Consider the following 72089-nt stretch of genomic DNA (forward strand, 5'->3'; position numbering starts at 1 on the left):
AACCAGTGGAGTCTCTCCTGGCGTCTGTGCTCAGAGAGCAACGCATTTCTGGTCAATTCTGCTCGGTTAGGTTACTAGTAGGCAAACGAACAACCTGGGCTCATGCAGCGTTGCTATGCCCCCTCAGTACGTACGTTAACACATACTACAACTCACACAAACACAACAAGATAGGCCACTCAACCAAATTTGAAACCTCCATGAAGATCAAACTCACCGGAAAAGTCTCTCACGATTGCTTCGAATGCTTAGAAACTCTGTTAGACCTCATCTACGGTAGAAAAACTACCGTAGACAAAAACCATTCCTCGCACGTAATCTCATACTGCAATCTTTTGAACTTATCTGAAACATTTTCTGGACTGATACACAGTGCCGTCGATAGTGATGAAAGTTTTGTCGAAGACAATCAAATAATAAAATCAGAACCTTTGGAAGAATTGTGCGAGGAAAGTTTTGAACACAATGAAGACGATCACACCTTGGATGATATGGACATTGATTATGGAGACGTCGACAACGAGCAACTGCCCAATCATGTGAAATTACCCACCGGAAAAACTCAAAATTGTATCGGTTGCCGTTTCAAATGCTACAAAACTATAGATCTGCTCAACCATCTACGTAGAACATCCCACGGAGGTAACGTTTGCTCGCTGTGCTGGACTGAACTTGATAATGCTGACGAGCTTCAACGGCACTTTGTCCTGCACGAACATCCGAAACCGTTCTTCTGCACTTACTGCGACTTGAGATTCCAAACGAGATCATTACTAGGACAACACCTTCCAGGACACATGTTCGAAAAGCCTTACACATGTCCGCATTGTTCGAAGGCATTCAAACGAAAGCACGGATTGAATTGTCATCTGGTGACGCACACCGGAGAACGGAAACATCTGTGCGATGAGTGCGGATTTAGCACACTCCACGCCAAGATTCTGCGGGCTCACAAGTTGGCGCACAGCGGGGATCTCTTCAAATGTTCGTTTCCAGACTGCGCTCATACTTCGACTCGTAAGGAGAATATGAAGCAGCATATGAAGACGCACAGTAATGAAAAGCCGTTTGTTTGCGAACTGTGCGGACATAAGTTCACACAAAGCAAGAGTCTCAAGAGGCATTCATTGATCCATAGTAAGAGTGGTCATGATCACTTTTGTCCTCATTGTCCATTCAAAGCTAGACGAATCGACAATTTGAAGGCTCACATACTGAGGCAGCATACGGATAAAGTGCCCAAGGTTCAAGTGAAACATTACACCGAGGATATAATGATCGAGCCGGACGTTCGGAATATAATCGAACCAACCAATGAAATTAACAGAAGGAAGACGTAAAAATAAAAAAAGAGTATTGAATTTGTATTTAGTATTAATATGTATAAACAATTGTGATATAAATATATATGACTCTCGAATGATTTTTCTTTTTAAGTGATAATGTTGTTAGACTGATTTTTCTTAATTTATTATAATACATCATTATACTAATGTATTTCATCTTATTTATTTTATGTCTCATTTTCCTATACAACAATGAAAGTTAGTTTATTTTATAAAATGTTTGGAATATACATATTTTAAACATGTATATGTACTATTATATCGGCTACGGGGCTAATCCAGCAAGCCTGCATATTATACATATTTTTTTTAAATTAATAAAATTGAAAAAAAATTTAAATGCCTAAATATATATTTTTTTATTATTTTGTATATATTTATTATTTTTCCGTAAGGTACATTTTATAACTAATAAAATCAATTTTACCTATATCTTTTTTTCACAAGTATTTTAAGAACAAAAAATTTGTTGCAAAACAATTTAAATGAAAACTTGCATAAGAAAACCAATATTTTATTTTTACTTCTTTCTTTTTCAAATTTTGAATTTAAAATAAAAATTTTCATGCATTTAAAAAATTACACACATACAGCAAGAAAAATAGTCTTATTTTCTCCGGTCATTCTGGTGGTTCCATCAAAACCGTTGATTAAACCAATTTCAAGGCATTCTGAATAAATATACGATATAAAAATGTAACTTAAATTTTTTATCTATAACTTTATTTTTTACATAGGATTTTTTACATACATATATACCAGGAAGGCTTATAATGTTTTAATTAAGAAACATTTTTGGATTGCATCATATTTCTAGACGGGGTGGCATTTCAAAGATTTAAATAATATATTAAAGCTTATTTACTATAAATTAGTATATCGCTGTCAGTATTTAATAAAATTGAACACTGTCAATAATACAAAAGGCACTAAATAATGTCACGGAGTAGTTATTTTAAATTTTTTTTAAATCCAAGTAAGTGTTCAATAAATGAAGTGTTTCTCCCGGGTGACCGTAAAAAAGTCGAAAATGTTCGTTTACCATGCATACATATGAAAAACGGTTAGTATATATATCAGTGGCATGCGGAAAAACTCCCTCTCAACCCCCCCCCCCCCCCCCGTCGTACATTCTCACTTAATTTGCGCGAGCAGGATACAACAGGAACAGAAGAAACAGGCTTTTCCTCCCGTATCCTGCGCGCGCACATTAAATAAGGCTGTATGACAAAAAGAGAGATAATTTCACCGCATGCCACTGATATATATTATATATACATACATAGTACTGTGGGCGGGGTAGGATGTGTTGACCGTATCCCAGCCTAACGAAACACTGTTGTGCTTGTTTTAATAAAGTTTTATTGTTTGCCTAAATATTGTACAAAGGTATTAGAATATTTGGGCAAAAGTATGTCGTTCAGCGGTCTCTGGATATGATAGAGTGTCGCTGGCTCGGCATTCGGTTATGTTCAGAAGGTCTCTGGTCTGCTGCTGTGTGTCGACGCTTGCTGCTGTGGGTCGACTGGTTTGTTTCCGCTCTACTGGTAGGGGTGGAGCTTTCTAGAAGGTTTTGGCACCGTTCCGCTTGGGTTTAGTTTAATGACTGCAGGTGTGCTTCGACCGGTTTGTTTCCGCTCGCCTGGTTGGGATGGAGCTTTCTAGAAGGTTTTAGGAATGTATTCTGCGTCGCAGTATATGTCTTGATGATGGTGACGAGATTCCCACAGTACCGTTTATCATGCACATTTTTTTTTTGATCTTTCGACTGAAGATCTTTCGATTTTCTTTGAAAATCGAAAGTTTTGAAAGAAAATTTTGATATTTGCTTTGAAAATCTTCACGAGTCAACGTATTTATGTGTGGAAAAAATACACTTATTTCTGTATAGCTTTTCACGATTTTCTAGATGCAGTGTTGAATCTAAACTCAAGCGTTTTAAAATTTAAACTGCGCTTATATTACGTAAAGCACTGGCCGTTAATAAGCATATTGATATCTGTTTGAAAACAAAACATAACCTCGATCTTTGACAGTTCTAACGAATGTATTTTTAGTGTCGCACTAGCAACGAACTTCGTCGATAATATTTCGTAAATTTATATTTAAAAACAAAATGGAAACGTGCGATATAGTATTTCCCGATTTGATTTTAAATAATTTACAATTGCAAAGAAAAACGGGAAAATATTGCGACGTCAGACTGACAGTGGGAAAACGCTACATTTGGACCCATTCCTCGGTCATGTGCTCCCTCAGCCCGTTTATCAACAGAGAGTGTTGCAACGCCAGCAAAATCCCAGCCATAGGAAACTACAAACAGTTTTCCTACAACTCACCCCTAACTATTAAACTGTACAAAAAAGACATATTCGATTGTTTCAAATGTCTCCAAATGTTAACCGACATCATATACGGTCAAAAGATAGAGTTCGACCCCGTTCATTCCACACACATATACACATTGTGCAAGATGCTGAACCTACCCGACGTCCTAATCAACCTCATATACAAAAGAATACCGAAAAACGGCGAGACCAAAAAGACCAGCGAACAGCCTGAAAACGACTTTTCAAAAAAAGTATCAAACCTCGACGAAACACCCACTACCGATAAAGTGGAGACCATCGGCAGCAAAAGAAAGATTCGCAATATGAGAACGCGACTGTCGATGTCTAATTTAAAAGCTCTGTCAAGCAAGAAACATTCTTGCATCAGCTGTCCTTACAAATGTTTCAGACCGTCTGATCTGTTAACCCACTTGAGAGACACCGGACACGGTGAGAACGTCTGCTCGTTGTGCCTTAGCCAGTTCGACTCCAACGACAAACTACACGAGCATTACACAATGCACGATCACCTGAAGCCCTTCTTCTGCAGTGTGTGCGATCTGAGATTCCGGACGAGAGGTCTTTTGAGTCAACACTTACCCCGCCACTCCAAAGAAACTCCGTACACCTGCCCACTATGCAAAAAAGGCTTCAAATGGAAGCACGGCTTAAACAGCCATCTGGTGATACACTCCGACGAGAAGAAATTCCTATGCGACGAGTGCGGATTCAGCACAATTCACGCCAAAACAATGAGAGCTCACAAACTTACACACACCGGTGACTTGTTCCGGTGTTCCTTCCCCGGTTGCTCCCACACTTGTTCGAGAAAAGAGAATATGAAGATACATCTAGCGACGCACAGTAATGATAAGCCGTTTGTTTGTGAAATATGCGGAATTAAGTTCACGTTGAATAAGAGCCTCAAACGGCACGCTCTCATTCACAGCGAAGTCGGCCTCGTCAACACATGCCCTCACTGTCCGTTTAAAGCCCTGCGAGCTGATAATCTGAAAGCTCACATTCTTCGGCAGCATGCCGACAAACAAGCGAGTCCCGAGTTGAGCGATGGACAGACCAGCGTTAAGGTCGAAGTCGAAATAACCGATCAGCAAACGTTAGAAGACGTTATTATGGATGAAAATGATATTAATGACCTATCTGTATTGGCCGATGCCGCTTCGTCACTAGCTAAAATACAGAATGTAACACTTTAATACAGGAGTGCCCGTAATGGGCGATTTTCATAACACTGAATAAGATGAGGAATTGATCTGCTTAGAGTTTAAACGAAGCCTCCTTAATAACGCTAAGAATGTATTGATTTCAGACTTTTATTTATCAACATAAGTTCTTCAAATTATTCGTAGCTTTATTTTTGTAATGATTTTATATACATATTTAAAAAAAAATGATTGATCCGCATTAGAAACAACCTTTTAATGTCAGGCTTCAGAATGATAACAATTAGGTAAATACCTAATAATATTTATATATAAATAAAAATTTGAACTGAATAATAAATTTAAAAATAGTATATTTGCCAAAAAATGCTTTCTACTCTGAATTAACGACTCATGCTCAGCGATTAGAAAAAATTTGATCCTTTTCGTACTTTTACGTCATAAACAGTACGTTTTACAGTCTTAGACTAGATTTCAATTGACGATAAATAATAGATTGGTAATCAAAGAGTAAAATACCTTTTTTGGTACTTGTTTAGTAGTATGTGGTGTCTCAGCAAAGCGTAATAATTGTTTTTGAAGCGCGAGCCGCACTACTAAACAAGTACCCTTATTTTTGTATTCTTAACTATTCAACAACACTATTGTACTTCATTGGAAGCTGTTTTTGTTTTTTAAATATATATATATATATATATATATATATATATATATATATTTTGGTTTAATAATGCTTTAATTATTCATAGCTTTATTTGCTGAGTTGCACAATAGATTACAGTGCGCATGATTAGTATTAAGTGTAAATATGAATTAAAATGAAATTATTAAGTATTATCTTTTACCGTATAAGCTCGTAAATGAACTGAATAATTGTATCCAGATAATTAATAGTAATTTATCCTATGCACAGATGAGTTTTGTGTCTTCTCAACCAAAGTCTGGACCAACATATATGTATGTACTTTTCAAAATAATATAATATTCATTATTGTTTAAAATTTGTATATTATATGTATAATAGAATATTATATAATCATGACAGGGTTTTTCAAAATATGTATATTGTATAAATATATATATATTTTTGAGGAATTTTTTTTTTATTAATACGCATTCATTTTCTAATTTTTAATTTAAATTTAGTATATCGATAGAAGTACAAATATAACTCATACTCTTTATCATTAATTTTTTTATAAAAAAAATGTTTTTAACCGCTGTAACATTCTGTATATACATACATACATACATACACATGTATATGAAATTAATTTAGTAAATTATTATTTGTTAATTTTGTGAAATATTTTTGAAAAATGTGCAAAAAGAACAAACATTTCTATATACTATTTTGGGTACTTGTTTAGTAGTGAGGCTCCCGCTTTACGCTCATTAACCAATTATTACGCTTCACGTTTCGCACTCGCTTTAACATCTCGTTTCGACGCGCTGTTAAAATGTATAATTTTCAAATTTATTCCTACCTTATAACGGAAATTATTATATGTCCTGAAGAATAATCTCAAAGAATCGCGTCTATCCAGCTGCTTTCGCCAGATTTACATAAGTTCCCAAAGCCCCGATTCATTCGACAGAACCCGACATTCGTGGTTGTCATTAAATAAGTAAAAAACGTACGAACTTGTTGAGACGTATGTATAAACATCAGAAACACGCGCGAATGCTGATTTTAGCACTTGAGACATCTGTTGACATATATACAGTTGAAACGTAATGTAGCGAAGCGTTTTTGAGCGTGAAGCATGAGCCTCACTACTAAACAAGTACCCTTTTTTGTTTATATCATAGTTCTTCCTTTTATTGATCAGTCGTATGATTGCGTTTTTAATGTTATATTAAGTTGTAAAATTTAATAGTCATTGTGTCAAATTGTTGTGTATTTTTATTTTACAACAATCATCAGGAATTCAAGCGAATTTAATTAAAAATGAAACGACTTTTTTTCATTGTTCATATTTTTATATCATATAACATACATTGTATAATAAATAAGAAGTTGTCATACAAGTCTTCGATAAGAGTCATTATTCATTATGTTTAAAAATAAAGACATTGATAATACTTATACAACATTTATAACATCAGCAAGTTTCTTATAGCTCATGAGATGACTATTGTATTTTTATTTTTTCATAATATTTCGAGTATCAGAATACATTTTACAAAAAAAAAAAAATTGTATTGATTTATTCTTGGAATGTACACATGCTTTGAGAATTCAATTGTTGCACAATTTTTCTCCACCCTCGACAAATGTACAGTTTAAGATCTTTTGAACGGACGACATAGTCGCCTCCGAGAAACGGGAGTACGATTCCGGCTTCTTCCATTTGATACACACATAATAAACGGGTATTCCGGAAGCTACTATTCCGATACCTATGACCGTGTTCATCGGTTCAGCTATAGCAGGAATTATCACCATAAATGCAACGCATAATAAGAACGTTACGGGTAGGAATGTGTTGACTCGAATTGGCCTCGGCAAGTCAGGTCTCGTTTTGCGCAACCACAACATTCCCACTATGCTCAAACCAATCGAAAACCATAGAATCTGTGAAAAGTAATTGATCAATACTATGACATTACTGTTGAACAGCATCAAAAGTGATATGAAGCACTGAAACAGAAAACATTCGATATCATTAAAACGATTTCAACTATGCAAATAGTATGATTATAATTTCAAAACTCACTGTAAACATCAAAGATGGAACAGGAGTCATTCTTTTGATGTGGATCAACGAGAAGATATCTGGCAAGTGACCTTCTTGTGCACCAGTCATGAAAAGTCTTGCCGATGTAAACAAATTGCCATTGACTCCGCCAAACGTTGACAATGCCACAAACACTGGTATCGCCCAATAAGCATTTCCGAACATTTTTTGTCCAAAAGTCTAAAATTTTAAAATCAAACTGATTAGTTTGTTAATATATCTTTTACAATATTATTGTATTCGTAATTTTATATAATGTTTTGATAATTAATTAAAAACATTGAAAAATTTGAAATTAATCTTTATGACAAAAATGACCTTTGATTATTTTTTGTTTGAAATTTAATTATAGTAATACTCATTACTATGCATTTGATAAAAAATTTAATATATTTTAATTTCAGTGATAGAAGTTGTATTTCATATTCTGATAATTTCAGCGTACCAATATATTATATCCATTATACCGATTTAGTATATATATATGTATATCATCTTTTCAATTTTTAGCTGAAACTTCAAACATATCAACCTTTTTGAATTAAAATTTTGATTTTATATGACAGATACTTATAAACGGTTCGGTGATTATTGGTCACAAAGCGCTCGGCCAAAAGTCACCAAAATCTCTATAACGGAACATCTGAATACTGTAAAGTCCATCATACTAACGAGAACTGGAGTGCCAAATATTCCGTATTCGCGATTTTCATGGCAAAAATTGTCTTCTGGGCGATCGCAATGTGACTAATAATCCAATTAGCGAAATTCAATTTAATAAAAAAACAAATGAATATTCAAATAAATTTAAATAAAATAAAACTATTTAAATAAATTTAATCAAATGTTTACTATTACATTAGCCATGTTTAAGCGGTTTATATTACAAATACCGAGCGAAGCTGGGTAAAACCACTATAAATATTATATATAACTTTATTTTAATTCGTGTATTAATTTCTTTCTGAAGTCACCCGTTGAAATTCCTTTCTGAAGGCACAACACTAATATGATATAATTTAGATTATAACATGATCCTTTTATAAACAATTGAATTAAATTACAATATGCTAATTGAAATGCTCATGCCTAATGAAATTCAAATACATACCACAGCAACAACCGTTGATCCCAACATTTCAATTTTTGATATAACGGCAAAGTACGCCATATTAGCCAGCACGTATATAGCAGTCACTGTGGGCATGGCGATCCAAATTGCCCTTGGCAGATTTCTGAAACCATTGAAGATACAATATATGTAGGTCAATTATAAAATAAGCACATTCATTAGTATCAATCGTAGGAGGCCGTACAAGTGGTTGATTGGTCGGAAGCGTGAACGGAGAAGGCAACACCCGGAATTAAATAAACGCCAACATAAATCTCGAGAGAAATAGATGGTGGAAACCTTTTATCTCGGAACCCTCATTGGAAATACGCGAGAGAGCTTTTAAACAGACGTGTAACACAAAGACGTTCCGTAACCCTCGTTCAACACTCATACATATGTATCGTGTAGGGGTGGTATGTGTAACGCATATATTTGCGAGTTTTCTAGAAAGTTCTTTTGAAATGTTCGAATTTTTATGACTATTTATAGCGTTATCGTATATCGAGTCAATCCATTAACTATGATAGACGGTAGAATTGACGTCGTCATAGATTATATATATGTATGTATGAAAGAGTTTGCTCGGAGTAAACGTTTCTCTACTATTGTATTCGCCAGGGTGGGCGAGTACCACTTGTTGCCTCTAGGGATAGCTTTTCGCTTAAGTTCTCTATCTCGCTCTCTTCAACTCTTCGTATTTCGAAAGCCCTCGACCTATTTTTCTGTATAAAAGTGGTGTTTGTCGACCACAATTAGTGGCTATTCATCACGACTAAGTCCATATCTTTTGAGTTTACTGATATTATTAAAAATGATTAGTCTTGTGTATAAATATGTCTTATACGTAAGGTGTCACTTTTTTGTTTATGAAGATCCAGCTTTGAAAAGAATTTTTTATTTCCCTAATATTATCGCTGAAATAAGAAAAGATATCAAAAACGTGCTTTTGCTTTACTATGCCAATTTCTCTAAGAACTTTTCTCAGAACGAAAAATTCTGTACCTTTTATATATTGTCTGAAGCTCTATAATCTATTTCAAAGGTTACCTCTTTGTTAAGAATCAGAAAAAATGAATTATATTTTGACTAGATACATATACATATTACTAGAGTTAAATAATTTTATTGTAAAAATTACTATGCATTTTAATATAAAATTATTTTCTATATAATTCTGTTCATATCGTATAAGCAAAGAGGGGCAAGTCTTAAATCGAATTTGCCAATTTCATGCGACAAACGTGCAAGAAAATTTAATTAAACCACCCGGCAGGAAGCAGCATTGATTGGTTTACAGAAAATTCAATTTATTTATGTATGTATGTACGAGTATGTATATGCAAAGCTTTCACTCACTTGTATGGATCCTGAAGCTCTTCGGTGACAAAATTGAGATAATGCCATCCGCCAAACGCAAACAGACCAGAATTAAAAGCCAAAGCTATATTGGAAAGACTGTAGTCACCTTCGAAAGCACCTTCAAAGTTTTCAAGATGTCCTGAAAACACACCAAATTCAATCAACTTTCCAATGAATAAACCAGCAGAATAGACTAGTGGTTAGCATATAATCCCACTGGTTTCTACCGGCCAGACCTTGGATTTGTGACTCCAGGTCGATCGTTTCCTATCAAAGTTTGCCAATTTGTGTGATTTTCATTTGAAACGGTTCCAAAAAACTGGCAACCTTACCCATTTTCTTGCAAAATCTCGAGTTTTCAGCAATCTCGAATTTCGCCGAATTGTATAAAATGCTACAAACCATATTTGTATCAAATATACAATTTTTCTGGCCAGGAAGGCACATTGGGGTTCTTCCTGGTCGGTCTCCCTCACGGGACCGAAAGTGAAACGCCCGAAAACGCAAATATTGGAAGGCAAAGATTGAAAACCGAAAGATCTTAAGTCGAAAGGTCAAAAAAAAAGGGTGCATGGTAAACGGTACTATGTATATATAATATACATATATGAGTGGCATGCGGTGAAATTATCTCTCTTTTTGTCATACAGCCTTGTTTAATGTGCGCGCGCAGGATACGGGAGGAAAAGCCTGTTCCTCTTGTTCCTGTTGTATCCTGCTCACGCAAATTAAGTGAGTATGTACGACGGGGGGAGAGACCCTTTTCTTTATCTTTCGATTTTCGATCTTTGCCTTCCGATATTTGCGTTTTCAGGCGTTTCACTTTCGGTCCCGTGAGGTAGACCCGTATTTATATACTTTGTATAATACTAGTAATATTTGTATCAAATATACAATTTTTCTGGCCAGGAAGGCACATTGGGGTTCTTCCTGGTATAAATTAAAAATAAAATAAAAATAAAACCCACCTGTCGCCATGTGGTACATTCCAGCTAAGACAATAATGATCAAAGCGATTAGTTTTGACGCTGTAAAAACATCTTGAATCCTCATGGTCCATCTCACGCTCAAACAGTTGATGGCCGTCAGTAAACCTGCATATGAAAATGATTCATCATCTATTTTATGTATCAATTAAATCTCACCACTATTGAAAACACAATGAACTTGACAAACAACAGTCAAGTTCCCATGCATATTATTATTCATTGAGAAATTTCGTAATAGGATACGCGATACTACTGTACATATTACGGGGGGCTAAAAGTGAACAATCGTTAATTAATGTTACGAGTATTAATCGCAGTTATATTAATTAAATATGGTCAAGAAGTCAACGCCGTACATCAATTAATCACCAGGACAATTGTGCTCAAGGATGACATGTTTTAATTTGTGCTAATTTCGATGCGCACCCAAAGTTAATTTTTTGCGCAAAACATACCCACTAATGAGAAACATAAAAATGACATGTTAATCTACGGCGATAATAACTATGGTGTTTGAACATAATACATAATATGTATGTAGATTACTATCATTCGCAATCGTGCAACAAATGCAAGTTCACTATCGTTTTGACCCAAATATAAAACATGTATCTAGAATCTGTTATATTGGCCGCGAATTGTTTAAGTCGAAGCTACATAGATGAAGTTAAATGTATTGATAAAATTTTCCTCTAACAGATTTGTCTTGGAACAAATTACATCGTCGTAAATCGCTGTAGAATCTTATCCACATCATAAAACAACCTATAAACTCCCCAGGTGTGGAAAAATATGTTGTTACAATCCAAGTATTATGTATTGTATGAACATACTAGTTTGTTCATACACGGACGGATTTTAGTTTGAGTGTTAACAGTCAAAAACTGTCATCAAAAATAGACCCACCGGGTATCGCATGACACTTTTAGCTGTCAAAACTTTTAAGATGTCAAAACGCTAAGTATTTATAGGTGAAATCCAATGGAAACTACATTACAACGTTGCTATAATTCCCGTTTCTGCTTACTAGGGTAAGAATCAGTGCCGGTTTTAGGGGGGGGCTAGGTCGGGCGCCGCCCGAGGGCGCCAAATTATTTGGGGCACCGCTCGATGCGCCAAAAGCACTTTATGATTAGAGCGCCAAAGGCCCTACAAAATTTTAGATTATAGCGCCAAGGCTCTACTTTATAAACTCAACATTTGTACTCGGCAAATTATATTCATTGGGTGAAGGCACATTCATTTTTGTATTATAATTAACGTTTTTCAGTGGCAGCCACAATTTAAATCCTTATTTGAAATCGTTCTTTCTAGTAAAAGTCAAAGAGAAGCTTGGTAAAAAATAATGTAGATTTACACCAAATTGTAAATAATATAATTCATAAATTATATATTATTTACATACATAATTGAAATTAATCAATTCTTTAATTAATTTAAAATATTAATATTTTTGAGTATGTTATAAAAGTATACATACATATTTGAACGTTTTATGCTTCTAAAGGTTATTTTATATGTATGTACATATACGGTTTGATTTTAAAATTCATTTTACTTTAGTTTTGAAATTTTAAAATTTCAAGCTCTGTGGAAAACTGAGAGTGTCAAAAATTAAGATTGGCAACGTAAAAAAATCTAATTATGTACACTATTGAATTCAAATTTAACAGCTAGTGGATTTACATAAATAATCATTTGAAATATTATAAATAAAGCCCGGACCCAGAGCGTGCCGCGTATTGTTCAAATGTTGTAAATGCATTGTTAAAGGTTTGCTGAACCTTTTTTACAAAGGATTTACAACAATGGAACAATGAGCGGCCTCTTGGCTATCCTACCTCTAATTATAACATTCAAGTAATATATAAGAAAACATTTCATCCAAGTCATTATTACGTAAAAATTTAAATTTATATTTATTTTAATTTAAATTTAAATTTTCACATAATAGTTGGTTGGAAAAAAAATTGGAAACCCGTTGTTCTAAAATTGGGGTGACACCACGGCCTACACATACATACATATATTCATAAAGGATATTATTTCTAGTTCGTTTGAATGGCTTTAAGTAGTAGATACGAACTGATAAAATTATATTAGATTATGTTAACGTCATAACTCATACGTTACACACATGACGGTTTATTTGTACGCATGCGTAAGTGCATACATGCACAGTGCAACAAAAACTCACCAAAGTAAATACAGTTGTAGACTTATAGTGTTGTACAAATATTTCTTTGGATGAATGCACTTTTTTAAATCTTCTTTTTTTATTATTTATTTACATGGAAGAAGACGGTCGTTTTATCCTTCCGAGAAACCCCGGGAGACTTTTGAAAGGTGCATTTTAAAATATGCCTATCAAAAATGATAAACAACGTTTCAGTGGCGTCGCGTGTCACACGTTTTCTTTTATTTTCATAACTTGCAAGACAACAAATTTGATTTTTTTTTTTTGTTATTACATTTTGGGGCGAATTTGTCAATGCCCATGGCAATGATGCGTTCGCGTGTACCTTACAATCATTAATATCAACCCTCCTATGTATGGATGTGTATCGTCAATCGAACATTTTAGGGATTTTTTTTGAACACCGGTTCCAATGCTGTCTTTAAGATTGACGACACTATACCGTTTTAGTTTTTAACGTAATTTAGGACATCTCATCCGATGTCGTGACCGTAACGAGTGGTGCATAAAATATGACACGTCCGTTAACGAGTCACGAAAGCAATGAACTATGTCCGTAAACGATGGGTTGATTATTTTCGAGTCATACTGAGAACGGCTATCATCGATCATCTGCGTTGAAAAGTTTCACGGTTGTTTGGTTGCAAGCTGTATAATCTTGCGTCTTTTGAAAGATCGGTGCATAAAGCTTGATTCAATTGGAAAGTGATTAGCCGATGCTCTGAAGATTCAATTAAATTCAATTGAAAAGCTGCTTATAATAGTAGTTGGTTCAACGACTATGAAATAGGCATAAGCTGTGTATACATAGTTATGTATTTCCAAAAATTTACCAACCAACAATGATTACAGAATACCAATTTCGGTTGGTCTAAATAAATTGATGGCTGAAGATTTGCATAGTAGATAAGCAAACAAACATCCATATTTTATAATAGAAGATAATGATGAGAAACCTAAATATTTCCAATAATGGAAAGCAAAAGAAACTGTAACTTTTAATTTATCGCAAAAACACTTGATCTACATATGTATGTAGTTATTATCGACAATACATATACAACTATATATTTATGTTGATAGAGCTTTTGTCTCAAGATTTGAAACGTCATCTTAATCAATTTTAAAGCATGATAAATACTGATTCTAAATATAAATAGTATTCTTTATCCAAAGTTTGTCTTTTTAATCATTATATGTATATACAACTACGTACATATGTATGTATGTAGGTCGGAGCAAAAATCGCGAATTTTCGATTTTCATCGATGTGAAAAATTATAGTCATATCAACTATATCTACGTTATATAAACATAAAGTTATATAATGTATATACATACGTTATATGAACGTTAAATAAAATAAAATAATTTATTGATTTTAAACAATGCCTTCAAAAAGTAGGTTTTTATCTCTCTCTTTTTCTAGAATATTTAAGATTTTACAGTATAACCGTAATGTATTTAAGTTTAAATCAGTCATTAATGTAAATAATGATTAGTTTTGGCTGATTAACGAGAATTCAAAGTCGCCGCTTCACCCGAAAGTAACCGTTACAAAGCGCGTCTTTGAATGGGGAAATCGTCTTTTTTTTCATGTTCCTGCCGATATTTTGAAAATAAAAGTCGTTGAAAGCTGTCTTCGGTATACACCTTTGATTTGAATACAGAAAAATACCGAAAAATATCCGAATTTTATGAAATGTAAGGAGGTCAAAATTACCTGTTTTATGGTAATTCACGATGCGGTGCAAACGATCGAAAAGCGCCAGACTAGTCACCGGACCCAGAAGGTGCCGCGTACTGTTCAAAGGTTGTAAATGCATTGTTAAAAGTTTGCCGAACCTTTTTTACAAAGGATTTACAACAATGGAACAATAGATAGCACTGTGACTATCCTACCTCTACGCCAGACAGACTGAACCACAGATAAACGACACGTGTACCTTATGCGTGCGCACTGCTCGCACTTACACTAAGCGAAATCTACCCGAAGTCCCGACATACCTACCCTGTATACGTTCTGTGCTTCTGATACTTAAGTTCCGAATTTTCCTTATTAAATTATTAAAAACTCGCCAGAAAGATCCAACTCAATTTTAATAATTACCATTTTAATAGTTGCATCTGTGCACATCGAAAGGTTACTCGTCATTTGATGTGCAATTTTTCATTCGTGAAGTCGAGAATTGCGTTTAAAGCAGCCATTCAGTTAATCTGTGGTTCAATCTGTCTGGCGCTTTTCGATCGTTTGCACCAAACCCGGTAATTCATGTCATTTGGCTTCCTTATATTTGTAAAAATTCATAATTTTTCGGAAATTTTTGTATTCAAATTAAAAGCATGTACCCACAAAAGCTCTCAATGACTTTAATTTTCAAATTAATGGCAGGAACATGAAAAAATACGATTTTCTGGAAAAAAGAACGCTTCCCCCATACAAATACCCATTGTGAGCGCGTCTGTGCGAAATGTTGGAAATGTGCGTTTCGGGCGAAATGTAGACTTTAAATTCTCGTTAATCAGCCAAAACGTATTTTCCGTATATATTAATCAGCCAAAACGTACGTGCCTAAATGTCATTCTACATCGGATGGAATATATAAATGACTCATTTAAACTGACATAGATTACTGTTAATACATACCTATATGAAGAAGCCCACTTTTTCGAAAATTTCGACGATATTAATAGTTCGAGGCTCAGGACATTGTTTAAAATCACTGATTTTTTTTATTTCACATTCTCTTGATACGACGTTAATTTTCCACTAGGACCATCAATGAAAAACCAAAATTATCATTTTTCACTCAGGCCTAATGTACATATGTATGTATGTACATATACCCTCTATAAATTCACCTTTTTTCGTTCTATTAACGATACAACATTAAAGCATATTTGGTTTTACTAACTAAGTTTATATTTATCTATCCTAGGTAAGGGTATGCCCTAGCAATATAGATAAACATTAAGTATGTACACAGATAATCATTATCCCCCTGAATGCATTCGAAATACACTCAAACGAAGACATATTTATCCCTAGGGTACAAAAAGATATCCAATACATTAAAGCGAATAATTCGATAGTAAAAAATTGTTTTATGTACTTACAAAGGCACACGGCCGCTAATAGCCTGACGGCATCCTCGGGCGGATCACACTCGGGAAAAAAGGGTTTGGAAGCATACTGGGCGAATGTCAGGGCTACTATAGCATGGGTCGTAGGTCTAATTATGAGCAGGGCTATCCACAATCTCAAAAAAGCAGGTAGAGGTCCAAATGCCACGTAAATATAGGCGTAATCACCGCCAGATCTCGTGATGGAAGTACCCAATTCCGAATAGCAGAGGGCACCCAGCGTCGACATCACTCCAGACAAGGCCCATATTATCAATGAAAATCCTACGGATCTGAAAATAAACATTAAAAAACGATGAATTAGAACTCGGTCCACGTTTTCAGCCTTGAATGTTTTGCGATTGTAGATAAATCGACGTGCGGAACGGGCAGGTAAGTTCTATTGTCTGGACCGTCGACAATGTTGAATTCAACAGGTAGCCCTTACATATACATACATACACATAAATTAACAAAGGTTAAAATCATCCAGGCGTAAATGCAAGTGTGCAAATTATATACCCACTTTGTAAGTTAGATAATTTGAACGTTTACAAATAAGGTGTGGTCGAAAATGTGGCGAATTCATGTACATAGAAGTTAATAATGAAATTGAAAGTGTAATATGTTGTTTATTAGTAATAAATTATTACCCTCCCAAGTATTGTTAGGGTAACAAACTTTATGATAAATACATCATTTTAAAGATCTAATGAGTAGAGGTAGGACCGGAGGCGTGCTTTTTCCAGGAAACAGGGCGTTTTGGGTCTATTTTCTAGGAAACAGGGCAAACTACAAAGCTAAAGAGCATAAAAAAAGGTTCATCATAAAAATGAACAAAGCACGACGAACAATGAACGGCGCAAAGTTTGTCCGCTCTTTACTAATGAGTAAAAAGCGGACCCAGAGCGCGCCGTTCATTATTTAATTGTTGTAAATGCATTGTTAAAGGTTCGCCGAACCTTTTTTTTTGCACTATAGCTTTGTAAATAGAGCCAAACCGCCCCGATTCATGGAAAAAGCACGCTCTCTATCCGCGCTTTACTAATGAGTAAAGGGCGGCTATTAATCGGTGCAATGGTTACTAAAAGGGGCACTATTGCTAAAAACCATTCTTATATGCTCTCTTGCTTTGAACACTGATGGAACGGTGTATTGTTATTTGCAAATCCACCGAATCATAGCTTAAGTCTACTAATGTGGATACGGCTATAATTAAGAAATATTGGGTATTAAGGTTCGATTTAAGATCGAGTGGTTATAATTATAATATTAACCGAGCAGGATAAGAATGATAAGGGCATCACTTGATCATAAGTTATCATGGTTATCAAAGATCTTTTTTTTCCGATACCTAACACGAAAGAGTCAAACGTAGACGGTTCGTATTTCCATTATATTATGTACATATGTATGTTACAGTCCAAATGTGCATTCCGTTATTTCATGAAGATACTACTTTGTTCATATATGCACCAAACCGACCAATTTTTTGATAAGAACACCCTGAATCGTACGGCATAAACCTGCTCGTTGTTTCCATAAGTGAATGGACGAGTCTTCATGTCGTTGTTAATTCATATCATTTTATTATTTCAACAGTTCTCCTACATTTCTTCAAATATAAGAATCACCGTTATCGATCACTTTCAAACCTATGTCAATACAAGGATAAGATATCAGTCTAGAGGTAGGATAGTCACAGTGCTATCCATTGTTCGGCAAACCTTTAACAACGCATTTACAACCTTTGAACAATACACGGCCCCCTCAGGCTCCGGTGACTAGATATCACTGTATAAACTCCAGGGATGAGTTTTGAGACGATCACGACGGCACAGACTAGGCAATTCAGCGGTTATTTTTTGTGCAAAACAAGTGCCACATACCACTCTGTATGTCTGCACATTAAGTGTACACAAAAGAACAAATTGACACGCTAGTTAGTTTATGTACAAACCGTTATTGACAAACTATGTAGTTAGTTCATGCATAAACTGTTATTGACAAACGGGTTAGTTCATGCACAGACATAAGTGTCCTCAATCGTGTGTTCCATCCTGTATGTATATGCATATGAATACTTATCCTGAGTTGCAATATGTTTAATGGTTCGGTGATCATTGGTCACAAAGCGCTCCCCCATAATTCGCTAAAATCTCTATAACGGAACATCTGGCAGCCGAAAAGTCCATCATACTAACGAAAACTCGAATGCCAAATATTCCGCATTCGCGGTTTTCATAGCAAAAATTGTCTTTGTGACCATCGCAATGTGACTAATAATCCAATTAACCTTTTTAATATTAAAGAAATAAGAATTATAGCAACGTAACGCGGTTTCCATAGGATTTCTCTTTTAAATACTTGACGTTTTGACATCTCAAAGGTTTTGACAGCTAAAAGTTTCATGCAACACCTGGTGAGTTTATTTGAAGATAGCTTTTGCCTGTGATAACGTTAACTCAAACCAATAGTTCATGTATAAACAAACTAGTATGTTCATAAACGAACAGGAGTGAACACTTGAACTGTAACACATATGTATACTAACAGACTTTTGTAAAATGAGTGGGTTTTGAATAATCTGTACTCCCGATAAAAATAGTTCAGTTTAAATTTGAGCCAAGATCAAGAACGTTCGGTCGATTTAAGATTTTCGACGATGCATTGAGTAACTTAGTTTGATTATACATTTAAGTTTCATCATTAATTTAATTTATAGATCATTTTGTGTCTCGTTACAAATGCTGTCGAAATTGTCGTGTCCTTTTAGATGTGATTAGAATTTTATTATATTATACATCTATAAATGGTAGCTGTTTAGTGTCAAATTGCGAGGTTGGGTTGTAATCGAAATAATATAACACGCAAGGTAGACCGTAAGCTGCTTATATGAATAACTTTTGTAGTGATGCAATCGATATAAGTAGCTCATTTAAATTGCCTGAAATTTTTCAGTTTTTATTTAAATCAATATATGTATGTATGTATAATAAAATTTGTTGCTTTCAATACTTGAAATATCTACCCAAGGTTCATAAAAAATGAGACTATTAAGAAAATGTTTATAAATCCAAAACACAACAACAATAAGCACATGTGAATAGTATCATATTACAGATAGATACATATATGGGAAAGTTTTAAATTCCTGCATCAACAAATTTTTGAATAAATGTATTTTGAACATTTCGGAGTGAGTAATTTTCGTGAAAAGTTGCATCAGTTTATTTTTCACGTATGAAACGTAAACCATGTTTTTTTGTAAATTCAATGATACTGTATCTTGCGGAAAATATGAATATTTTTTGTTTTGGCTCTTTTATAGTATATAATACACAACATATGTAGCTTATCTATATCTTTGTTTTTTTTTTTTGGTCATTACACCAAATCAACAGGTAGCTTATTAATCAAACTTATTACATATTCTGAGCGATAGAACAAATATTTTCACAAGAAATTTTTATGCAATATATGTACATATTATATGCAAAGGTGAATAATTATCTATAGTAATTTTATTAACACCAGGGCTATACTACATACATTCAAATTTTATATTATATATCTATATATTTTTATATTATATAACTATAGGTATATCTATCGATTCAAAATTTACCGACTCCGACTCCGACTCAACATTTTATCGGAGTCGGAGTCCAATTTTCAGCGATTTTAGTAAGATCGACTTTTCTTGCTAATGTAATAAATTGTTTGTAATAAAAATAATAGCGATTTTCAAAAAAATGAGAATAGAAAAAAGTATGAGACAGAAGAAACAATCAATTTTGTCGGCAACAAATCAAAATACCCGCAATTCAACTATTGTATTTATAATGTAATTCAAATTCGTGCTTTTGATAAATAAATTATTAAATTTAAATTTATTAGTGGATTTACTTCAATAAAATTGGAGACTCTAGTTGACACATACCATAATAAAGAAAATAATAAAAAGGAGTCAGAGTCGGTTGATTTTTAGCGACTCCAACTCCACAGCCCTGATTTAAAAAAAAAATTAATGTTTAACAATGTATGTAAATTTTTGTCAATTTTACGTGCACTTATAATATTTGGATCAAGTCGACTTTAAATTTAGTATATAGATAAAAAAAAATAGGCACAACCCTAACTTGGATTTTTTATATTTCAATCGCAGTTTCGTCTCAGATTGCTAAAATACATAAATTTATATGTATGGTTTATTGTATCATATTATATAATATGTATTTTTTGATTGCCACATTTTTATTTTAATAATGAAAAGAGAATTTCTGGTGAATGTAAATAAAATTTCATACCAAAAATCAGCGTTGAAACTTGAAATTTGAAACTGATATATGTATCATTAAATAATTCCTCCTTAATAATTTATTTATTTATTTAATAGCAAATTTCTAATTAAAACATGTAACCAAAATAACAAAAGTAATAATAATCTAATATATAACTTTGCTAACTTTTAAATAATCTAATATTAACTTTTTCTAATATATACATATATAAGAGACTTTGTATGTAAGAATGTATATATGTATGTATGTATGTATGTAAGTATCTTTAATTGGGAACTTCGTAAACAATACAAAGTTTCTATGAAGACAGTTCAATTGGTTGAATATTATATTTTTTTCGATTCAAATAAATTTAATAAAAAACCAAATGAATATTTACTATTAGATTCGCCATGTTTACGCTGTTTATTTTACAAATACTGAGCGAAGCCGGGTAAAACAACTAGTAAATTATAAATTTAAATACAACAAAATTTAGCACAACCCTAACTTTTTAAATTGGGGGAATCGCGAAAATGGTTCAATCAAAACTTCGTCGCACTTTTAAGAAACATCAAATAACCAAACACCGGTAGATTTGCCGCCAAAACAAACAAGTCTCAATCCATTCAATTAAATAGTTTTCCGAGCGATTTTTTCCTATTATACTATACATTGACATTAAAGTAAAATAAACCAATGAAAAAGTATACGTAATTGAGAAGCTTCTCAAAATAAACTCACTGCGTGTAGACGAAAACCCCAGTGGGCGATATGAAGATACCGGATCCGATGATAGTTCCAACGATGATGGCCACCCCATTCATCAGGGTGATCTTCCTCTTCAACTCCACCTTTTCGTCAGCAACTTTCTCCACCTCATCCCCCATAGCAACGGTTCGCGTCACTCACACACACGCACAAACTCTCGATTTCCTCCAAAAAACCTCGATTTTTTGCAAAATAATACACGTAACCGTCGATTTACACGAGTCGACGAACTGTCACGTCGACGTCAACCCTCAACGTCATGTTTTTAGGGGGTTTGCGAAAGATATGGGGTTGTTTTATCTGACGCACGTGCACGCCGGCTTCACTTCCAACACCATGTGCTTTGCCAGACACGAGCTTTTCCTTCACTACAGAAACGTCGCTATGCCAGTGGCTCTCCAACTTCAGTGAAATTGTAAGTTATAAAATGTTTTTGGTTTGGAGAATTGTCGTCTATCTGTGTATGTAGATTGGAGATTTATTTATTTAAAGTTTGGCCCATTGTAGCATTACTGGAATTTCTAATGCGCCACAATGGTCAAAAATATAACAGAAAAGAAAGAAAATAATAACTAAAGGAATTAGACATGACAAAAACAAAACATATACACAAAAAACACATTTAACACAATCATAAAAATAATAAGCTATATAATAGCGGATAATAATAATAATAATAATTACAAATTATTATTAAATATCAACAAAGAAGGGAATGTCTTATAAAAGAAGAAAGAGAAAGAAAAATAAATATAAACATATGTATATAAATACACAGATAAAAATACATTTATACATAATCATAAAAAATAGTAGCAGATAACGTAAAAATATCAAATATAAAATATAACATAAGGAATGTCTTGCACCTACAGCCAGTTCCAATAAATAAGAACCAACTGCATATACAAGATATGCCTTTGAGGCCCAAATATAAAATATTAAATCAAAATTCCACTCATAAATCACGATCAATCATGAAAGCAATGCTGAGCGCAGACTACCAGACTAGAATACCAGACTGCCAGACTGCCAGGTTAGAATAATATCCGACAATTTACGCTCACTAAAATGGAAAATATCACATTCAGACTCGATCGCCGCAACGATTTCATTAAGAAGTCGAATAGCTCTTGGAATAGGAGCCATTCGAAAAAGGAACCGTACGAGCAGGAGATAAACATAGAAGATAAACTCCAAAATTATATATAATAGGAGATGTCCAAAAGCTGATGATCAATTAGATGAAATCTTTCGAGTTCTATGGTCATGTGTGTATTTCATGTGTTTTTCAATAGTTGAGCTAAAACATTGAAATGTTCATTCTGTCTTATTTTATATTTAAAGTTATCGCAATGAGCTGATAGTGGCTGCTTTATTTTAATAACAATAAAATTTACACGCACTTGTATTCGCTATCTAAACGATATTGACCCGCCGAATTCTGGATAATAATCTGATTTCGTTGAAGGAAAAAATATTATTAATTCGTTTGCAAATATTCTCTTATGTAATGAATGTTAAATCGTCCATAAAAAAAGCGTTATATGCTAATTTTATATTTTAGACATCTTATTTAAATTTTTTATTATAATGTGTTAATATACTAACGAGCGTAGATATTTTTCATATTACATAAGTAAATAGTGACTTAAAGATTCGTATAAAATAAGCGCCATTCCAAAGATAGTTTCAAATCAGTTAAAATGATGAAATGTTTTTAAATTTTTAAAATGATAAAATGTGTTATTTATATAAAAACATTAAACACATTAATTAGAATTTAATTTTAAAGGCATTACATTTGATTTTAAGGAAAAATTGATATACATATAATAAATAAGTGCAATATCTAGATTATGGAACGTTTACTTCTAATTATGTATATAATTTCAATACTCTGAACTTTCCAGTTGCTTAGACTTTAGAGAATTACTTTACATCGCAATAATTGCAATTTCTATTTGAATTGAATGGAGATCAAATATTGTTTGTATCCATAAATCACCATAAATAATGAATATATGTATGTATGCATATTAAATAATAAATTTTAAAAACTGAAAACATCATACACAAATTAACTATCACGCTATCATTCAAATGTTTATATAACGTGATAATTTGATTTCATCATAAACAGTACGCATGATGTATCTCGAACAGGCGCATAATTACTATGCCGCACGAGCATGCGGTGCATGCGGGCCTTTTATATTTAGGGGCTGGAAAAGTTTTTAAATGAAAATATGTACTAGACATTTTTCAAACAAAAATATTGGATGTCGTAAAATTTATCCATATGACTTATAATAAGAAGAAATAGTTTTAGTTAATTTTTTATTAGTATTAATAGTAAGAAAATTTAATACTCTAAATTTGATACGCAACACTTTGTGTCGAATTTTAAAGATTTTGAACTTCTACTCACGACATTTAATAGTTTCCCGTTATATTACAATAATAAGGACTGTTTACAATAATAATGATCTATGATGAAATAAAAATTAATGTTAAAAACGATGTTGAAATTAAAAAAAATGGTTAATAAAATATTTTCGTTTCATTTGTGTATTGTGATCTCCAGTTTTTTTTCAGAAACGCTGGAGATACGTGTGGTTTCGTTCGAGATTTTCGGATAGTTATTTTATTTTAAACAAAATATTCGATAACGTGATGTACTAGTGTTTTTTTTTCAAACATGAATTTGAATTTTAAATGTACGAATAAAATTGAGTGTTAATAAATAAATCTCTTGTAAAATAAATTAATTACAATAATCCAAAATGGATAGTTTGAAAGAAACACTGAGTGGAGCACAGAAAATAAAAATGAAACAACATGAAGCATTCAATAACAATATTTCCAAAACTTCACCAATTTTAAGTGAAAAATCAACGAAGAACTGAAGAAAGCGTCGAAACAATCGAACAAACTTTTAATTAAAATAATCAATTTAATTTTATTAAAAAATTGTTGTGGCTATTTGCAGGTATTATATCTGCGAATTATTGGCTATTTGCAGGTACTATATCTGCGACAGGGGCAAAGCCTTCTGCGCATGCGTGTGAACTTATAATCCGATTATAATTTCTTACATTTAATGTATGCTAGACTTGTTTAATCAATCGTTCATTATACATGAAGTAAATAAATTTCGCACGTTATTATAATAGATTCATATCATTTAGCTAGTTCGCGGCTTGTACTTGTATGTAGATATTATACGTTGTATATGATAATAATTTTCTAACAATTAATAATATTAACTAATTTGGATTTCATTTTTTACCCTACATCACTTTACGAGTTCGAACTAAATTTTAAGAGGTTTAAAACAAAATTTTAACAGTAAACACGCTGACAGTGACAGTTCACGCGGATGCGCAGAAGGCTTTGCGCCTGTCGCAGATATAGTACCTGCAAATAGCCAATAATTCGCAGATATTGTACTTGCAAATAGCCAATAATTTGCAGATATAGTACCTTCAAATAGCCACAATCTAAAAAAAATACTAAACGGGGCCTTTTGTTAATATTTGCATGTGGGGCCCAAATTTTTCTAGTTAAACGCCACTGATCTCGAATAATGCAATTGAGGAAAAAAATTGGCGTAAAATTCAAATTCAAATCAAAATACACTCTCTGTTCCGAATTTTGTAATATATACTTTTGTTATTGTTATCCAAGGGTCAACACAAATAGATTATACTGTTTGATTTGCGCAATAGAAAAAAAACATTATCGAAATTATCCGACGACATTGAAATATGTTTACATATGATGTTTACGATTGTATAAATAAATTACATATAAATAAACAAGGAACCGATTGAGATGCATCGAACTAGCGTAGTACGCACGTGCAATAGAGCGAGAGGCGCTTTTAAAACGAGCTAAAAGGCGACAGCTACATACGACACGGCAATAGTTAGAAAGAAACAGCTATATTTTTCAAAGCACAGTCTATTATGCGACTCTTGCCAGGTGAGTGAAAAGGACTGTTGCCAAAACGAGCATTTGTCGTGGAAAATCGTACACATTAAATCAACCATACACTACCGGTCATCTGAAATTAATTAGTATACAAACTGATCTGAATTATATACATGCATTTTGAGGTTAGAATATACTCACTGATTAGTGACTGTTGAATATATTTCACTAATATTTATTTTGGTCTTTGTTACTTTGTGAGGGTTCGTGGTGTGTGTGGGTATATTCACGCGAAAATTCGTCACACCTAGCGAAAAGGAAACTGCTTCTGTGTTCAACTTTATTCGAAACTGATTGCGAGCTGAACAACCTTGGCCGAGAAAGTTGAATGGCTATTTTCACGGAAAACTTGAGTACGCGTGTCGCCTCCGTGGAACTAGTTTTCATTCGTAATACGACACCGGTAGAAAATTTATGCAAGTTGTGCAAAACGCTTGCTATCACGCTAGAAGTTAGATACTACTGAATTGCTAATACGAAATTGTTGCAGTTCTAAAATGTTATCAATTCAGTGGCAAAAGTCAATTTTAAGTAGGTATTCCAATATTCGTAAAAAATGATTCGTATAAATACATACAAACATGGTTCACGACCGTGAACCTGTTCTGAATTGAAAATAAGAAGTGCGCAAATTACGTTTCGCGTATACTTTTTTGTAGATTGATTTTACTTACATCTTATTAGTCGATCATTCATTGTGTTTGGCGAACGAAGGCCTTTTCCATTCATCCTGCCTTTTCTATGTACATAAATGCATCCATTGAAATCCTCACAGTTGCCAGAAGTCAACAAAGCAGACTGGTTCATTAAACAATGAAAAAAACATAAAGGGCATTCTAAGACAAAGAAAACCGCCTCGGATACCGATGATAAGGATAACTCACAAAAGCATAAGCAAAACAAATAATTAAAATTTGTTTTCAAATTTTTTATAGATTACATCAATTGCACTTAAAATTAAAGTCTCAAGTTCACTTGATTCACAAACTTCAAGAAATCAATGCTCTACATACTTTCCTTAACGTTAAACCACCACTTTTTTTTAAATTGTTTTACGAATTTGCAGATATTTCCAATACCATTTTTGCGGCTCCGTGACAACCAAACGCATGACAAGAGAACACACGACAACTGAACACAGCGACAATTTCACACAGTGCCATGTGGACTTACATATACATAGACCACAGAACACAACCCGCAAAAAGTTTGGAATAGTATGTAATACAAATAAAATAAATGATAAAATACTCATGTTTTTTTGTCATGCGTTCAGTTGTCTGGTGACCTATTTCTGCAGTCATGCAATGAAGAAAGTTTTCGATGTAATTATTACTTAAAATATTATATATTTCAATATAATTACAGACACTAATTGTTTTTTGTAATTCATGAATTTCTAAATATATTATTACTAGTGTTGTACCCGATGAAATATCATCGCATGGGTTTTGGTATATTAATTTATTGTGTTTATATTTATATTTAATTGTTTGATATGAAAAAATATGGTAAAACTACTTACCTACATATGTACATATAAACAATATAAAACACCAATAGAAAAATTAATTAAATACATGTTCAATAGATGGCGTTAAATGCTCAGAGACTTCTATTATCCTAGAGGAAACATTGGTAGCAAACATTCGTACGTTTTGTTGGCATTTTTAGCTTTGACATGCATATGTATGTCGAATCGAAAAGACTATTATAGTACAGCGAGCGTTATCTCAGATACACACACAGAATAACGATATTATATGATACCTGCACAAAACATTTGGGGCATCTTTAGTATTATTTTTTTACGTTATAATTTATAAATATACCCTGGAATCCCTATCACCATATCAAATATACATATAATATCGCTACTCTGTTTGTGTGTCTGTCTTTCTGGCTGCCTGAGATAACGCTCGCCGTACTGTAATAGTTGTTTCGATTCGTTATATGTACATATGGGATCCATGAATGTGTGCGGGAGGATATTCAAAGTCAAAGTCTTTACGGAACTCGTTTAATGTCTTCGCTTCGGGCTCGACCAGCGAGTGACGCGCAAAGCGACACCAGGTCTGCCAACTTAAAATATTCTCATTCATACCAATCCCACACACATATGTATGTACGTCACTGCTAAAACGTAGACGATGATATAATAACAAAAGAAAACAACTTCTATATATACTAATCGATGCCAATCTTTCCGCTTGGCTGAGAATTTACCGCCATCTATTGAAAATGTATTTAATTAATTTTTCTATTGGTATTTTATATTGTTAACATGTAGATAGGTAGGTAGTTTTTACCTGTTTTTCGTATTAAACAATTAAATTAAATATATTTAAAAGGTATTTTAAAAAATTTGACCGCGTGGGGATCGAACTCATGACCGGCGACACATATTTTAATTTATTACATACCTCCTTTACGTTTCACTTACGATTACAATTCAGGAAAAAGCTTGCTTCTTATCCGATCGTTTTCATACTTTGCCATATTGCTCATTTTGATCATCAATATAAGTAAATGGATCCTCCGCCATTACGATGGTGCAAAAATATCGTGCAAGACGCGTTTGATATCTGCCCGCCGAGATAGTCGTTGATGTTTATCAATCTTTTGTTTATTAGATTTAAACATAGATGGCGGTAGTAAAATAAAATTATTGTTTTTATTCAAAATAATTATTTTATATACAAAGTATAGAAGAGGTATGTTTTTAAAACAAGTCTTCGGAATCATTAATTTTATTTGATAACTTAATATGCCAACACCCATGCGATGATATCTCATCGGGTACAACACTGGTACATTTATATTATAAATGTACTAGTGTTGTACATTTATAATATAAATGTAATTATATTTGATAGGGTAAGTTTATATGCATAAAATAATGTTACAAATTTTAATCGAATTAAAATGCATAGCACACATTTGCTATTTTTTTCTGCTAGAGAATAGTACTGCGCTATTTCGATGAAACGTGACGTATATACAATTAGCGTTTCTTCAAACTCACCTACCGTTTTCAGTGACGACAACACATCAGAATGCTGAAAAGTGGAATGGAACACGAGCAGTGGCGGGAGTCCTCCTCCAGAAATAACGCGACTGCTGATGATTCAGAGAATTCAATGATGCACCTCGCTAAACAACTGGCGGCATCTCTTGGATGTGATCTTAGTCTCCGTTCAAGCGGCGTCATCATCATCCATAGCACACTCCAACTTCTGGCACACACAAACAGCGATACTGTCACACTAGCTGCACCTGCACACGACACGTGAGTCAACAATGATAATACGAAAAACACAACAATAACAAATCTAACAATAACATGCTAACAACAACAAACGATTGAAAACCTTACGTGTAATTTTGCAAACATCAAACCCAAAACATACATAGAATAAGATGTAAATCACTTTCTAGTACACACATCGACACATTTGGGACAATTTAAAACGCAACACATAAATGCCGCGCAGTATCCATTGTTTGTTATAAATATTAAAGTGAACTGTAAAATGTGAGACGTGTATCAATTTTCAGTGGAACATTGCTTTATGAGTAGTCTCTTTCATGTTACTGCGTCAGGACATTCCAATTTCATTGTTGCAATGGCGACTTGAGCTGAAAAAAGCTTCTTTGTTCCGTTTTTGGCTTTCGCTTTTTCCGTTGTCTATTTATAAGCGTCTTTTAATTTTTTTCGTATTATTTTATGTCTGTCTTGTTACAGTCCATCCCCTGCTGCGAAGTTTAATCGTCGACGCGCTGTCTTCTCGTTAGCATCTTCGTCTAAACCTTCTGCAGACCAAACATGATAGTTAGACTGTTGCGCATTTAATCAGTATCAAGTATGGATCCAAATTCGAAAAAGACGATGAGTGGAAAGTCGACGCGACCCGCAAGGAATAAGAGATTTACAAGGTATGCGCAGAAGTTGCATTCTAATTATAGTCTATCCTCGTTTTTTGTCCGAAACATGTTTGGCGTCTTTCATTTCCATTGTTAGTACTTGTGTTTAATTCGTTGGAGACAAACAGAGATCTGAAAAAGATATTCTAATTGGATAGTGTTTATTGTTTTTTCAGTAGAAAATCTTCGGGCATAGGACAGAAAACGGTCAAGAGATTGTTCACACCAGAAATAAAGAGATTTTTAAAAGAATGGCTCGTGCGTAGAAGAGAAAATCCATATCCAAATAGAGATGAGAAGAAGCGTTTAGCAATTGAAACTGGACTGACTTATATACAGGTAAATTACAAATACATTAGAGCAGTAATTTTTGATATAGTATTAAGAGGGCTGGACACCAGCGCCTTGTCCATACAAACGTATTACACTTCTCCCTTCCTCAATTATGGCACTAGAGAAATTATTTTTTAATATGCTATGGATATCCACCATTAGGATGCATCTATCGTTTTATTTTTTTTGATTAGTTATTTTTATAGGAGCTAGGAGCCGCCAAACATCTATAAAATCGCCTCTTTTTTACACCCACGAAATGAGTCCAGCGTGCTTATTTAACGGTCGATTTAAAAAAAAAATACGCGCATAGTTGAACAGACAATATCTTTCTCATACTGATGACGATTTTTTTTTTTAAATTGGTCCAGTTTTGGAGGAGAAAATGGGAGAATACGAAACCTCGATTTTGTCGATTTAAAATACGTATTATCTGGTCGAAGCGAAACTGTCGCATTCACTCAATATATATATATTGATATATATTGTCGCATTCTATCAATATATATGTATATCGAAGAAAGGAACGGCAACAAAATTAAGGTTTCGGGTGTACAGCCCTCTTAACAAAAGAATTATCTAAAAAGTACGTTACTAAAAATAAATAGCAATACAAAAAAAATAATCTTTTGATATATTATACATATAATAATTTCCTGAAAGTCTTGAAACAACATATATAATTTGAGAGTTTTTACAAATTATACATTAAAATATCTATTGAGTTAAATTTTAAAAATGATTACTGTAGGAAAAGGTTGTCTTAAATACTGACCTTATTTATATTCTTTGTTAGTGAAGAACTTAATATAAAAAACCTTGTAAAAAGATATAAACAAATTTTAACAAAGGAAATTTCACTCTTTTGTAGTATTAATACTCAACATGCTTATAAAATGAAATCGAAGTCTTAGAAAAGATTGACTATATGAACTATTATTATTAATATTGAAAATACAATTTATTTTTATAATTATTTTTCAAATTTCAGATTTGTAATTGGTTTGCCAATTGGAGAAGAAAGTTGAAAAACGCAAGCAGTGAACGCGCGAAGAAAACATGGGCTCACTTAATCAAAACATACAACACCACAGCCCGAGGCAATGTAGAGCAATTCAGTATATGCTCCGAAGACAGTATATGGGAAGAGACGGAACCTGGAAGTCCTGAGAGCATAGATGAACATCTAAAACCCGACCACTGCTACACTTCGAGGTGTCCAAAGACTGAATCAACTTTCATAAAGCGCTTCAAGTCTGAAATGGCTGCTAGTCTTAAACCTCAATGTTACCATGTGAGTTCCACAACTGAAGAGTGCAAACACGCCATGTCAGCACACTCGATAAACAAGTACAAAAGCCACATCATGGAGAAATACTTAAATGGACTTAAAACGAAAGAGCTGAATGATATAGTTGTGTCCAAGCTACCGGATGTCAATCAGCAGCCAGTTCTTTTGAGCAAGTGGCTCGAGAGCGCTGCAAAATTTCAACCTCGGCAGAGCAATTATGTCACTTGGTTGCCGAATCGGACCAAGAATTCCAAATTTGACAATAATGAAATACTTTGTCGGAACAAAACATCCGAGTATACTTTACAAGACTGCTGCAACGATTCGAAGATAGACGATCCGTACGATAAAGCTTTCGATTTCAGAAATCAAGGTGTCGGTTTTGTCCACGCACGAGAAGAGGTCGAAGCGGCTGTTGCTTTAACTCGTCTCGCTGGTTTGTTTAAATCATAAATTCGACGATGACCAAAGAAAACTAGTTCAATAGGTTGCACATTGTGATATGTAATTAATTAAAAACAATGTGATATTTATTTCATTAGAATAAATAGGTGAAGTGTTGAAATTTTGTATGTACTTATGCTATTTTTATACATTTTTGGATACTAATAAAAATGAATCTGTGATCTCTGCATTATCACAAAAATTGTACGCATCACGTTGTTTTAATTTCATTATCATCTATCTTAACCTCAATTTCATATTAACCTTCTTACCAGAAATGAAAAAAAAAGAGTGATTCAAAGCTTCATATAAGTTTAGTTGATGCATTCGCTAACATCGTCTCAGAAGATATGTATGTATATGTATATTAATCATACATTCAGACAAAAACCAGAACTGTGATCATAACTTTTTTGGTTATTAACCAAAATCTATTTGTGCTAAAAAAAATACATAGGTATTATCTTCCCCCTTCACCTTCAAAGTAAACAATAACTTATTTAAAAAGAAAAACATTTACCATTCAAAGTCAAGAATAAATAAAAAAAAAAAAAACCAAACAGATCAAATTTAATAGAAGCCATTGAAGAACTGAAGCATTTTATTCAGAACATCTCTTTGGACTTTGCAATTGATTTCCAATTTGTTCATAGCATTTCGCAAAATCTCAAAGTATTCACGCAGTTTGGAACACAAATGTAAGTGCAAACTCATATTAAGTAAGTATTATACATATGTATGTTGAAAAGGTAAATAGTAAAAGTAAATAAAAATATTTCAATTAATTTATTATGTCTTACTAATTTGTCGACATACATATATTTGAAATACTAGATTTCAAAACTTATTGTATTAAGATTAAAGAAGAAAGCTACAATCTACGACTCCGGTACTGATTCTACATCTGGTGTCTGTGAATCTGTACTATTTTTTTTACTATCATCTTCGGACTGTTTCATTCTGACATACTCATCCAAATTATTAACAAGAGACGACTGATGTTGGGTCATTTGACTGACAAGGTTCACTCCGCTACTTTGTAGGACATTACATAATTTCGATCTCATGATATCCAACGATGGGTATTCGCTGTATTCGACAAATTCATTTCTGGATACAAGACGTCCATCAATAATGGCAGCTGAAAGAATAACAAATGGTTAAAAATTCATTCTTACATAATGTTCTTTTACATAAACAAGTACACATACCCATTAATATAAATTGGGGCGTCTTCCGGAGAATCTTAGAAAGTACGGCGGCTTTCACCTCTTCTGAAAATATGATCTGACTTTGCGAAACAAATAGTTTGAGCACGCTTTCGAACGGCGTATCCGTAACTGCCATGCTTACGATTTTTTTGCCATAAGTTCGCAAGTACATGTTTTCCTTTTTCAGAGCTACCATAGTTTTGAATTTGTCATACGACGGAATCGAGTTTGTGTGTATGAAAGCGACCATTTTCGAGTGATTAAACCAATTGGCGCACTCTTTGGCTAGAATTGTCTCGAAGGGGTTTTCTATGTCTCTATTTTTTGATACTTTTAATTTTTTGCACTGAAATGCCATAGGCATATATTTGAATGATGGATATTTAGGTTCCGAGATATCCAAATACGTTTGTTTGTAGAAATGTGGTCTTCTCGGTCTTTTGAGATCTATTTTACTACGGAAACGCTTAATCTCGGCAAAAGGAGATTTCAATTGGAGGAGACCTGAAACAGTTTACATAACCTATAAATCATGAATGGTATGAAGAGATTGAAAAAATCATGAATGGTATGAAGAGATTAAAAAATCACAAGTAATTAAAATAAACAAAAGAAAGTTAACCTCTTTGAAAAAATGACATGATTATTTTTATATTAAACGAAAACGAGGAAAACTCAATTGACAAACTACTGTCAGATGAGAAATACGATTTGGTCTAAAGATGCATAAATTCGTTCCGATCATGGTATAATGAATTTTAAAATGCAATTGTAATCATTTTTATTTAAAAACAAATAAAAACGTTTTTTTATGCTATATTAATTATATAATAGATTTAATATTTATTTTTATTTCAATATCCAAGTTTTGGGTTGACATCATTATTTGTAAAACATGATCTGTATATTTTTTATTTCTATGTCAATTTATTTTTATATGGAGTTCTCAATTTTATTTGAAGTTCCTTTACATTACGATCAAAGAATCGAAACGACCACTTTTTTGAGGAGCTCCGCTTCAGCCTCAGACTGTGTGACCGTTATAAGTGCATGTAGGCTAAACAATGGCCACCGAATTGGTTGTTATTGGTCCCTTCGCAGAAGTGACCGATACCGTGGGACTGGGTGTCGTGGGAATACATATCCAGGTAAATGCCTAAACAATAGGGAAGTAACCGGATGCCTTGAGCGACCGACCCGTTATAAGGCGGTACTTAGGTGATATCAAGACATTCTGGACGGAGTACTGCCAGTGCGTGTATCTCCTTAATCATCAATAAATGCTGTGAAACGACTTTGGCCTTTTACTTGGATCCTCCACCCACCCCTACGCAACAATACTTATTCCACTCTACTACATGCTACGGTTAAGTATGAATAGAAATTACATATATTCATTTATTTATTTACTATTTACGTATAAAAATCTTATTTATTTATGGAAGATAACAAATCATCCCCAATTGCTTGTCTTTTCTAGTTGATAATTTGACATTAATTTTAATGCAGAAAAAAAGTCATTCAACACTTATTTGAGTAATAGGCAAACTTAAAGCAACTCTACACATTGTTTTAATTTGTTCTATATAAATATTATGGCTTTGAAACCAATTTTACTCTAATTCTACGCACACCCTCTATTATATTACAATCTTTTTGAATGTGTTGCTCCAAATCAAAATCTTATTTTTGAAGGAAATTTTAATTTTAAAAAAATCAGAGCTGTGGAGCATTACCAAATTACGTGATCTGGCTCCATTCCAGCTCCGGATAAAACCTCATAGTTCTACTGTTCCATGTTCCTGCTCCGAGCTCCGCAGCAACGCCCTGAATTCGATCTCCGTCGTATTTTATATTTGTATGGTAGTATTAAGTTGTCTTACGACCCATTCACTTAGACTTCTGTTTTGACAGCTCGCACGTGTCGTACTATAAGGTTTGAATCCTTTAAAGGTTTTTCTTTAATTTATTATAATTTTAAACACTTTTTATCAACACTATTATGTATATATTCCGTTACCCATTATGATATGTTGTATTATATTAAATTCGTCCTTTCCTGATAAATGCCTTACCATATTCATTTTCCTTCAACCCTTGTTATGAATTTATTTCAGAGAAGACAAAATGTATTACTAACTAAATATAAAATAATTTAATATAGGAGCATGTGTTTTTATAAATACTTTTGTTATCAAATCGGTTTTTTGTTGATTAAATAAAACTAAATATAAAAAACTTCATTGGTAAACAACTATGCTTTCGTTGGCGTTTTTTTTTATCAACATAGCGATTCATTCAATATATTGTTATTGTAATTTTTTTTTGTTTTTGAATTATTGGAAAGTAAATTATTATATATATACATATATGAAACCTTATAAAATTTGTTTGAAATGAATACAAAAATATTCAAATTATATATTTGTTTTCAGCTAGTAAGAATGAGAGATGAAACTCCACCATCCTCCGTTGACGGAGATGATGAGATCATGGGTGAAGAATCCGACGAAGATGAGATGGTCTACGTCGGTGATGCAGATGAAGTGTTGGACATCCTCGACAATCCGAATATCGAAGACTCAGACGGTGATGAAGATATTATCGACAATGCAGAACTTGTTTTCAGTCGGCACAAAGGTTCAGTGTTCTGTGGCTCTATCCATCCCCAAGGCAAGTTTGCCGTCAGCGGAGGCGAGGACGACAAAGCCTATGTTTGGGACATCTCAACTGGGGAGCCATTATTTGAATGCACCGAGCACTCGGATTCGGTGCTCGTTGCCAGTTTCAGTTTTGACGGAGCGTTTTTGGCAACAGCTGATATGGGCGGCCTCATCCAGATTCGACGCTGTCCAACCGAAGCTAATGCTACTTGGGAGCCTATATGGTCAAACCAAATAGGTGATCTGTCTTGGGGCTTTTGGCACCCGGGTGCACACGTTTTTATATGCTGTGCTGAAGTTGGTGATATTTATGTGTGGAAAATACCCTCTGGTGAGGCTAAAATTTTATTGAATCACGGACAACGGGCACCATGTGGAGTTGTAAGAAAAGTTTTGATTATACATATGTATATTTATTTAAAAAAAAAATGTTTTGATTTGTGCGGTCTTTTTTCCTTTTTATAGCTGTTACGAGATGGTAGACGATTGGCTGTAGGATACGACGATTGTTCTATTAAAATATGGGATCTAAAAACGGCAACGAGCTTATTTCACATTACTTCTGAATCTAAAGAAATTGCTATAAATGCTATAGATTCCTATCACGATAACAATCTTATTGTTGCTGGATGTATCGATGGTAAATTTTGTTATAATTATTTCCATTTGTCTTACTTAAGGATTTGTTGGTATGAAAATTTACGTTGTGTTTAATTTGAATAGGAAAAGTTATAATGGTAAAATCTACTACGGGAAAAATCATCGGAACCTTAAACGTCGACTCCACAGTTGAATCAGTAAAATTCAGTAAAGATCCAAGTCTTGGGCTGTTTGCTGTTGGTAAGTATATTTAATTCGATATATCTGCTAACCCTTCTGCTCTATGAATTAATTAAAATCAGCAATGTGTTGTTATTAAAAAGATAATTAAAACAATGATTTATCTATTAATACTTCATATAAAGATAAAATATACATATGTATAATGTTTTATATAACAAAAAAAAACCACATATGTACATACAAATACATGTAACACTAAACTTTGAATGATTTATGGTCCGTTTATATTATCCAGTACTTTACGTCAACAGCTCGGCACAACTCTGCACGGAAAATTACTTCTATTCATACTATACAGCACCGCCTGTTTTCGACACGTTCATATTGGATGAGTGCAAGGCAATATCAGCTAACATATGCATTACAGAGCGCGACGATACAGCGCAATATTGCTTGCGTCGTATCATTGAGTCAATATTGTCACTACGACATTTCTGAAAAGATTCATATACGCATCGCAGCACTTTCGTTAGTACGGGTGCACTCGCCACTATGACGTCATGTCATGCGTGAATATTTCCATAAGCTTGATAAGTTTCGGTGACACGTACTGTTGTATAATATGCATAGATCGTGTTGGTTACTGCTGTTTCGATACGCCACAACAAAATGCTCATGGACCTAACGCTCAACGGCACAACGCGCACGACCTAAAGCTCACGCGACCAAACGTATCGTAATTGTAATTGAAAATCTTCATAAATACGAAGACACAAAAAGATCCTATAATTAAGTTGGTACCTTGTGAATAAATTGAGATTAAACTGAAATATCTAATAAATATTTCATTTACTAATCTGTAATAAGATAATGTGTGAATTCGTCACGACAAATTTTATTGAATTTTGGATTAATTTTGTTGTAAAAAATAGCGTTTAATACGTACGAATAATTCCGTGAGCGTTTTATCTGTGAATGTTATGTCCGTGAGTGTTATGACGCATGAGCGTTTTATCTGTGAGTATAATATCCGTGAACGTTATGTCGTGCGCGTTGTGTCATTGAGCGTTTTGTCGCGGAACCATTACACATTACGAAAGATATGAATATGTCCATATAAAATGTACTAAAAACATTTTTCGTACTTCTGTTTATGTGTAGTTGCCGACTTGAGCTGTGCTGGTATAAAAGAACCTTTAAAAGTACAAAGATTTATAAATGTATTCGTGATATTATAACCATATTCGTTGTATTCATTCAGGTACACTTGATGGAAGTTTGACTGTTTGGGATGCAGCGAGACAGACTTTGCGTCACAACTGTGCTACGCAAGAAGGCGGTGAAGCTATCGGCATAACGTCTATGATGTGGATTAACAATTACATCGTGGCAACCTGTATAAGCGGATGTACAAAAGTATTCGACGGAAAAAATGGAGAATTAATACAAAATTTCAGCGGCCACAAAGCTGAAGTACTAGACATTTCACATTCTTCGGCATCCGATAGTATTATGACCACTTCAGACGACGGCACCTGTAGAATATTTAAGTTAGATTTACCGACGGCTTGACCTACGATTATTATTTGAAATATATACTTTTTATTGTTCCCAATGTGTTTTCATGTATTTATTATTTGTATTATCTACAATATTACATACAGTTACGGTCATCAACGTGCTAGTTTGCTCATACTCGAACCAATCTGGCCAGTTATAGTTACGGTGACCATATTTTTTGGGAGAAAATAAAGGACATTAGGAATCGTTTTGTAACTTAAAAAAAATGAAAAATTATAAATTTATAACATTTACATATAATAAAATGTTAGCATAAAAATTTTAAACAATCATATACACATTCTTGAAATTAATTTTAATATTTTTCACAAGAATCAACTTTTTTTAATAATGCGGGTTCGTGCTTAAAAATCAAAAATTGTTTACAGCTCATTTCAAAGTTGCATTTGGTATAAATGCATGCCCCTATATAATCTATTTTAATTGGGTTTTCTCATGGGTCCACATATAGTTAATTCACAAATAAAAATATTCGTTCAATTATTATTAGATCCAAGGAGACTTTTAAAGGAGCAATTTTAAAATGAACCCATGTTGGCAGGGCTTGTCATTTTGTCATCATTCTTCTATCTTTTCATTTGTCGATCTTCGATCTCTCAAACATTTCTATAGCAGAAAACTCCAGTAGGATCGTCTTAGTCCTAGTGAAATAGCGACAATCAACTTAACAAAAAAATAATGGACAAGAGGGCGATTTTAGAAAATAAATAAATTTAAAGAATAAAACAGTGAAATAAAGGACTGGCCTCTTAAATAAAGGGCGTATGGTCACCGTATTTATTGTGTTAAAAGAACAAATAGTTTGTTCATGCACAAACCTTCACGCATAAGTTTAAGTATTCTCGTCACATCCTCGTATATATTTTTAATCTTAGCGGAAACGAGAATTATAGCAAAGGTATTAAAATTATAGAGGCTTACAAAGGATTTCCCTTTTGAATACTAAGCGTTTTGACATCTCAAAGGTTTTGAAAGTGTCATGCGATACCTGGCGAGTGTATTTGAAGATAGCTTTTGACTGTTAGTAATTAAACTAATAGTACGTCAATTGATAAACTATTATATTCCTGAACGAACTGGAGTGAACACTTGGACTGGAATGTATACACTTAAAACTATGCAATAAACGTTTCCGTAGAATCATCAATCCTACACACGATTAGATTGGACATACTTATATTTGTCATGAGTGGGAGAATGCTATGAGAATATCTACAAGTATAACAATACTTAAGTTTAATGAAGGTACAATTCTGATATCTAATGTGACTGTAATTTGTCTTAAATACTTGCTATTACACTACAAATAAGGTACATACGTACATATTTCATATTCATTTTCAAATTAATGTGTCTATATGTATATAGATTCATAGTATTTTGCACCAAATAAGAAATAATTAACCCTTTAGTGCTGTCGTCTTTTCTATTCTTCATGTTAACCCTCCACGCTGAAAATTTCGTCAACATTTACAACTAGAATTATTTAGAAATCCAATAGAAAGCAGGTATAAAAATTATAGCTAATCCAACAAACCCTAGATAACTACCACCGAGGATTTCGAATTTTGTAAAGGTGTGTTTAGACTCTAATATATCTTGCAAAAATATAAAGAAAACAAAAGAAGTCTATTAATGAATGTATTTTTCCAAAACTAGTTCCATCTTCGTCATTGTTGTTAAAATGTAATGCTCACAATCTTTTTTTTTTTTTTGATTTTTAAATGCTTTTTATTATTACGAAATTATGTTCACAATACATCTTATATCTATTTTAATAGCTACTGATCTACTGATCATTTTCTATTTTACAATTTAATTTAATTTGGTTAGTAATCATAGTATTATATTATTCTAATGTTAATCTGCAGCATAATAGGAAAAATAACACAAAAACCTATTTACAATCCTTATAAGTCACAATCTAAAATACTCAGCAGTTAGGGATTTCCATCGGGTAATTCTGCTATGGTTATAAATTCAGAAATTCCGATGTAAACGAGTCTTTATAAACGTTGACAAATGAATCACACGGATTACACGACCCATGTTCAATGCTAACTTAAAAGGCTTAGCAGGTAGTATTCTTATTTACTTTGTACATGTAAAGTTTACAACGCCTATCGGCGTTTTGCAGGCCTATGGACTTCAAAAACAGCAAAACGCCGATCGGCGTTGGTCAGCATTCAAAGGGTTAAACTTTTTTTAACTTCCTACATATGTAAGTTAATGGAATGTAATTTAATGACGAGATGCACGACATGTACTTTTATTTGATAAACAAGTCAATCCACGGTGCGTGTTCAAACGGTGTACTCTTCCGCTCTCATTCAATTGTGCGTTTGACAAAGGACCTGACAATCTTAATGAAAGTTATATCGCTTTAAACGAAATCTCCACAGCATTGTATACCATTTACAAATCACACGTAGTCGACAAGATCAGACTCATGGTATCGGACTCATATGTATAATAGTAACAAAAAAGAAGAAAGTTAAAACAATTTAAAAAGACATGTTATTGTTTGTTTTCTCATTAGTAATAAGTTATTACTAATAACATAATTGAATAGTATGAGTTGAATCGTCAAAAAAAGTTGCATAATTCGAGGAAACCGTTCCTTCCGAGAGGTTGTGCAGAAAACTTTCGACAGCCATAAATTAAACGAGGACTTGCGCCTGCAAATAAAAAGACCGGTTATTCCGGTAGTTGGCCAGTTTCTTTTTTTTAATTGACAAAACTGAACCAGACAGAGGGTTTAAAAAATCCAGCAAAATAAAAAGGGGTTGTAGAACAAAGCCAATACATGTGTTGAATGGCTATATTTAGTAGGTTTGAAGTTTCACACAGCGCACTGATGTGATATCTAAAATCGATTTTATTGGAATTAGTGACGTAAGCAGCTCAAACCTTGTGAAAGCCCTTTAGATAAAATTTTACGTGGAAACAAAGATAACGCAGAAATTGTCTGGATGTAGTGTTCTATTTATTTTGTAGCTGTAGGCGAAGAGTTCGCATTAAAAGATGAGAAAGGTTGCTACTTATTTATGCCTTATTGTACATTCTTCAAAGTTTGTTTTTCCCCATACGGAAAAAAACACAGAATTCCATTCGAGATGTTATCACTGACAGTTTTCGTTGGAAACATTCCATTCAAAATTATCATAAAAATCACAACATGAGGCTATAAAAAAGGTTGAAGGTTTCAGAAATTGTTTATTTATTTTATTTCTGATTGTAAATGCATCTAACTTATAAGGTTGAGGCTGAATTGTTTTTTATTGTCATTTTTAATTTCGCTGGATTGACAAGCACCAAACATTCAACAATAGTTAGCCTTTAACTCATAGTAGATTTCTTTAACATTGTTTTTTCCAAACACATAAGCCCTAGCTCAACTTTACTTCTGAGCATTTTTTATATTTATAGTTCACGTTTTTTATATTTTTTAATTTATACCAGGAAGGCCTTACAGGTAACCCCAATGCGCCTTCCTGGCTAGAAACATTATACATTTGATACAATATTATTAGTATCATACAAAGTACATAAATTCATATCAATTAATATCCACAGAGACATCTATGGTAGGGCTTCTAAGCCGGTTTAAACCGAAACCGAAAAGCCGGCTTTTTGACCATTTTTCAAAAAACCGAAAACCGGCTTTTTTATGTTTTCTTTAATTAATGTTTTTTTCCTCAAAATTAACAATTATGAATTTTAAATTTCTATGAAAGATCAAAATAAATATGTATAAACGCTCTTAGGTAATGGGCGTATATTTCTTTGAACAAAAAAAAAAAAGCTACATTACTTTCTTTCTTGAGCGGTTTCTTTGAGATTTAGTAATGGACCAGGTCATAAACCAATAAAATATTATTGAAAGTATGTAGTTTCAATGACCTACCCAACTTCAGGTATAGAAAGCATCCTTATCTATCGCAAATCCCACACTATCGCAAATCCTTGTACTTGAAAACATCAAAAAAAGTAGTCAAATGATTTATGGCAAAATGCATAGGAATTTCCGAAATATAATTGATTTTTCTTCGAAGGAATTGCCCTTTAAATATTGAGGCCACATACCTACTTTTATTATGGATTTAAAATGTTCGTGATCAAATGAATTTGCCGTTTCAAATGAATTTGTTTCCGAAATTTGCAACGGTTGCTTTTGGATTTTTTAAGCTAAAACAGATGCGTAAAAACAACTTTGAAATCTCTTTATCTATATCTTTGAATCTCAGCAGTTCTTAATATTAAAGTTCACGATTCCACAATTATAGTTTTTCTGCGAGGTTACACATTATTTTTTAAATAATATATTCTTGATAGTAGCTTATTTAAATCATTTAATTATATGTGCGTATTTAGGATCTGCCATTTTACGGCTGTGATATATGTACATATAATACAAATTGTATTATTTGCAATATTTGTAATAATAATATAAAGTAATAATCTTATGAATAGAGGTAGGATAGTCACAGTGCTATCCATTGTTCCATTGTTGTAAATCCTTTGTAAAAAAGGTTCGGCAAACCTTTAACAATGCATTTACAACCTTTGAACAATACGCGGCACCTTCTGGGTCCGGTGACTACTTATGAATGTTCATAATGTTTATAACTTAATTTAATTTATAAAAAACTATTTTTTTGCATAATATAGATATATATATATATATATATATATATATATATATATATATATATATATATATATATATATATATATATATATATATATATATATATATAATGCAAATATATACATATTTACATTTTTTTTTCGATATAAAAATTTTAAACTTAAAAAAAATCGTATTTTTCTAAAACCGGTGAAAGCCGGCCAACTTTTTATTTGTAAAAAAACTGAAAACCGGCTTTTTATTTTGGGCGGTTTTTTGGAACCCTTACATCTATGGTCAAATTTGTAAATTTGCAGTATTTTATACAATTCAGCGAAATTCGAGATTGCTGAAAAATCGAGATTTTGCGAGAAAATTAGTAAGACTGTTAATGTTAATGTTAATTTCGAGTCTACTTAATGATCTAACTTTGTTTAAATAAGTTCAGATAGCAATGAATATTCTTCTTTGTGTCATTTTTTCCAGACGTATAGATATTGTTCCCTCTTTTGGACCTCACCTCGTTATCTTCATTTGGTAACGTGTTTTATATCATCCACCGATGGTTTTTTAATAAATGGTCTCTTCGTTGTATTAATATCAACTGATCTGATTTATAAAACAGTCGATTTTTTTCAGTCATCGTTCATTGATTGATTTAGCAACGTGTCCTAGTCTGCATCCATATCAACAGATACATTGTTTATGTTATCATAAAGTCTCATATTTTAATTTGAGTTTGAGATAAACTGACGTCAATCATTTGTCTTTCTATAACATGTTTGCCAATTGGAGCTTTTTAGCTTATTGCGAGTTCATCTACTTTCTACTTTCTCGTCCTTAATCCTGTATTGTTTTACTTTGATCAAGATGAAGTTGCGTGCGAAACATTAATCGATTCGATATTATGAACAAGCTATAAAACCCCAACGCTAGTTTAGATCAGTCGCCATGATAGACGCTAGTTCGATGTCCTGTTTATCATTTAGTTTTTTTTTTAACTTAAGAGAGCTTTATACATAGATTGAAAGCATAGCCCCACAGATTGTTATCATAAAATTCATACATAAACAAAGATCTCGGAGACACTAATCAGAAAAGCTAGATTCCAATACCTCAATGTTGACATATGTAGTTTGAAACCGAATTCAAAAGTACATACATATTGACGTTCTTTTCAGCTTCATCACCTTTCATAAAAGTGCTATTGTGAGTGAGCCACACTGCTAGCGAGGGTGGCTGTTGGGTCATAAACCTAATTTTAGCAATTTACTAATTTGGATTTATAAATGTACTGACTCTCGGAAAATATAATAATTCTAGTATTTCCACCAAGAGCGAAGCGAAGTCATTTCTAGCTTAGATTTACACCAGTGTAAATATTTTTTTTCGGTTGGTTATAGCGCTGTCTTTGTTACTCCGAATATATACCATTTATAATAAACCAACTTAAAACAATTAAAACAAATCGCCAAAATTCGAGTATTTAGCCAAAACCTACAATGTCAAAATCGTTCTCAGAAATCAATGATATATGTAGGTATATTAAATATTTTTATAACATCATCATCATCATTTACATCCATTCGCCATATAATTCTGACCAAAATGGTAATAATATTGTAACGTGGGAACATTAAGGGCCGGGCCGCACCGTGCAACTTTGTCGGCCGACTAGTTGCGCGACACGAAAAAATGTATGGAAATGTGTGCGACGCACAAGTTGACGGGTGTGGCATGTCCCGTCTACCTGCATGCATTGGTCTGATCGCCCTCAACCAAGTCGTTCGCAAGTCGCACAGTGCGGCCCGGCCCTAAGAGGCTAACAATGGAGACCCCAGAATTGGCCTAACAGGACATTGGGAAGTGGTCGGTAGAATTCCTTAGAACCCTAAGAGCGTGAGACTCACTTAAAACTCACTTAAAAGGTACCTAGACAATGGAGAAACAAACGGATCGGGGAAGCTGTAGTGAGCGACTTCCCCTTTATAAGGAGGTCTTAGGCCAGCCAGCAGCATAGCTCGGTCGTTAAGCTATATTAAGGCCATATCAGATCATTCTGGAACGAGCGCTGGCTGCGCGTGGACGTCCTAAATTAGTCAATAAATGCTGTGAAGCGACTTTGGCCTTTCATTTGGATCTTCAACCCACCCCTACGAAACAATATTCTGACCAATTTAATTTTCTTTTTTTTTCCTTCGCCTATTGTTTCTCGTTTAGCTCAGCTCTCGGTGGAGCCACAGCTTTATGTACGTACAATGACTGCTAAAAGCTCTTTGGTCCGCCTGACTGAATTGTGAGTGGGTGCTGTCAGAAAGGAAGTACATACCTAGGTAGACACTTTGCTAAAATTATCTTTTCTTTTGAGTAGCGAACAAAAGGAATATTTTGAAGAACAAAGGGACCTCAGAAACGGATGACCCTGGACTCTCCCATCCTGTAAGAGACCTCGCGTTCAAATGTCTTGTTCTCAACTGGAACTAATCACCCGACAGATGTGTGTCGGATATTTGGCGTTGTTTTCGACCGCTCCTTCAAAGAGCCAAAGGATGACAGGATTTCGAGAGGGGAAGACGGAAACGTTTATACACTCGTCCCGCTTCAGGAGGGAGCCGACACAGTGGCAGTCGTCCCTCTCCAACCAGGAGGGACACCGACCCGTCAATCACAATCAGCGTCGAAGGGTCAGCGTCGGCTTCCAGAAGTCGCCAGTGGCAGTCGTCCATCGGAAGTGCTGCCACCAGCTCCAGGAAGCTTCGTCCGGTCGAAGACGCCGCGACCGGAAGCTGTCGATTGTAAATGCCGAAGTTCGGCGCGTAAACGCTTCCACAACGACCCCGATTGTGCGTTCGCTCTCCCGAAACGGAAACGCGACACTCGCGGTCACACACTCGGCTTTATTAAATGCAATTTATTTATATGAAGCCAAAGGTGTCAGCCCATTAGCCGGATTTTTCGTCAGTACACTACGTCCGCTGGCCAAATAACCATCGCTCTCTCTCTTCAATTTTGCAATTTTCGATTCATTTCTTTGCAAATTTGTCGTCTCGCGGCTCGATCTAGCATCCTGTGAAAGACTGCTAAAGTAGTCTCCCAAGAGGCTTAGCTAGAGAAGGGGCACTGGTCAACAAAATGTGTGAACTTCAATTCAATCACCTTATTTTCAAATTAAACTAAGGGTTCAATTCCAATTTTGGCGACGAACATCGTGATCGCAACTTCATCTGGATCATTTGCTGATACATGGGGAAGTTGCAGTTGCAAGCGCCGAAAGTGGAACTAAACCTTAAGGGCCGGGCCGCACCGTGCAACTTTGTCGGCCGACTAGTTGCACGACACGAAAAAATGTATGGAAATGTGTGCGACAAACAAGTTGACGGGTGTGGCATGTCCCATCTACCTGCATGTATTGGTCTGGTCGCCCTCAACCAAGTCGCTCGCAAGTCGCACGGTGCGGCCCGGCCCTAAGCTTTTAATCAATTGGGTTAATATGTTTACTAATTTTGCGTTATAAAGTGTTGTCGTGATTACATAAAAAAATAATTTAAATCTTAACCGGAAGTAAATTGTCTGTATCATGGTGCTTTATTTACGTATCAGGACATTTCATCGCACGACCATTTCATTACGCACGCCATTTCATCGCGGTGACTTTTCATCGCACGAGCATTTCATCGCAGGAACTTTTCATTGCTGAGGAACTTTGAACATTTACTTATTTTGCATATTGATATGACGCAACAAGGGAAGTACATGCATTGCTATAGGTCCAATAAGATAAACAAAAATTGACCGATACAAAGCATATAAAGTGTACATGATAGATCAGCATTTCTCAACCTATTTTGCACCGTGGTACCCTTTTATACCTGATGTAAACTAGCGAGTTTATTTATATCTGGCTCAAGTGTTGTTAGTAACATACGGAGATCGCCTCTTTTTACTAAAACATTAAGACGGTTATGAGATTTTGAGAGGAGATGCATAATTCGACTAAATCCAGATTCATGTAAACATCTTTTTTCTTAAATCTTCGGTAAAATCTTCGATATTTGCCAACCATTGAAGTAGCCCCCATCTACATAGTATATTTTCACAAGCTAGTTTATTTTCGAAATGCAAACGTATAAAAATTTTATAATTCTATTCTGACTGTGCCTCCCCTAGAGCTCGTTATGCCTCTCCAAAAGTAGAATTTTAGTTTGTGCTTACCTTGAGAGGGTTTGGGCCTCTCAAGGGAGCCATGTGGACCCATATTGTGAAACGCTGTGCTAGATTATTCTAATAAAAACATATTTAACCAGGAGCGTGGTCTATTAGTGAGTGTTGTATTTTTTCGTGTCACGGGTTCGATTCACGGTGTCACAAGGTGTCACGGGTTCGATTCCCACTAGAGTCTCGTTGTTGGCCAGACCGTGGTTTGTCAAGGTCGATCGTTTCTTATCAGAATTTGCCAATTTTTCTGATTTCCATTGAAACGGTTCCTGTAAAATTGGCCAGTAGCGTACAAAATATCGAAATAAAAATTAAATTAAAAAATTGAAATTAAATATCAAAATTAAGCTAAAGAGCTAGATTGAGCTAAAATTAGATCATCTAAATTAGATGAGCTAAATTAGAAACACAGTAGTATATCGTGACGACTTTAAACAACAAGGTTTTTTTCGCTCGTAATCAGAGAAATTATAATATTTCTCTGGTTGTAATGCGTATCGTCGTAATTCAAAACATTGTTGTAATTCAAAATATCAACGATGCTCTAATTTTAGCTCAATCTCGCTCTTTAGCTTAATTTTGATATTTAACTTCAATTTTTTAATTTAATTTTTATTTCGATATTTTGTACGCTACTGGTTTTAAAAGTTGGCCCAAAATCGTCGTTGGTTTGGTCCGTACGCAGCATTACTGACCCTATAGCTACATATGTATGTATGTATGTACTTCCCTTGTTGCGTCATATCAATATGCAAAATAAGTAAATGTTCAAAGTTCCTCAGCAAAGTAAACTTTGATACTATTTATTATGTAAAAATGTTGAAATAAATTTCTTATCTACATACATGAAATATAAGGAGTTGAAAGTGAAACTAGTTGAATACTTCATATCTTCATCAAGTTAGTTTCGCTGTGCGGACAAGTGAGAAATTGTATTGTTTAAATTTTAATGTTTGAGAAATTTATAATACCGACGATTTTCATTTACATATGGAATTTTGAATAAATTATGCATTACTTCTGACGTTAGACCATGACCTTTTAGATGTGCGATTGTATTGTATGAATAATATATCGAAACCTGGTTTATCAGCGCCTAAATATGATTCAATTCAATTGCTTCGGATAACTGTATATTACATACATAACATGTGTGATGCGTAAAAATAAATATTATGTTTTTAAAAGAGGAATACGTTATCTGTATAGTATTAAAGGGGATAAGACTATCGTGGTAACAACTGTGTGTACACATTTCAATCGTAAATTAATATGTGTCACAATTTTGTACGATTTCACTTTCGATTTAGAGGGGGATGATTCAGAGTGAGTCATAAAGTGGTGGGAAAGTACCATCCGTGAGTCAACACTCCGTATCCAAACATAAATAAATAGCATCAGTGTACATAATATCGTAAAAATACGTACATAGGTGGATACAATATTTTGTAGATTTAAGTTATCAAGGATTATTTGAGCTGTAGATAGTACATGTAAGCAAATGAAAATTAACGTTTTTTTTTATGGATATTGTATAAAATACCTGATGGTACTCTTTGTGATTGATTAATTTAAGCAAACGAAATATGGGAAGGGGGGGAGCTTGAATCAAAAGTTTATGTTATTTTTGACGGATTATTATTAACTCCGTTATTTTTAGATATTCTATATGTGGGCAAAATAATTAAAATAAAATGAAAAGTGAATGACGATGCTAACTTACATGTTTAATTAAAGTTTTTTTGATTAGTGCTTTTTTTCTTAGTTAATTTAGTTAAGTTTAATTATTAGATAGCGGAAGGTGATTAGGGCAATCTGCTTTTGGAGCGTTAAAGCTTTTGTTAACTTATTAGGAAAACTTTTTTTTTGCTCTCTTGCATTTAGAACTGTTAGAACGTGTATTGTTATTTGTCATTGCTTTTCAAATAACAATAGACCACTACATTATAATTAAAGGGTGGATAGGAAGCGTATCGTTTTTCCAGGAATCAAGGCGTTTTGGGTCTATTTACAAAGCTAGAGTGTAAAAAAAAGGTTCTTCATAAAATTGGACAAAGCACAGCGAACAATTAACAATGAATGGCACGCTTCCGGTCAGATCTCTAATTATAATATAGGCAATATATTTTTTTTAATATTATCAAAAATTCTAAATCTTTATAATTACTAATACCGGGTTGACACGACTAGAGTAGCTTGGACGTCCAAACCGTTCAAAAACGGTTGGATCACCTGTTGCCACGTTGCGAGTAGCGTCAAAGTTACGCGCATCGTGTCAACACGGTATAAGTAAGGGACGGATACTTAAAAGCAAAGTTCGGCGTTCACTATAAATAAAAATGGTTCATATAGTCAATTTCTTAGAAAAACCATGCTTTTTTGCTCTATTGTAGTGGTCTATTGTTATTTGAAAAGCATCCATCCAACGGTGAAATCTGATTATAGCTAGAGGTAGGATAGTCACAGTGCTATCCATTGTTCCAATGTTGTAAATCCTTTGTAAAAAAGGTTCGGCAAACCTTTAACAATGCATTTACAACCTTTGAACAATACGCGGCACCTTCTGGGTCCGGTGACTACTTATAGCATACTAGTGGTGCTACCCGGCTTCGCTCGGTAAATGGAAATTAAATGAAAACCATTAAAAAAATCTTCATTTGTTTTTTTAATTAAATTTATTTGAATCGAAAAAAAATTATATTATTTAATGACCGACCAATCACAAACGTCTTTAACTTTGACGTAGCCAATAAGAAACGACTTTGACGACATCCAATTAGAAACGAATTACAGACGCCATTTCGGTTTTATATACATATATGATAAAATGTATATGTTTACATATTTTGCAAATATAAAAATGGATTGTAATTATTTTCTAAAAATAAATACTGTATCTTTTGCCTGAGAGATAAATATGCAAGAAGGAATAGAAAAAAATAGTAAATATATGTACATCCCAGCCAATTATTTTTTATGTTTCTTAGAGAAATACTTGTGTTTTGTATTTGACTTTGGATAAAACATTGCAGATGAACTGAACCTATATTTTCAGTCATGAGCTTGAACAGTCCTGAACTGCATCACGTTCATCAGTGCAGTGGCGATCTTAACATGAATACTTCTTGCAGATTCACCACCAGCCACGCTGAAAAATGGCAATGGTCCGTCGAGCAGACCAAAACCAACACACAATAACCCAAATTAAAAATAGAAGGGGAGCGTTTGCGCATACCGTAGCCGAATTTTAACGCATCACACACTACGTACATAATTTTATCTGCCATACGTGCAAAACCACAACTTCGCATACATTAAAACCACGCCGAGTGACAGGGGCTGAGAGCGAGACACGGCTATACATCGGACGAGCGTTAGAGCGAGAGACGAACACAAACCGAATCTCAACTGGCGATGTCGAACGGAAGGGATCGCACGTGGTCATCAGTGTCGTGGTGTACGCGCGCGCGCGAACACGGTTTTCCCGCCACAATTCAAACTTTTCCCGCCAAAATCCAAACCGTCATGAATCAGTGAAACCCTACCTTGCATTCTGTCGACCATCTGAACTGTAAAATGGCGAAGGTGTCGGCGTCGGAGGCCCGTCCTCCGCGCCCTCTCGCACCCTCAACCGAGAACGTGGCCGAGGATGAGGGTTCCGGCGGCGGTTTCAAGATGAAGAAGGAGCTGGGGATGATGGACGGGGTGGCCATCATCGTAGGAGTCATCATCGGATCCGGGATCTTCGTCTCGCCCAAAGGAGTCCTGAGGTACTCCGGCTCTACGGGCCAAGCGATCATCGTCTGGATCATGTCTGGTGTGCTGTCGATGATAGGAGCCTTGTGCTATGCTGAATTAGGTAACTTTCTACAATTATATAGTACTGTTAATATAAGCCATTTTTTTCATTTGCGTTTAACGTATTCGTTGGATATACTCGACAATTTATATTTACATTTCTCGTTTATATTATAGGCGTGTAATCAAAATTTGACATTCAAATTTATTTCCGTAACTCTATCGACGTAAAATTTCATATAAAATCGCATTGTAAATCTACATCCTTTTAGTTTACAATCTTACAAACCATATCTACGTATACAATTAGTACTTATGTACTTCATACTATTGTTGCAATTTCTCTATTTATTTAGTTTTTATTTAGCAATTTGCTATTAAATAAATTAATAAATGTGTTGACTTTAATAAAATAGTTTGTAGCATTGAACAGTTTTTGTATGATGGTGTAAATCCAGTATAAACTGTTTTTAACGTACATACATACAAAACAGACTGCACCATGGAAGTGCACTTGTAGTATTGATTTAGTCGCAGGTATACGGAAATGTTTTCATTCAACAAATCCAAACCTTTTTTCAACAGAAAACTAACGAATAGAGAATACCTTTCCTTAAAAGCATATATAAATCAACAGAAAATATTATGCATTGTACTATATATGTATGCATTCTTAAGAGAGATTGCAATTGCTGGGTTACAATTACAATAATAGAGCGCTAACCAAAGTGAACTTTGCTTCGTCCAATTTCTCCGTTATAATTTTCTCTGATAAAGCTTTTGTTGTTGTTGTCGGCATGTCAAACACCGGTCATGTATTCTTCATGTCATTTCGACCAGGATATGTTTGGTCTTTTTCCAATCTGTACCGTTTGTTTGGCCGGACGCGTTCGGGTCGTCGACTCTGGCGCGTCTACCCAATTAGGACGAAACTTCAACGGATTTCTTTCAAATTATACACACCTTATATTACAAAATTATACACCCTATACACACCTTCGGACATCGGCAACGTCTGATGACATCTATTTGATAACTTCTGGCATCAAGGCTGCACTTAATGGAAACATACGCTCGGGAACCGGCTGTGTAAACTTGGTAACGCACAACTGCGTCTCTGTTTGAGGATGAAATACACGTGGTTGTATTATAATTTGAATACAATATGCTTCGAAATATAAAGCGACAATATGAAAACTTGAACATATAAAAATATTGTTCACGCTGTTGAATTATTAGTTGGGATGGGATCAATAATCGGACTCGTTCCTCGGGAGTCGGGACGTTTGCCAGAACTACGTACATACATACATACATAATGCATAAAAAATTCGTTAAAACAAACAAATCTCAATGTGACAAATGTAATCTCATCGAAACTAAAATGCACACATTCAATTAGACAGACATTCCTTTCAAATCAAAGTCTAAGTGTCGTGTTACTGAAAAACGACACGTTCCTTCGGAAGCGTACACGTGTTTTTGTTTTTTGTATACACAATTTTTTTCCAGGCCAATAATATACATACATACATATTGTGTAAGGCGAATTACACTTGTAAAGTGATCAAGGTTTATTTCAGAAACTACATATTTTTATCTAGCACTAATAGCAGTGCGTTGGCGTTACAAGTTAACGATTCCACCTTGCTAAATTTAATCCTGTAACTCTTGGTCGTTGTTGCATCATACCTTTGCGCGAAAGTAAACGTATCACCTTTCTAATGATTATCCACGTTTTCGACTGTTTTGAAAATACTAAATATATACTTTTAGGCTAACTGGTTCGCAATGCGATAACTGTGACTGAAATTGATAACGGAATAAGAAAAATTATCGTGCAATAGGAATACATATCAATAAAAACATGAACGGTGCAGTAACTTTTAGCACAGCTGGTGTACACTTTCAAATACCATGCCAACTAAATTGTTTGAATGTAATTATTATTGATTAAAAACAGAAACATACAGTATTACAATATTATTATACACAAAGCTTCATTTCATCCACCATCCACTTTGTTACAATCAGTTGTGATTTAAATTTTAATTAAACTTAATGCAATCGTAAATATATATGCATTTATTATGAACAAGTAAGGGTTTGCCTTTTATGGTTGAAGGACTTCTTAATTAAATGCTAAATTAATTAATTTTGAATCAATATACAATTTTTGTCAAATTAAATAGAATTTGTATCAAATTAAACATCATCTACAGCCACTCACCATCCACTGCTGGATGAAGGCCTCTCCAACACGCTTCCATTCGTCTCTGTTTGTGGAACTCTCATCCATCTCACCCCATACATTTACCTATAGGTAAATTCGTCTACCCATTTTCCTTGCGGTCTTCTTTTTACCCTTTTGCATTCTCTTGGGTACCATTCAAGCACTTATTTTGTCCACCTTTCGTCCATTCTTCTAGTCACGTGGACCGCCCATTGCCATTTCAATCTCTTAACTCTATTCACTATATCCACCACCCTTGTCATACTTCTCACCCACGTGTTCCGCTTCCTGTCTTTCCTCGTTATGCCGAGCATACAGCGTTCCATACTTCTTTGAGTGCATTGGACTTTGTGTAGCATCTTGGCGTTCAATTTCCAAGTTTCACATCCATACGTTATCACTGGAAAAACGTCATATTTATTTATTTATCCATTATATATTAACCCCGACTATAGGTATCACTGCAGGCTGCCCAAAGCGATACCTATGATCAAACTTTTGTACACAAATACCACCATTACACATAATGGTGGTATTTAATTAATTATTATACACAAAACATTAGTTGAAAACACTGTGCGACAACCTCTGCCATTCAACTCTTCCACTATGAAAGCTGCTGTAGCAGCTCCATCATATATACATAGATGGTCCTCTTCCCAATTTATCGAGCAAAACTAAAGAGTTGATTGCAGTGCGCATCGATATTGCTGCTTCTTCACTCAAATTAACCATTTTCATTCATGTTGAATTTTTTTACTTTTATGCAATTTCTCTTGATTGTTATTTGTGTATTTCTCATTTTTGGCATATCTGCTGCTTTCTTTACATTTCTCACTCGTGTAAAATTGTAAAAAAATGTATTTTCCATTCTTTACAAAAATCTGCTTAATTACATAAAGCAAATGCATATTAAAATTATGCCAGAACGAAGCTGCGCCAAATCGTGGGTAACCCGCATTTTTCAGCACCGACTATTGTTATGTATTGATGTTGCTGTTGAGACGGTGATGTGTTAACAATTGAAAATACATATTTATTTTTAAAGCCAAAATTCCGAAAGAGTTTGAACTTGAAGTTATTCTTGTCTTACATAAACTGTACCAATGAATTGGGTCAATGTCAACAAATCAAGTTCGTTGCTAAGGCTACGTTTCAAATATTTTAATATGTTAGCGGAAGCAGTTATACATATGTACATATTAATCAAAATGATATGCAAACTTAACCGAGAATTAGATTTGGAGATGTTTACCGACTTGGAACAGATTAAACCAACGGAAGTTGATATCATCGCGGTTTATTGATAAACATTATTAAAGCTAACGAATTTAATGTGAATATGTCCTCTGTTTTGAAGCTAGAAATTGTATGAATAGATGTATAAGTACTATACATATTAATTGAATGTCTAATGTCAATGAAATCTACATTTGTTCTAAAACGGTTCTGTACTAAATATAATCCTCTTAAGAAGCTTTTTTCCATTCAAGGTAGAGAGTTTTAAATAAAAAAAGATGTATTTTGTATACCATTCAATTTGATTTACAACAATTGCCTAAGCTTTCTATTATGTTTAGAATTATGTTTGTATATTAATTATATCTAAACAAGAATGAAAAAAAGGGACAGACATTCTTAGAACATTAAAATTTAAAAATTTCCTGTTGCTATGCTAAATATCGTACATTATATACATTTGTATACTTTTTTTATGCAAACCATACCACCTGCAGAACAAGCTTGGCAAATATTTGTTTATAGTGACATATTAGCATTCATTATTTAGAAATAATATAATGTTTTAGGTAAAACAATAGACTTGGTTCATAAGGAATTTGTCAAATCAGCGTCTATCCAAAAATACATCTCCACTACCAAAATACATGTCTAAAAAGTGCCAATAATAATACTACTAATAATATAAATCGAATGTAATGATATTCAATTTCTATTATGTATAAGCATCACACGTTGCGAGTCATATTTTGAAAAGATTTGGCTTAAAAGGTAGCCAGTCAGACAAAGTCAATACAAATGAAATTCAATATGCAGGACCGTGCTGATACGCGAAGCCAACAGACTATCAGTATAAAAGGACTGCTCTTTTTTAAAATTGAATGTCGTCATTATAAATATCATACTAAAAATACTAAAGAATAGTTTTGAAATGTGTTATTTTAGTGGTATTTTCTGAGAAAATCGTGTTTGAATACAATAATTAGAACACAAATGATTTGATGGGTCGGTAATACCCACGAGAGCCATTTAGTGTGGCCGGTCCTTCACATAGATTATTTGATAGTGGCGAGAAAAATACTCAGTAGTAGGTGATTGACAACAGGAAGACCACTGACAAGTAATATATGAGCTCATCACTGACTGAGGATACCAAGCTCATAGAGCTACATTTGAATTCTTCATAATTTCAGTACTTTCATCGATGTGTGAACATATTTACTATAGTATATAGTATATGCTGTATAATATGTATACACTGAATAGTTTATAAAATAAAATAACAATCGAATGAAAAAGAAAGTTAGACAAAACTTGTTTTCGCGTTGACATCATAAAACTAAGTAGAGCATCGACAACGATCCAATTTGGGATTAATAACAGTATCGTATAATCATAGCTTTGATTTGTGATTGCATTGTATTATGTAATAATATTTAGTTCGATATATTGAACTGTTAAATAAAATGATATAATATGTAAATTTTATAATTAAATGCTAAAAACAAAACAGGTTTTTGGCATTTTCATCATGTAAGCTCAAGATCTTTACCGTTGTAAAATTCCAGTAATCTTTTATGAATTCTACATTGTGATTTAAAGGTAATTATATACAAACTAATGCTGTATATAATATACACTAATACAGTTTCATTATTTGCTATAATAATGTTCACAGAATATGAAATTATCGTTGTAGTATTGCGACTTTATTGGTGATCAACTTTCTAAACATGTTTTCATCGTCAAATTTTAATGCACATACATATAAAATCTATAAGCAAATATAAATATATTCTTATGTAATGTTATATTTTAATTGATTTGCTTCAGATATTGTCTTCATTTTTATAACATCAAAGAAAGAAAAATTACATATTGATTTTTTTCACCGTAGATTAGATAAAATTTCAATACAATCTAAAAACTATAATTTAAAAATTAGGAAATACCTATTAAAATACAGGCTTTTCACTCCAAATTGAGCCTTTTTATTTCAAATTAAACCTTTTTCATTTCAAATTGACTCCTTTTCAATGTCAATTTGAAAAGGGGTCAATTTGAAATTAATAAGGTTCAATTTGAAATGAAAAACGGTTAATTTGGAATAAAAAACCTTTATTAAACTTATTTATCAAGACATTATCAAAAATTATATTGTTTTTATTCCTTTAGTCAAATGTCTTATTTACTCGAGATTTTTTTATTTTGGTTCAATGAGTGCAAAATGTTTTCAGTCGATATTACATACTTACTTCCAAGGCAAACATTTTGTGATAACCATTTTGACCCTTTCAGAGCTTTAACAATAATACTGGCTAAAATCATTTTGTAGTTTATCAACGTTTAAAAGCGGTACAATAAAACAAACCATAAAATGCGCATTTCTGATAATGAAATCTCAATGAAAATTAGGTTACACTTGCATAGTCGTGCCCACAGTAAAATAATGCAACACAATAATCTTTATTTTATGATAGACATGTGGTAATTTGCACTACATAGATGAATATAACGATATTTACTATTTTTATTTGATCATATTGCAACAAATTTTTATTATATCATGATTTTTTCAGGAACTATGATCCCGAAGTCTGGTGGTGATTATGCTTATATAGGTGCGGCCTTTGGTCCCTTGCCTGCCTTTTTGTACTTGTGGGTGGCATTGTTCATATTGGTGCCCACAGGAAATGCAATAACTGCCCTGACATTTGCGCAGTACATTTTGCAGCCAGCTTGGCCAGCTTGTGATCCGCCTTACGTTGCCGTTCGTCTTCTCGCCGCTCTCATCACTTGTTAGTACTTATTATAAAATGATTCATGTGATGCGTGTGCATTTATAAAAATCTATATAAATATAATATTGCAGGTCTTTTGACAGTAATTAATTGTTACAACGTGAAATGGGTGACCCGAGTTCAAGATATATTTACCGCAACAAAGATTTTCGCACTTCTCATAATTGTGTTTGCCGGTGTTTACTATTTGTGTTCCGGACATTTAGATGGCTTACGATCACCTATGGAAGATACTCAAACATCGCCTGGATATATTGCTTTAGCATTTTATTCTGGGCTGTTTTCATACTCTGGTTGGAACTACCTCAATTTTGTAACTGAAGAATTGAAGGACCCTTACAAGTAAATTTTACATTTATACACTATTATTTTGATGAAACAATAAGACGACTAGTTTTTTGAAAATTAACACTCCAATTGAAACCTAAATAAAACTAAAATACATTATTCCACAAAATATTATTTTGGAGATAATATCACCCAGCACATTGTCCGCAGCATAATCTCTGAAATTTGTTGTGAGTATATCTGCTTAGATACTGAGATGAAATTTTGTGCGGTGTGTATCCCTTCAGTTGTGCTCCATACTGTTATTTATTTATTTTTTACATATATACCAGGAAGGCCTTACAGGTAAACCCCAATGCGCCTTCCTGGCCAATTACAAATTACAAATTACAATTACAATGCAGCATTTTTATTACAAGTCGTTGAATTACGAGACACTGAAAAACTCGCAAATCAATGAGACATCTATAAATTTGTACACGAACTTATTTATTGCACATTAATTAATTACAAATTATAGGTGACATATTGTACCTATAAAAGGGATTTTAGCCAATTTTTTCCGGGAACCGTTTCAACAATGAAATCAGAGAAAATTGGCAAACTCTGATAGGAAACGACAACCTGAAGTCACAAATCCAGGTCTAACCAACAGCGTACCTTGAAAAATTCATTTTCATTCGAGGCCCGGCCCCGGGATCGAACCGGCGCTTCTCGACGCTAAGCAGAAGCTTAACGACCGAGCTATGCTGCTGGCTAACAAAACTATTCAGAAATTTCAAAAAAATCCAAAGACTATGCTGAGGAAACTGATGGATCATATCCGACAACGTGTTGGGGTTTGCTTGATATCCAGTAGATTTCATCTGAATGACAATTTCTTACAAAAATGACTTTTCAATTGAAGTTTACATTTTAAAGATACTAATCGTATAATTTTATCAGTCTCAAATTGTATTTCATTACATTTCGATTTGTAAGTTGTAGAACTCATTACTAATTTCGATTATATTTTACAGGAATTTACCGAAAGCGATTATGGTTTCTATGCCACTTGTTACAATCATTTATGTCATCACCAATATTTCCTATTTCTCAGTACTGTCGAGGGATGAAATATTATCCTCAAATGCAGTAGCTGTAACATTCGGAGATAAAATGTTGGGTGTATTTTCTTGGACAATGCCATTTTTCGTCGCATGTTCTACATTTGGCTCGTTGAATGGAGCCATATTTGCTTCGTCCAGACTTTTCTTTGTCGGAGCTAGGAATGGTCATTTACCACAAGCAATTTCTTTGATTGACATCAAAAGATTTACTCCGGTACCATCACTACTTTTTATGGTAATTATATAAAATTTTTATTATATATACATAATAATTATAAATTTATTGTGACAGCGAATTTTATTTCTGTTTTCTTAAAATTTTTAGTGCATAATAACATTGAGTCTGCTGGTCATACAGGACGTTTACGTTTTAATCAACTATGTGAGTTTTGTGGAAGCGTTGTTTACGCTCATGTCTGTGACAGGATTGTTGTGGATGAGAAGGACAAAACCAAATTTACATAGACCGATTAAAGTCAACATCTGCTTGCCAATTATATTTTTCATAATATGCACATTTTTGGTAACATTCCCATTTTATGTGTCGCCTTTTGAAGTTGGCGTCGGACTTGCATTCATCACCCTGGGTATTCCCGTGTATTTAGTCACAATTTATTGGACTAATAAGCCCCACTGGTTGATAAACGCATCAAATTCGTTTAATTTAGGTTGTGCTAAATTATTTATGTGTGTACCAGAGGACAGCAAAGCATTTTGATAGTGAAAGTGATCGTTTTTTAAAAAACAGTTTGATTCATATTTGTATATGAACATGTCCATTATTACTGAAGTGGTTTAGTGTTCCTTTTTGGAGGATATGGTTATTAAATTTGTATTTTTTTATATATTTATTTCTAATTTCATAAGTTATGATAGATATTTTCAAGTAATCTTCTGTATTACGGCATTTCAACCGAGTTTTTGTAAATATAAATTTGTATATTTAAAATTTTAAGCATAATAATGATAAATTTCTTTTGTAATTTTATTTTTATCCAAACATTAATTATTTTTTAAATAAAAATTTGTCTTCAATCTGTACTTGGCGTATTTGAGTAAATATTTCATTATATAATTTGCAAAAAATTAAATTTATTGTTATAAATGATATAAATATAATTTTACATTATGTGCCTAATCTTCTGTCTTACAGGTTCCTATTGATATTATATAAATAATAAAGGTAAATAAAAGACAGGATGAATTACATACGTAGTTATTTGTCCAAAGAGTAAATATAATAGTTATAATTACGACATTTTAAGCAATTTCAAGAAAAATATCAATTATTAATTATAATAATTAATTGAATACTTATTGTACTGTTATTGATGATGAATAAATGAAAAGCATTTAGTTTACAATTATCAACTTTGGCGGTAGAATAAGTTGATGAATCTCCGAGATTTTTTTAAGCTGTGTCGTAAATTAACTAACGAACTCTAGGCTAAGTGAAAGTGTTCTCTATTTATATAATTTGCAATAAATACCTGAATAAATAAAACAATCTTTTTATTCTATTTAAAATTTTAGACTTCAAAATGTTTAGTAGAACATTTCATTGCTATTGTTGCGTAGGAGTGGGTTGAGGATCTAAATGAAAGGCCAAAGTCGCTTCACAGCATTTATTGACTGATTTAGGACGTCCACGCGCAGCCAGCGCTCGTTCCAGAATGATCTGATATTTTATTTTATTTTTATTTTTACATATATACCAGGAAGGCCTTACAGGTAAACCCCAATGCGCCTTCCTGGCCTATTTTAAATTACAATTCAGCATTTTTATATAAATCACTGAATTACGAGACACTGTAAAACTCGCAAATCAATGAGACATCTATCAATTTGTACACAAACTTATTTATTGTACATTAATTAATAACAAATTATAAACCTCCTATACTATAATGACATATCGTATAGGAGGGATTTTTAGCCAATTATTTTCCGGGAACCGTTTCAACAATGAAATCAGAGAAAATTGACAAACTCTGATAGGAAACGATCAACCTGAAGTCACAAATCCAGGTCTAACCAACAGCATACTCTAAAAAATTCATTTTAATTCGAAGCCCGGGTCCAGGGGATCGAACCCGGTGCCTCTCGACGCTAAGCAGAAGCTTAACGACCGAGCTATGCTGCTGGCTGGCCTAAGACCTTCTTATAAAGGGGAAGTCGCTCACTACAGCTTCCCCGATCCGTTTATGTCTCCATTGTCTAGGTACCTATAGTTTTAAGTGAGTCTCACATTCTCAGGGTTCTAGGAATTTTACCGACCACTTCCCAAAGTCCTGCTAGGCCAATTCGGGGGTCTCCATTGTTAGCCCCCGAATGCACTTCATGCCGCGGTCAATCCCCATAATGTTCCCACGTTACACTATTATATGTTTTATCCATTTTTAATAGTATTATATATTTGAAATAAAATTTAAATATCAAATAATAAAAACATATTTATTACGAAAATTCCATCTATCTAATAACGATTGTCTTGTGCGCGATCGCAATGTGTGAAATAATCCGTTTACCGTCTATAATATGTCCGTCTATGTATGTATATTATTTTGTCTAAAATGGAACAACGATGTCAAAGGTGAAATTTTTAATAAAAAAAGCAAACAAAACACTATATGTATTATATTTGCGTATATAATCATTTGTTGTCATAATATACATATGATTATTTTAACGAAATCGTAAAACAAAGAATAGACAATCAACAACTTTATATTAGTAATTTGTCTTCTTTCTACAGAAGGTTGTATGAATGGTGTTCATGGACCAAAATAATATTGTAATCAGATTTATTGAGTTTTATCCCAACTTCATAGTTGCTTTATTCAATAACCTATGTATGTGCAGACTGGCTGATTTTAAGGAGCGGCCAAAATGAACAAGAAAAATTGTACAAACGTTTATATATACATATATTGAAATTTTTTTAGGTCGCTTATCTATTGTTATATACACAGTCACTCGTAGTCGACTTGAAAAAACATATGAATTATTTAAATACCTTGTAATACATACATATATTGTTTGTATATGTTTTACTCTCAGATAAGAACTATGTAATTAGTAAGTTTACATTAGCCTTTCTAGTTTTCCTTATTCGACAAATTAATATAAACAGTTAATTATTTCTTTCAATTTAAGTAAAATGTAAAAGTTTGATGTGCCGAAAGAAAATATTTAATGACAAGTTCATCAATTTTTTTAATTTTTATTTTTTTCACCACTTAATTTGTTTTTCAATTTTATAAACGAATTATGTGTATAAAAACTTGAATTCAAATCTGTAGATGACGAATATTTTCATTAAAAAAACTTATAATCCGATTATAATTTCTTACATTCAATGTACATATGCTAGACTTGTTTAATCAATCGTTCATTATACACGTGACAAATAAATTTGGCACGTTATTATAATAGATTTATATCATTTAGCTAGTTCGCGGCTTGTACTTGTATGTAGGTATTATAAGTTGTATATGATAATAATCTTCTAACAATTAATAATATTAAATAATTTGGATTATATTTTTTACTCTACGTCGCTTTACGAGTTCGAACAAAATTTTAAGGGGTTTAAAACAAAATTTTAACAGTAAACACGCTGACAGTGACAGTTCACGCGCATGCACAGAAGGCTTTGCACCTGTCGCAGATATAGTACCTGCAAATAGCCAATAATTCGCAGATATAGTACCTGCAAATAGCCAATAATTTGCAGATATAGTACCTGCAAATAGCCACAACCTTTAAAAAAACAGTTTTCCCCTTCAGCAAATAACCCGTAAAATTTTTACAAAATTATAAAGTTGTTAAATTACCTGGTAGAGGTCAATAGAAGGATAAAACAGTTACTATTATTAATTTTTTTTATTTAATCCTGTTTCGTTTTAAGAAATAAAAAAAGATCTTATAAAATTTATAAACTATATAATTGGCTGCATTGATGTTTTAAATATATAAATTTATAAATCTGCAGTAAATTTTCATTTCTTTAATTACGATCAGCCGGATAGTCAGTTATGTATATAAATTTAATAAGAAAATCATTGAAAAACCGGTCATCATTATGTTCAGGCTAATCGGATACTGTATTTGTATGTAAGATAAATCGTTCGAATTCTTCATTACTTAACGTTTTTAAATGATGTCACTGCGGTAAATGATAAAATATTACAGATACTGACAAAATTTAACACATATCTGTATACATTATTTATAATTTTGATGTTAAAAAAATATGTTGTTTTTTCTCGAACCATGGACGGAAATGTTGGTTTACTGTTTTATCTGAATTGCTTGTGGGATGTATGTATGTACTATGTACTATGGGATATGTATGTATGTATGTATGTACATATATTATATGTTCCATTCATTCTAAATTGGGCAGCTGGATTTGTCAGTCGTGCTTCACACATATTTTGTAAGTTCATTACAACTTTTTATACTTAAAATTATTTTCATATATGTATAAATTTGAATACATCTTAAGGTAATTAATATTTACTATGTACGGTAATATAAAAATAACTCAATTTTTTGTCAGAATCAAACAATAGTTGTCATATTCTTATTCAAATTTTAATATTTAAATAATTTCGAATATTTCATTTGTGTATAATAAATGCATCAATAGTTGGTAAATTCAATCGGGTCCATTTTAAATTTATGCTTGTTTCTTGTTATTCGTTAATTAAATAAAATAATATCAATTCAATTAATTAAAATCTTATAGGCCTGTTCTATAATAAATAAAAAAAAATATATGAAAATTTTTATAACATACATATTAAAAATACGCGTCTAAAATATGAATACGTTGTTAAAATACAGATCTTGGTTCTAAAAATTTTGTAAATTCCCGAGAAAAATAAATATTGTCAGATAAACTTAAAATTCCTTAATAAAAAATCACATAGCGGACTTTTGTTATATCAGCATATTGTGAAATCACATTAGAATGTTTGGACACAAAGTATGATAAATAATAAAAGCCTTGAAAAAAAAAATAAACTAATTTTAATATTGTGATTTTCAAAACAAGCAGATGTGAAAAATTTACCTGATAAACGCAAAGATTTCCTATATAATTTATTGTTTCATATTTGTGGAGTAGAAATATCTATCTGTTTATTACATATAAAAGAAACATAAAAACCTTGAGCTATTTAATCGTTACCTTTACTTATTTAAAATGCATTGATGTAAATATTTTCATATATTCACTAATACATTAGAATTTTCCAATTAGACATACATATGTACATATGTATGTTTTCATACATACATATAATCATATTAATGCTGACTCAATTTTAAACTATACTGTTCATATGTATGAAATAATTTATTCATATGTAAAAAATATTTTTTCTCAAATTGATTACTTGGTAATAAATAAAGGTTGTGGCTATTTGCAGGTACTATATCTGCGAATTATTGGCTATTTGCAGGTACTATATATGCGAATATATGCAGTTCACGCGCATTCGCAGAATGATTTGCGCCTGTCGCAGATATAGTACCTGCAAATAGCCACAACCATAAATAAATTTGCATCACGCATGAAGAAAATTGCTATCGAGGTTTATGTCACTTACATGAGAAAATCACAGTCATGATTTGGATTACATAAGATAAAATTATTTTGTGTTATTAATGTTGTGGCAGTCTGAGAGAAATAAATCACATTTCATATTAAAAGTAAATCAAAACAAAATTATGATCATTTATGTGAATGTTAATGGTTTGATCGTTGACACTGGAATATAAATGAATACATAAATAGCGTGTCATTAAGTTCATTTCTGTTGGAAGCATCAGACAGGTGACGCTTAAATATTTGAAATTGTGGTGGAGCCATTATTATAAAAACGTTATCTGAATTTCTCAAATTTTGGTAATACGAATTATTATTTTTTTATAGGAGCTTATATTACAATGCCAGAACTATTGGTGACCGTATCAGAAGGTAAACTATGTGGTGGATCGAGAACTACCACCGAAGGTTTCCAATATAACTTTTATTTAGGGATACCTTATGCTAAACCTCCAGTAGGAAACTTACGTTTTCGGGTAAATATATATATTTTTTATTGATATGTGAAATATTTTTAATTCTGAACATTATTTTTCACTATGTATTCTTATTATTCTCCGACCTCTATGATTCTTCGGTGAGCTTATATGAGTCAATTCGTGTATTTTTAAATATAACTTATTAATTTGGATACCTTTTATATATATGTATAATATTTTGGGGAGCCAATAATTGAATCTACAAAATATTAAGAAAAAAATTCTGCCTAAGGTCTTATTTGAAATTGAGTTCTTGTGATAAATTTGTTTTGAAATCCATGTTTTGGAAGCTGGTATCTGAACGTTAATAATATTGACTTAACATAAATATACGATAATATACTAGATCAATTTTAGATAAGTGAATAGTCTGCAGTTGTTTAAAGATAATTATATTTACATAGTGAGGGGATGCAATTGTTTAGTCAATGAATGGATTTTTTATATGAATAATAATAGCCGAAGAAAGAAAATAAGCAATAATAAAAATAAGCAAACTGTAAGAAACATATAAAAAAATACATATAAGTGATAAAATAGAAAAAATAATCACATTGACTTAATTTGATTTAATCTATTGACTTTTCAGAATTCATGAAGCTTGTTTTTAAAATGGCTTAGATTTCTAAAAGTTACTAATTGATTAGATAAATTATTCTAAATTTTAACCTTTCTATTTGTTAAGACAGAATCTCTAATTATCTTAGATTGTTATATTATCTTGTTATTAAAGTGTTATTTTTAAATAACTAAACATCTAATTGTTTTTGCTCAACTTTGTATTTTCATTTAAAATTTATTAACACAATATTAGTAATTTTTAAACTGAATTGCAACCATTAAATTTATCATGTTTTCAAGTTACCAAAAATTTAATAGATATTTTTCATTGTGTATATTAAAGATTTTAAATAAAAACTTCTATTTTAGGATCCTCGTCCTCCGGAGAAGTGGGATGGTATTCGCGATGCTGTAATTCAGCGCGACATAAATCCACAATTTGAGTTGGAAAAAAGATACATTCATGGCAAAGAAGACAGTCTATTCATTAACGTATCTACACCGAGCTCTGCTACGAGCAGTTCAAAACTGCCAGTAATATTCTATATTCACGGTGGTGGTTTTTACGTAGGCAATGGAAATTTTTCTGAAATTCGTCCAGATTATCTTGTAGAAAAAGGAGTGGTTTTCGTATCGATAAATTATCGTCTCGCTCCGTTCGGGTTCCTCTGTCTTAACACTCCCGAAGTGCCGGGAAACGCTGGTTTGAAGGATCAGGTGTTTGGCTTGAGATGGGTTCAAAAGAATATTCACATATTCGGTGGCGATCCTCAAAATGTGACACTGATGGGATTGAGTGCTGGAGCGGCATGTGTTCACTACCATTTAATGTCACCGATGTCTCGAGGATTATTCGTGAGGGCCATCATGGAATCTGGCACGTGTGTAAGTGGCTGGTCGACGCAAACGAACCCCGAGCAGAATGCTTTTGAACTGGCTGAGAAGTTGGGATTGGACACAACCGACAAACAAGTAGCTTTAAACTTCTTACAATCTGTATCGTCCGATGATTTGGTAAATGCCTCTCGTATAGAATTTACATATGAGATGGATATTTTGTTTTGCGGCACCGTAGAGCAACGCCACCCTGATGTTGAACCATTCCTCGCTGAATCTCCATTGGATATGATGGTTTCTGGAAATTACAACGTTGTTCCTTGTATATGTGGTCTAGTATCCCACGAAGCTATCATGTTCTTAGGCAAAAACATCATATCTATGGTGGCCGATAACAAGTTTTCTATTACCTTAGATCAAATTAAAGTGTTGATCAAACGGCACGCGAATTATGATGCAACAACAGAGCAAGCTAAAAAAATGCACTATTTCTATTTTAAAAATGATAAGAATCCAATCAGAGGCTATATCGACATGGTTTCAGATATGTTTTTTACCAGAGACGGAGTGAAATCTGTTCAAATTATGTCTAAACACAACAAATCAGTATACTTTTATTTATTTGGTTATGGTGGAGATCTCAATACTGTACAACCTTGCGCTTTGAATCCTTACGATGGAGCTAGTCATGCTTATGAACATTTATATATATTCAAAAAAGAAGAAGACGGTACTACTATAGCTGCTTCTGATTTGAATGTGAGAAAAAAATTAACTACAATGTGGACAAATTTTGCTAAATCGAGGTATAGTATTGTTATACATACGTACATGCAATATTATACATATATTATGATTCAATATGTTACATTATTGGTTGTGGCTATATGCAGGTACTATATCTGCGAATTATTGGCTATTTGCAGGGGGTTTGGTGTATCCGCTCTAAAATCGCCACACAAATTGAACGACAGATTAATGGACGGCTGCTTTAAATGCAATTCTCGTCTTCTCAAATGATAGATTGCACATCAGATGACGAGTAACCTTTCGATGTGCACAGATGCAATTATTAAAATGGTAATTATTAAAATTGAGTTGTATCTTTCTGGCGAGTTTAATAAGGCAAGATTCGGAACTTATTAAACTCGCCTGAAATATCCAACTCAATTTTAATAATTGCATCTGTGCACATCCAAAGGTTACCCGTCATCTGATGTGCAAGCGGTGCAATGCGCATCCGCTTATAATCCGATTATAATTTCTTACATTTAATGTATGCTAGACTTGTTTAATCAATCATTCATTATACATGTGACAAATAAATTTCGCACGTTATTATAATAGATTTATATCATTTAGCTAGTTTGCGGCTTGTACTTGTATGTTTGTAGGTATAATACGTTGTATATGATAATAATCTTCTAACAATTAATAATATTAACTAATTTGGATTATATTTGTACTCTACGTCACTTTACGAGTTCGAACTAAATTTTGAGAGGTTTAAAACAAAATTTTAACAGTAAACTCTCTGACAGTGACAGTTCACGCGCATGCGCAGAAGGCTTTGCGCCTGTCGCAGATATAGTACCTGCAAATAGCCAATAATTCGCAGATACAGTACCTGCAAATAGCCACAACCTACATTATTAATTAATTTATCGTTTTAGTAACCCCACCCCGACGATTGATGACACTATTGAGACAATATGGAAACCAGCAACTGAGACTGAAACGAATTGCTTGGAAATAAAACAAGATTTGAAAATGATCAAAAGCCCGTTTGCTGAACGATTTGCTTTTTGGAAAGAATTATTTTGAAACAATTTTATTCGCAATTTATATTATATAAAATCGTAATATAAAACAAAATGCAATTTTATTTGTGCAAAATTTATTAGGCCTGCATCTTAAATTTGTCTTATACATATATTTCTTTGTATTCAATTTAAATATTAATAATATAATGAATAAATATTCTTAAAAATACATTCCAACTACTTTTAATCAATACAAATTATGACTACGAATTTTGCTGCATCTAAATTGATTTTTCACAGGGGATCCCATAAAAACCTTAAAAATTCTTCCACGACTAATTTTCTATCATTGAAGAAAATGATTATGATTATATTTATTATTCTTTATTAATTTATTATTTATTCTATAATTTATTATATATAATTCATTTAGAATATGAACTGGGTTTAATAGGTTTCCAATATCACAGTATATTTAAATGCTATTTTTTATGTTTATGTATAGATGTATTTATGTTTATGTTCAAATGTATTTTTTTTATGTATAATTGATGAGTATATTATATTCGTTATGTATTAATTTATGTTTAATTGTTATTTTGTTTTTTTTGTGTTATATTTTTTGACCATTGTGGCGCTTTAGGAATTCCTGTTATGCCACAATGGTCTGTTTAGAATAAATAAATAAATAAAATTTAGTGAACTGAAAAACAAAGGATATAATAATTAATACTATAGGTATAATAATTGAATATGGAATATAAAGAAAAAAAATGCACTGGAAAAATAGCTTGTGACTTTATCATCACAAAGTGCCATCTATATAAAAAAATTATTAGCATTCAAGTAAGAAATTACCATAAATATATACGTATATTTTGATTTTTAAATGCTTTTTATTATTACGAAATTATGTTCACAATACATCTTATATCTATTTTAATAGCTACTGATCTACTGATCATTGTCTATTTCACAATTCAATTTAATTTGGTTAGTAATCATAGTATTATATTATTCTAATGTTAATCTACAGCATAATAGGAAAAAGAGCTCAAAAACCTATTTACAATCGTATATATGTACGTATATATTATTATTGTAGATAGTCAAACATCTCACAACACAATTTGCAGGTATACAATTGAACTTGCTTCAAGCACAGATATTTCATATGGGTGGTCTATATAAAATGTATTTTATGCAGTATACTTTTTGAATGTTTTATATTGAATAATGAACACACAATTTTTTTCAAGAAGAATTCTTAATGTGCATTAAGTTTATTATTACAAAAAATAAGAAAATATTACAGGGAATATCTGCAAAACTTCGTTTCTATTGATCAAGTTATGTCAATTAGCATCTATAAAAAAGAAATAAACCAAATAATTATTTATAAAAACATGATAGTGACCATTCGAGCTACTAATACCAGTGTAGTATGGTTATCATATTTTCAGGTGATTGCTAGTGCTGATTTACTTCTATCACATGTATAAAGATTTTCAATGTTCTTTCAACTGCTTTTCGCAAATACATAGATATGTATTTGTATGTATTAAATTTTTAAATTAAGTATGTATGTGTGTATTTAAAGTATGATTTTTTTTTTAATAAAAATTGTATTATTGTGGCAAACATTAAACTTGTGATTATAAAATGAAATGTGTCGCTCAACTAAACTACTATCATTGATATTTGGAAACGAAAAATGACTCAAAAATTTTGGGAAATAATTTAATATATGCTGCCTATAAATTTTATGATTACTTCATAATTTATTATATTGAAATACTGGAAAGAAAAAATTCCTCAGCTTCATGAAACTTTTAGGATCTTCAAGTAAAAAAAAAAATGAAAAACATATTAATCTCAAATAGCATTTTCCAATCTAGATTTGCATTGCATTGAACACAACATTTATCTATTATTATAGATAATTTAATGTATGTCGGCCTACAAATTAAATAATCATACAATGTGCAATAATTATTATCAATCTATTTGTAATCAAGTTCAAAATGAATAAACTATAGTTATGTACATACATATGTATGATAAGTTAGCATCTTCTTACCTACAAAATAATAATTCATTTATAGAATGTCATTGCAAATATGTAATTCATTACACTTAAGTAAATAACTAATCAACAATTTAATAATCATAACATTTATATAATAATGATTACTGTCACAATTTATATTAATATACATCAAAGTATTTAAAATAAAGTCGTTTTACATACATAAATAAACTTAAAGTCGTGACTTAAAGTCACGATTTCATTGATTTATGCACTATATTTCATTATTTTACTTACCTCCTTTACGTTTCACATGGCTTTCGTGTCAGTGGTCATTTTCATCTCTTATCCGATCGTTTTCATACTTTGCCATATTGCTCATTTTGGTCATCAATACACGTTAATGTATCGTCTGCCATTACGTTGGAGATAAAAATATCGTATACAACGCGTTTTAAAAACAGGGAAAGTAAATCTTCCTGACGTTTAACAAGGCGTAAACTGTTCGCCATGACAGGGCCTTATCAATTTTAATTGTTTAAACGCCTATAATTTACTCTATATTTTATGAAATTTGCTCTATTGGTTCTCGTTATCTATAATATATAAATTTTTATAGTTTTAACTCTCATATGTATATATAAATTTCAAATTTGGCGTGTAGCTTCTTAACACGATTTATATTGATTTATGGCCAAAGATGTCAAATCTGACATTTCACGGCTAAAAGTATATCTCCTCACGGAGCTTTATCTGCGAGATAAGTATTCAATAAGAAGTTATGTTGTATCTAATTTTTAATATGATTTACAATAAGCTTACATACATTTAGTTTTTTACAATAAGCTTACATACATACAATTAGTTCAACAGCTACCCATAACCTCAAATTTCATTGTTTGTTTCTCCAAAACAAACTTTCTAACCAATACAAGCTACACATGTACACAAATCAAACAGTGATAGTTTTATTTTTAGTTATCAGCTGATTTTTTAGGCTATTTCTTTTGTGGTCGCAAGGGAGTATATACATATGTACATATGTGTGTATGACAATAAAACTATACATACAGCCACCTATACATATGAGTTATATTACGCTGTAATATACATATGTATTATGTTTCAATTTAGTAATTGGCATTTGAACACCTACACCAAGGTGACCATTCGTACTATTTTTACCAGTGCGGTACTGGATTTCTGAGTTTCGTAAGTCGTGAGATAAAACCAGTACACTTTTTTTTATCAAATAGATGAATTTAAATATACAAAGCTTTCAGTGAAAATGATGTCTCCTATAATATTGACAAATTAGTCAAATATTGTCTTTGTTTATTAGGAACATAAGCATTTGCCGAAGGAATTTTTTCTTCGATGAACAATATGTGGCCCAGAGATAAAACGGAATATTGAAACTTATATTGAAAGTGAAATTATATTGAAATATTGAAAGTGTTTGCTAATCGATAAGAATAATTTTAACCAGCTCTGTGTAGAATTTAATTTTTAATTTTTAAGAGCATTAAAGAAAATGAATTCTTTATGTTAGTTTTTAATAATGGAAGTACATACATGTTTTATCGGTAAACGGACTACTAGTCATGTGTGAACCAGTCACAGGACAACCGGTCGCTTTAGATCGGTCACACGTGATCACCCGTCACACTAAAACTGGTCACGAGAAAACTGGTCACACCCTAAAATCGGTCACGAGAAAACTGATTGACCGATTTTAGGGTGTGACCAGTTTTATCGTGACCAGTTTTAGTGTGACGGGTGATCACGTGTGACCGATCTAAAGCGACCGGTTGTCCTGTGACTGGTTCACACATGACTAGTAATCACCGAACCGTTTTATCACTGGGCCACATACAAAAGTTTCTTTATCTTTTTTTTGATAAAATGTCCTGGTTATCCATTTGAAAAAATGGTCACCTACACACATGGTACTGAGCCGAGTGCAAATTATACAATAAAAAAGGTGGCAATACACTTTTCAAGGTAGCCACAGGTATCGAGAATGAAAATATAAGCCAGACACGTTTTTTTCCATGAAGCCCTAGTAACTTTAATCTTTACTCCCATGCTTGTCCCTTTTGTAGGAATGCATTACAGCCATTATAGAGATATATGTATAGGTATATAAGTACACAAATAGGCACCAGAGAAAGTCACGATGACCACTAAACAGGTCCAGGACGCGACCTTCCATCGAAGACGCTAGACTCCTACACAGTTGTAGGACGCAACCTATCCAGAGGACATTTGGACCTACATATATAAACCCCCCACAGTAGACTCAACAACACACCTCATCCAGCTACGCCACCATGGCTACGTCTAAACTACCGATATCTACACCCGATATTTACGAATTTTTCCATAACCAGTTCCTAAATAGCAACCACATGTTGCAATATGGGAACTGGATATGGAAAACTCGAAAATATCGGGTGTACATAAATATCGGTAGTGTGGACGTAGCCCATGAGCAGAGCAACTAATTCATACAGCTACGCCACCTGGAACAAAAGAGGACACTTTGTAACTAGGAACTATGTCTTAGTTCCTACTCCTCGATAATACTGTGCAATATAAACATCTGTAAAATATATTAACAATAAAAAGAAGCTTCCGACAAACACACCATTGTGTTTCCATCAGAGAAATGTAATATTAATAGAAGTGGCTTTAGGTGTTCTTTTGTTGTCAAGTGACATTCTGTCCACGGACAAATCTAAATAATTTTAGCATCAGTCGTATTTGCCGCTTAGTGCTTGACGTATGTCCGATAAAAACTTCTCTGTTTGTTTATATTATGTAC

The 72089-nt window shown here is 33.0% G+C and overlaps 8 protein-coding genes across 25 annotated transcripts in view; 6 read left to right on the forward strand and 2 right to left on the reverse strand.

Moving 5' to 3' along the window:
- LOC143918568 (uncharacterized) overlaps nt 1-1340 on the forward strand; it is a 1356-nt gene extending 16 nt beyond the window's left edge. The window contains exon 1 of the mRNA XM_077440508.1: nt 1-1340. This exon is cut by the window's left edge and continues 16 nt beyond it. Within this exon, the coding sequence (XP_077296634.1) occupies nt 1-1340 (1340 nt within the window).
- Nucleotides 1341-6692: 5352 nt separating this feature from the next.
- JhI-21 (Juvenile hormone Inducible-21) lies at nt 6693-28720 on the reverse strand. Of its 16 annotated transcripts, none has more exons than XM_077441192.1 (9): nt 28463-28711; nt 26108-26231; nt 21411-21894; nt 16378-16676; nt 11043-11168; nt 10072-10213; nt 8713-8836; nt 7581-7781; nt 6693-7504 (listed from the first exon to the last, which is right to left on the reverse strand). In XM_077441192.1, exons 3-9 carry the CDS (start codon nt 21554-21556, stop codon nt 7103-7105), a joined length of 1440 nt encoding a protein of 479 aa, XP_077297318.1. In that variant the 5' UTR covers nt 21557-21894; nt 26108-26231; nt 28463-28711; the 3' UTR covers nt 6693-7102. The 16 variants fall into 16 exon arrangements, with proteins under 16 accessions (XP_077297318.1, XP_077297322.1, XP_077297327.1 ...); XM_077441196.1 differs by having other exon boundaries at nt 28459-28701; XM_077441201.1 differs by lacking the exon at nt 21411-21894 and having other exon boundaries at nt 28463-28720.
- On the forward strand, nt 28473-31956 carry LOC143919033 (uncharacterized). 2 transcript variants are annotated; one of them, XM_077441207.1, is made up of 4 exons: nt 28473-28722; nt 29179-29369; nt 29537-29696; nt 30682-31635. In XM_077441207.1, exons 2-4 carry the CDS (start codon nt 29299-29301, stop codon nt 31432-31434), a joined length of 984 nt encoding a protein of 327 aa, XP_077297333.1. In that variant the 5' UTR covers nt 28473-28722; nt 29179-29298; the 3' UTR covers nt 31435-31635. The 2 variants fall into 2 exon arrangements, with proteins under 2 accessions (XP_077297333.1, XP_077297331.1); XM_077441205.1 differs by lacking the exon at nt 28473-28722 and having other exon boundaries at nt 29534-29696; nt 30682-31956.
- On the reverse strand, nt 31467-33370 carry mRpL10 (mitochondrial ribosomal protein L10). Its single transcript, XM_077441208.1, has 3 exons — nt 33259-33370; nt 32637-33140; nt 31467-32566 (listed from the first exon to the last, which is right to left on the reverse strand). The coding sequence occupies exons 1-3, from the start codon at nt 33275-33277 to the stop codon at nt 32304-32306; spliced, it is 786 nt and encodes a 261-aa protein (XP_077297334.1). The 5' UTR covers nt 33278-33370; the 3' UTR covers nt 31467-32303.
- A 1023-nt stretch (nt 33371-34393) lies between these two features.
- Nucleotides 34394-40134, forward strand: LOC143918805 (angio-associated migratory cell protein). Its single transcript, XM_077440874.1, has 5 exons — nt 34394-34572; nt 35072-35680; nt 35765-35939; nt 36023-36139; nt 37344-40134. Exons 2-5 carry the CDS (start codon nt 35081-35083, stop codon nt 37652-37654), a joined length of 1203 nt encoding a protein of 400 aa, XP_077297000.1. The 5' UTR covers nt 34394-34572; nt 35072-35080; the 3' UTR covers nt 37655-40134.
- Nucleotides 40135-49918: 9784 nt separating this feature from the next.
- On the forward strand, nt 49919-59469 carry mnd (L-type amino acid transporter minidiscs). The gene is made up of 5 exons (XM_077440726.1): nt 49919-50367; nt 56358-56576; nt 56651-56921; nt 57887-58211; nt 58302-59469. Exons 1-5 carry the CDS (start codon nt 50085-50087, stop codon nt 58692-58694), a joined length of 1491 nt encoding a protein of 496 aa, XP_077296852.1. The 5' UTR covers nt 49919-50084; the 3' UTR covers nt 58695-59469.
- Nucleotides 59470-62300: 2831 nt separating this feature from the next.
- Nucleotides 62301-67455, forward strand: LOC143918960 (esterase FE4-like). Its single transcript, XM_077441088.1, has 4 exons — nt 62301-62417; nt 63921-64069; nt 65003-66276; nt 67144-67455. Exons 2-4 carry the CDS (start codon nt 63935-63937, stop codon nt 67292-67294), a joined length of 1560 nt encoding a protein of 519 aa, XP_077297214.1. The 5' UTR covers nt 62301-62417; nt 63921-63934; the 3' UTR covers nt 67295-67455.
- A 2497-nt stretch (nt 67456-69952) lies between these two features.
- The window catches only part of LOC143918994 (para-nitrobenzyl esterase-like), a 6175-nt gene continuing 4038 nt past the window's right edge, over nt 69953-72089 (forward strand). Inside the window, exon 1 of one of the 2 annotated variants that reach the window (XM_077441143.1) lies at nt 69953-70040. The gene's annotated coding sequence lies outside the window, so the exon portion shown is untranslated. The remainder of the gene's footprint in view (nt 70041-72089) is intronic. The other variant, XM_077441142.1, reaches the window with a different exon arrangement.

This window comes from Arctopsyche grandis, chromosome 11, assembly GCF_051622035.1.
Source record: "Arctopsyche grandis isolate Sample6627 chromosome 11, ASM5162203v2, whole genome shotgun sequence".
In the NCBI taxonomy this organism is placed as follows: Eukaryota; Metazoa; Arthropoda; class Insecta; order Trichoptera; family Hydropsychidae; genus Arctopsyche; species Arctopsyche grandis.

What these genes read in the sequence shown, in the direction of transcription:
- JhI-21 (XM_077441192.1), bottom strand. Translation starts at nt 21,556, where the DNA reads ATGGGGGATGAGGTGGAGAAAGTTGCTGACGAAAAGGTGGAGTTGAAG. An exon ending in ATTAGCGGCCGTGTGCCTTT is followed by an intron (nt 11,169 to 16,377) that starts GTAAGTACATAA and finishes TTTCATATGCAG; the next exon opens with GTTTACTGACGGCCATCAAC. An exon ending in GAGCTTCAGGATCCATACAA is followed by an intron (nt 8,837 to 10,071) that starts GTGAGTGAAAGC and finishes CAATGGTTTCAG; the next exon opens with AAATCTGCCAAGGGCAATTT.
- LOC143919033 (XM_077441205.1), top strand. Translation starts at nt 29,299, where the DNA reads ATGGATCCAAATTCGAAAAAGACGATGAGTGGAAAGTCGACGCGACCC. An exon ending in AGGAATAAGAGATTTACAAG is followed by an intron (nt 29,370 to 29,533) that starts GTATGCGCAGAA and finishes TTGTTTTTTCAG; the next exon opens with TAGAAAATCTTCGGGCATAG. An exon ending in CTGGACTGACTTATATACAG is followed by an intron (nt 29,697 to 30,681) that starts GTAAATTACAAA and finishes TTCAAATTTCAG; the next exon opens with ATTTGTAATTGGTTTGCCAA.
- mRpL10 (XM_077441208.1), bottom strand. An exon ending in GCCCCAATTTATATTAATGG is followed by an intron (nt 32,567 to 32,636) that starts GTATGTGTACTT and finishes TTATTCTTTCAG; the next exon opens with CTGCCATTATTGATGGACGT.
- LOC143918805 (XM_077440874.1), top strand. Translation starts at nt 35,081, where the DNA reads ATGAGAGATGAAACTCCACCATCCTCCGTTGACGGAGATGATGAGATC. An exon ending in TGTTGCTGGATGTATCGATG is followed by an intron (nt 35,940 to 36,022) that starts GTAAATTTTGTT and finishes TAATTTGAATAG; the next exon opens with GAAAAGTTATAATGGTAAAA. An exon ending in TCTTGGGCTGTTTGCTGTTG is followed by an intron (nt 36,140 to 37,343) that starts GTAAGTATATTT and finishes GTATTCATTCAG; the next exon opens with GTACACTTGATGGAAGTTTG.
- mnd (XM_077440726.1), top strand. Translation starts at nt 50,085, where the DNA reads ATGGCGAAGGTGTCGGCGTCGGAGGCCCGTCCTCCGCGCCCTCTCGCA. An exon ending in CTTGTGCTATGCTGAATTAG is followed by an intron (nt 50,368 to 56,357) that starts GTAACTTTCTAC and finishes TGATTTTTTCAG; the next exon opens with GAACTATGATCCCGAAGTCT. An exon ending in GAATTGAAGGACCCTTACAA is followed by an intron (nt 56,922 to 57,886) that starts GTAAATTTTACA and finishes TATATTTTACAG; the next exon opens with GAATTTACCGAAAGCGATTA.
- LOC143918960 (XM_077441088.1), top strand. Translation starts at nt 63,935, where the DNA reads ATGCCAGAACTATTGGTGACCGTATCAGAAGGTAAACTATGTGGTGGA. An exon ending in TAGGAAACTTACGTTTTCGG is followed by an intron (nt 64,070 to 65,002) that starts GTAAATATATAT and finishes CTTCTATTTTAG; the next exon opens with GATCCTCGTCCTCCGGAGAA. An exon ending in ACAAATTTTGCTAAATCGAG is followed by an intron (nt 66,277 to 67,143) that starts GTATAGTATTGT and finishes TTATCGTTTTAG; the next exon opens with TAACCCCACCCCGACGATTG.